The sequence below is a fragment of the Aotus nancymaae genome, unplaced genomic scaffold (genome assembly GCF_030222135.1).
Source record: "Aotus nancymaae isolate 86718 unplaced genomic scaffold, 86718_ANA_hifiasm-v0.15.2.pri h1tg000030l, whole genome shotgun sequence".
NCBI classification, from domain to species: domain Eukaryota; kingdom Metazoa; phylum Chordata; class Mammalia; order Primates; family Aotidae; genus Aotus; species Aotus nancymaae.
The window spans coordinates 3,601,981-3,674,069 of NW_026988443.1; the positions used below are offsets into that span (position 1 = coordinate 3,601,981).

The 72,089-nt window shown below is 43.9% G+C and overlaps 1 protein-coding gene across 6 annotated transcripts; it reads right to left on the bottom strand.

Moving 5' to 3' along the window:
* Nucleotides 1-1,923: 1,923 nt before the first annotated feature.
* On the bottom strand, nucleotides 1,924-30,718 carry SIAH1 (siah E3 ubiquitin protein ligase 1). Of its 6 annotated transcripts, none has more exons than XM_012438338.3 (2): nucleotides 30,697-30,718; nucleotides 1,924-2,962 (listed from the first exon to the last, which is right to left on the bottom strand). In XM_012438338.3, the coding sequence occupies exon 2, from the start codon at nucleotides 2,958-2,960 to the stop codon at nucleotides 2,112-2,114; it is 849 nt and encodes a 282-aa protein (XP_012293761.2). In that variant the 5' UTR covers nucleotides 2,961-2,962; nucleotides 30,697-30,718; the 3' UTR covers nucleotides 1,924-2,111. The 6 variants fall into 6 exon arrangements, with proteins under 6 accessions (XP_012293761.2, XP_012293759.2, XP_064239086.1 ...); XM_012438336.3 differs by lacking the exon at nucleotides 30,697-30,718 and adding an exon at nucleotides 29,642-29,854; XM_064383016.1 differs by lacking the exon at nucleotides 30,697-30,718 and adding an exon at nucleotides 28,911-28,997.
* Between the last annotated feature and the right edge of the window lie 41,371 nt (nucleotides 30,719-72,089).

Here is a 72,089-nt window from a genome sequence, read left to right on the forward strand (position 1 = left end):
GGTTTCATCATGTTGGCCAGGCTGGTCTTAAACTCCTGACCTTAAGTGATCTGCCTGCCTTGGCCTCCCAAAGTGCTGGGATTACAGGCATGAGCCACAGCACACAGCCCTTTTATGTATTATTATGTAACCCTTTCACCATATAACATTAAATATGGAATAAAAGTCACTTTTTCTAAGCACACATGCTAATGAACAGAACTGGATATAAATTTGTGATTGAACTCTTACTCTTTCACCATAAAAATGGCTACACAAGCACATTATAACCAGTTCAAAAGATAATACTTATGTAGGGAAGAGACTACACAATCATCTTTTCTGAAAATGGTTAGAAGAAATAAACTCTTACCCAAAATTATCCAGAATCAGTGGTGATATAAGGGTGAAGTCCAAATTAATTTTCATTGACTTTCTAGGCTTAGAGTATTTACAGAACCACACAAAATTATCTTTGAACATTCAGAAGGCGATTTCAGAATCTTGCCATGTGCATCAAAGTAATTAGCAACAACAGTTAACTACCTGGTTCTAAAGGCGTAACTGCAGCTAACATTCACTGGAGGCTGATATGAACAAAGCACTGTTTCAGGTAATGCACCTGTAGCCCATTTAAACTTTAGAGGTATCCACCATAATTTAACCCCACTTTATACATTAGGAAACTTGGGCCCAAGTGAGGTAAAGCTGAGACTGGCACCCAGGTGCCTGGAAGTCTGGCTGCAGAACCAAGGCTCTTAGCCACTAGGCTATGAAATAGCAAATTATTCTTTCATTGTGCTTTTTTAAAGAGGTATAAAGTGGTCACCATTTTAGTCATTCTCCTGACAAAGTTGTAAGAATCGAAATAGGGGGAGGGGGTGGTGAGGGGAAGAGACTGTAATCCAGAGGCCATATACCCAGTTGTTTGCTGTGATTTAGAATATAACTCTACCACACTTAAAATGACAACACACAGCTTTCTGCTATATAATTAGAGAATGAAACAGGAAAATAAGTTTGGATTTTATCAAACTTAAGAGTTAAAGCAGACACAGTAAGATTTTAATTTGCCAGATATTCTTTTAATGAGAATTATAAAAGACCAAAAACATTTTTGCAAACTGCCTTTTTAAACAAATGATTTGCTTTTAATTACAAATACTGTGCATAACGATGCCTTCTTCTGCAAAACCAATAAATACAAGAACAAATTTTAAACAGATGATTTGTCCAAGATATTTGAAAAAGGAAACAAAAGCCCGATTTTCATTATAAGAATCAATTGATTCTCTAACCTTTCAAAGAGTAAGCTCAAAGGTGTGACTCATCTGTAGAAGAGAGAAAGAGAGACAATCTTATAGATGCTTTAAATAGCTTTTGATAATTTTCCTGATGTCACTTTTACTTTCTGGAACTCATAGCTTCACAAAATAGCTGATTTTAAAATATTTCTAATGAACTGATTAATGGGGAAAAGAAAGTATGTATTGAATGCATGTTATAAATTTTACCATAAACAATTATGCATATCAAAAGACACTAACTTTAAAATGGTACAAAAAAAGTGAGGAAAAACCTGAATTACAGAAAAGAAAGTCAAATTTATTTAATGAAAAACTAGAATTAATAAAAATTAGCAAATACACACACAAAAAAGCACACAGCAGCACTATGTATTGACTCACAAAGGGGAAAAAGCAGTGGCCCATGACCACTCAAGATGGCTTGTCAGTTAAAGGAAAAAAACCCAAACACGCACACACCCACGCACGCACACACACACACAGGCAGAAACATAAAAAAACCCATCATTTTTCAACAATACAATCTACAACAAACACAAAATTCAGAAGTATTTTACAATGCTTTCTTCTTTCTTAATACAAAAGATGCCCATCTTGGGTGTATATACATACATTTTTTCAGTGGTTTACTGTTGACTTATTTTTAAATATATTAGTGTTACTACATGCAACTGCTTCCTGTATTTAACAGCCTTTCTTTTTATTTACCTTCATGTGTCTAGCTTTCACCTACCAAAAGAGTTTTAGATTGGCAGGCAGATGGGTGCCTTATTTTCTGTGAAACTGAAGTTTTAAACACTGGCCACAAAATGTTTGATTGCCATTTCAACACATGGAAATAGTTACATTGATGCCTAAATTGCCATTTTCTGCAAAAAGCTGTGCAATGCTGGTGTCAAAGACTAGACAGTCACTATTCATAATGGCTGTTGCAATTCCTTCATGAATAGATCGAGGAGTTGCTTCCCAAGTCAATCGTCGCCTATGACCATTTAGCTCAAGTCGGTAAGCAAAATTTTCAGCTTGCTTGCGTGTTCCTATCAGCTGTACGATTGCGAAGAACTGCTGGTGACCATCGTATTTTTCCTGTTTCTCCAAGACTAACATGAAGTGAAAGCCAAAACAGGACTGCATCATTACCCAGTCAACAGCACCAGGAAGATTAATGTCTGTAGCAAGGAAAACTATATCCTCTCCCTGTAGGGTTGTAATGGACTTATGCTGATGCATCAGATGGGGCATTACAGCATCCAGAGAGCCTTGCCATTTACAGGAAGCACCAGGGCACGGACAGGAATAAGGCCTAAACTCACAGAGCTCTTCGTGGTCTGCTTTTTCTGTGTGCGGCAGAGTTATTTCACATCCAGAAGAGGCATATTTACAGGGGAAAAGTACTGAATTAGCCACTTTCTCCATAGCCAAGTTGCGAATGGATCCCAACGGGCCCCGGCAAGTTGGACAACATGTGAGCTTTGGGCGACAGTTGCTACAAACAAGATGGCCACTCTGACATTGAAGAATGGGTGGTAACACATAGTCAAAGCAGACTGGACACTCAAAAAGACTCGCCAGGTCATTGTTGGATGCAGTCGTGCCAGTCAGGGCAGGCACCCTCTGGGATGGTGGACACTTCGAGGTACCGGTAGGTAATGCTGTAGCAGTCTGACGGCTCATTTCTGAAATCAATACATAAGGAAGCAGGAGAAAAATAATTACAACCATGACTTATTTTATAAATAATGTTTACATGCCAGAAGTACTTTTAAAGTTTCGTGCAAAATTTACTGTGCAAGAGAGAAAGAAAAATAGAACTTTTAAAAAGATACTAAAAAAATAAAATTACACTGAATGTGCACTTTGATTATTAGGATCTATACAGTGGATAAGCTCTATTTTCAAAATGTTCCAGAACACATTTGGAACTCCCTTTAAGAAAAAAAAAAAAAAAAGTAAAAATCATCTTAAATAGAAAATGTACCATAAACAACTAGAGAAACTATATAAGGAACTGAAGTTTAATCGAATCCATTTTGATAGGATTCTCTCCTACTCTGAGATTCCCTTACTCTATTTCTTTCCAATTCTGAGTCAGCTGTTGATAGGCACAGGGAGTTACAGGTAAGGTCCTGTGTAACATCGGCACTCTGTATCCGCAGAATCTGCATCTGAGGACTTCACCAGCCATGGATTGAAAATATTAAGAAAAATTTAAAACTAATACAAAATTTTTAAAATATATATAACAACTATTTACATACTATTTACATTGTATTAAGCATAAATAATCCAGAGATAAATTATACAGGAGAATATGCACAGGTTATATACAAATATGATGCCATGTTCTATCAGGGACTTGAACATCCTCAGGTTTTGGTATGGGGAAGGGGGTCCTGGAACTAAGAGGACACCACGGGATGAGTGTAGTTCAAATGCCTTCCATTAACTCTTCTTAATGGTGAGCAGTTATCTACTCTAGAGGTGTAATTTGGGAATGAGGGGAGGGGTCACAAGGGGAAAGATCTGCTGCCATCCCCTTTATCTAACAATCTGCCCCCCAAATTATCATCAGCCAGGTATTGATCTTATTTCCTACTGATAACTGCCCACCTCAAGAGTGAGGGGATGTACTCTCTAGTGAAGGCAGCAAAAATATAAAAATAAATAAAAACACAGAGAAAGTAAGGGGAGACATGGGAGAAATGGAGAGCCATCTCAAATAAAACTTTTTGGTCTTGTAGAGAAAGCATATCTTTCTGTTCTATTTCCAATCCACGATATAAATCAGACATAATGAACAAAGAAGGAGAGTCAGGAAGAAACAGTGAACAGGGGAAGAATACAGATAGCACGGCAGAGAGACACACCACACTGGGGGTGGGGGATGGAGTCAACAGGTGTAGAACCCCTTAGCCTAGGGTTCTCCAGTGTTGCTGAAACATTCATCAGCAGACTAATCAACATTATTTGACATAAATGTCATCTGGAAGAAACGATCGACAACGTAACTAGTCAGGCTGAGTCAAATATAAAACAAGCAACTTTTCCCAAAAAGCTCCCTGGGCTGGGATATGGGAGGCAACTATTTGTCTTGGGGGTGAAAAAAAAGATCAGCTGATGTCCTAAGAGTACACTCCTAGTAACTATAGTAAGCCATATTCTTACAAACTTAAAGTCTTAAAATTAATGTTTTATCTCAATTATAGTTATTATTCTGTTGCAAGAAACTTTTAAGAAACAATGTTAGTTACCAATATGACCAAGTAAATGCAACTTGGGTTCTAGATTACTCAGGTGGTTACCAAGTGATACCTTAAATGAAGGCTGAGAGTGAAGGAAAAAATAAAGATTAATTCCACATCACTAAAGGTATATTTTAAAGTTCAAGAGGTAACAAAAGTGACAACTCCATAGTAATGTGTCTCATCATACAGACTCAGAACATGAATCAACTCTCATCTGAAGCCCTGTGTGACCCAGGTGTTCTGTCCCCTGACAAAAGGACTATAAAGGAACTCTCCTGTAATCCAGTTTCCCTGAGTGGATTCTTTGTACATACGATAATCCATCCATTTTATGTCACTTGTAAAACAGTGGGCTCAGCATTGCCAAAACACCCTGGCTGTATGCTGTATGCCTACTGCATGGTCCAGTTTATGCTACTTACTGAATTAAGCAGCATTAACAATTAGAAAGTGGTTCCTTGGGCACAAAACAGTCTAGGCAACCAGTGGCTTTCGAATGACTAAACCAAACCAGAGAATCACATCCAAGGGCAGTAAACTCAGTTTATATTTAACACAACACAGCTACAGACCAAGCAAAACATTATTTTTCAATTTCTTGACCTAGCAATAGTTATACATTTATCATCAACAGTTCAGGCTCACATTACAATATATCTTTATCATTTTCCAAACACTGTAGTCGAAAGCACATTTTAACTTTTACTCAAAGTGTGAAAAGCGAAATGTGAACAGGATTTCTTGTTAATGGAGGTATACAGGACAGCAACTGCTAAAGCCTCTCAAAGCTCCAAAGGTGGAACCCAGCTCCATCTTGAAACAGAAAAGGAATCCCAACCAAACAGCCGCCCTGCAGTAGGAACCAAGGACAGCCCTGCAGAAGTCATGACGTAACCTGAAGTTTGATTTAAACAGAAAAAAAGCACAACAGCCCAAATGAAACATGACTGCTAACCTAGGAAACAGCTCGATTCTGCTGCAGCCATTCCGTAAGCCAGGCAGGTTCCACTGACTAACAGCGTTCAAGTTTCACAGCCTCAGCAACCCATCCTCTTAATGTCAATACCTTTTCTCTTCCTTGTCCTAGTCGCTGGTAAACATGTGAACAAGACTCCCCTCCAGGAGTACAGAGAAGGTGGAGTAGGCTTTCCCGTCATGAGAACTCAGGCAGCTCACTGCCTTTTCCCCAAGAAGTAAAGGTAGAGGACCCTCCTGGGCACTTTCTGCTCCTAAGCACAAAAGACCCAAATTCGCGTCTGAGGTCAGGATCCAAATATCGTTTCACTTCTCAGAAGCACCAGTTACAGAGGTGGAGAAAGGAAGCCTTTCCATCCCCAGGAGGCAACCACACCTCCCTGTGTGCTCAAATTCGGCTGCATCTCCAAAAATGGGAGCCACAGCTGCGCTGTCCTCCACCGTGCCCTAAGCTCTGTCTCCCAAGTTTGTCTTCTCCAGATTCACTGGGTAGACTCCTGCTCGGCTCCGGTGGAGGGGTGACCCGCTGGCTGAGAAGGAAGTACGCTCCCTGAGCCAGCTCAGGGGCTACTGCAGAAGCCTGCCTGCCGGGAGAGCCATTTGGAGCCTCGGCCAGCCGGGGATGGGCCTGTGCCGGGAACGCCCGCTTCAACCCGGAGAGCCAAGGGCCAGTCCAGGGCGCGCAGCGTGCAGGGCGGTGCCCGTCTCACTCGCGCAGAGGTGGGGCCGTGCCCACAAGCCCCGCCCCACAGCCCAGGGCGGGGCCGCGGGACCCCGCAGCTCTGACCCCGCGCCACCCCGCCGTGGATCGCATGCCACCGCACCCCAGCGACATCGAGCCTTCCTCAGCATTTCCACCAGTTTAAAGTTAGGTGGAACCATGCCGTCTTCGGTATGTCAGAACAGTCGAATATCAGGAGTTTCTTACGGTTTCAATCTAAGAGCTATAGCGTATCTTGGAAATGCGTGGCCACACTGGCGCTACGCTCCAGGTTTATCCGAACTCTAAAATTTTAGAGTGAAAACATTCTCCCTAATTCATTCAACAGCTATTTACTGGCATCAACTACTAATTTCCTCAATTCTAGCTCACTTCACTTCTCCTATCGGCAATGTATTTTAAACTCCCCTTCCCTGCTGCGAACAGACTTTGCAGGAAAAGTAGTAAGCATACTTCTGCCACATTAAACTCCTACTTAAACCTCCTAAGAGAGTATACTCTCTTCCCACTCTGGGAAAGCCATCTTAAATGGCCTCATTAAACGCAGAGTAGCTTGTTTTGTTTTTAAACAAGCATTACCCTTGCCCCAATAAAGTCCTGGGCCTCAGATTTGCATTGCATCAGCTAGTGCTGTGCAGAGGTTTAACCTGTCATTACATCATGCTTAGGGCAGTCTCTAAATGCAGCAAGAGCTGGCAGAATGGAGTCAACCCAATGCAGGGAACTGCAGATTACTCACTTTCAGCAAGAAATTTTAACTCTAACCACTTCCTCACTCTATTAACAGTGTGTTCAATCACCTCAACCTCATTTTACAATATAGGCTACACAAAACAGTATTAGGAAAAGAAATATGATAGATACAGTCTACCCCACAGACAAGTTTTTTGTTTTTGTTGTTGTTTTTGAGACAGGGTCTCACTCTTGCCCAGGTCTGAGTGCAGTGGCACCATCTCCACTCACTGCAGCCTGGTCTTTTGGGCTCAAGCAATCCCCTCCCACATCAATCTTCCCAGTCACTAGGACCACAGGCCGGCACCACCATTTTCAGCTAATTTTCTTTATATTTTTTGTAAAGACAGGGATTCCCCATGTTGCCCAGGCTGGTCTCGAACTGCTGGCCTGACACGATCCACCTGTCATGCCTTCCAAAGTGCTGAACTACAGCCGTGAGCCACTATGCCCAGTCTGTATTTTTATTTTCTAATATTTATTCATTCAACAGATCTTAAATTTCCCTAGAGCAGAAAACTTCAAATATTTTAGATGGAGAAACTCTTCCAAGCAGAATTATAAAATAACCAAAATGTGTACAACAAAAAGATGACTATTTCTCAAGCAAAAGATATTTCACTGTTTGCCAAACTCCAAAAGATGTGTGCAAAGCCTTACAGCACAGTCCGAACACCACTCATCTATATAGACAGGCCCTCCACTTAAGTCAAAAAAGTAGAAGCATTCTGCAGTCATCTACACTTGGATTCAAACCCAGCCTCCACCAGCCGTAAAACTGGACTGTTTCTAGCCTCAAGTGGCTTTTTTCTAGATTGAGGTGGGTAATTTATGTGTATCATGGGTGGTACATATTCCAGAATATTTAAATTTTCAGTTGAGACTTGAGTTAATTGCCTCAAAGTCATCAGTCAAGAGACCTAGAATTTGTAGATTCCAAGACACACACTCCAACAGATGCCTTAAGCTTCCAAAGGTGATCAAACATACCTGCCAAGAATCAACCACCATTTAATTTTTACCACAATAAACCTTAAATCTCAACTAGGTAGAATTCTCAACTAGGTAGAATCACCATTTAATTTTTTTACACTAGTTTTACAAAGAGCTGAAAAGTTCACAGAAGTACCTTAAGACAAGCCCATAGAATCCAAAATCGGCAAAAATCCAAAACTTAATAAAAATGCACTATTACCTACACTTTCTAAAGCCTACGTCTCAAGCCTAGTTTGGCATATAGTTTAAGGAGATGTCAATCTAAATCAAAACATTTTAGAATCAGCCTTTAAAGTTGTCTTAATAATTTCAGAGCATTCAGCCATTGCTTTACCACTTTAGCATACTTATAGTACAAAGATAAACTTTTATTCTCAATTCCATGTGGCAATCTTTGTTTCCTTTTATAAATTAAAGACGTTTAAAATGGAGAAATATAGTCAGATATGAAAAAAAGTCATAATATACTGTAAACAAAATTACAAACAGAACATAGACAGAAGGAATGGGGTGAAAAATCAAGAGGACTACAACATCGGACCAATGAGTTAGTTATCTATATTAGGACACTGGTGATTTTTTAGCTATATTTTCTTCAAAGGGGACAATAAACTGCTTTATAAAGATTAGTCTGATTAACAACTGTGAAAACAGTCAAAATGAGCAAAAAGTAAAACATTTTTATTCTTAATTTAGTAAACAAAAAACAAACAAAAAAGGGCTGGGCACCGTGGCTCATGCCTGTAATCCCAGCAATTTGGGAGTCAGGCGGATCACCTGAGGTCAGGAGTTCAAGACCAGCCTGGCCAACATGGTGAAACCCTGTCTCTACAAAAATATAAAAATTAGCCAGGTGTGGTGGCGTGCATCTGTAATCCCAGCTACTCAGGAGGCTGAGGCGGAAGACTCACTTGAACCCAGGAGGCGGAGGTTAAAGTGAGCCAAGATCGTGCCATTGCACTCCAGCCTGCTGACAGAGCAAGACTCAGTCTCAAAACAACAGTAACAACAAAAACAAAGGATAGGATGCAATTATCACTACCCACCCCTAGTAACACAAAAATTATTCTTAGAAACAATAAAGTATTATAAAATAAAATTATAGGTATCAGATTACAAATTTGCTCTTTGCATTAGAAATCTTAAATAAAACTCCTCCATTCAAAACACTTAAGACTTTTCTTGTTCCCAGAATGCCTTTTGGTTAAAAGGGTGCTTTCCCAATTCATTCAACATTGTGGCAGGTATTATGTAGAAAATGTTTTTAAGTTAAAATGTTAATTAAACATTGCTTCCATTAAGATGTACTTGCTTCGGGCTGGGCATGGTGGCTCACGCCTGTAATCCCAGCACTTTGGGAGGCTGAGGAGGGTGGATCACAAGGTCAAGAGATCGAGACCATCCTGGTAAACATAGTGAAACCCCGTCTCTACTAAAAATACAAAAAATTAGCCGGGCATGGTGGTGCGTGCCTGTAATCCCAGCTACTCGGGAGGCTGAGGCAGGAGAATTGCCTGAACCCAGGAGGCGGAGGTTGTGGTGAGCCGAGATCGCGCCATTGCACTCCAGCCTGGGTAATAAGAGCGAAACTCCGTCTCAAAAATAAAAAAAGATTTACTTGCTTCTTACACAATGACAAAATTAAGGCAAGTCTCTTAAAAATTCAAAGGCTTAAAATGCCAAAAGTTAAAAAAATCAAACATTGTTATAATGAGGACAATAAAGTAAACAATCTAGTTTCCAGAACTGTAGCAAAGCAATAAATTTTTTTTTAATTTGTTTTTCCTAAAGATAATTCTGAAAACTTTGCAACTACAGAAGAAAAGTTATACTAATAGTTCTACAAAGACTATATTAGAGTTGAGGGAAACCCAGGAAAGCTGCTGTCAACACAGAAGATGACACAGAGGAAAGGCAAATCCTGACTCAAATGTGTTCAAAGCAAAATACAACACTTGCTAAATCACTTTATCTTAAGGCTTCCACCCAAGCTAAAAATTAGCATAAACATGGGGTATGATGCTCATACCTGTAATCCCAGGACTTTGGGAGGCTGAGGTGGGAAGATCACTTTAGCCCAGGAGTTTGAGACCAGCCTAGGCAATATACTGAGACCTCATCTCTACAAAAAAAATGCAAAAAATTAGCTGGGTGTGGTGGCATGCACTGTAGAGCCAGCTATTTGGGAGGCTGAGATGGGAGCCTCATCTGAGACTGGGAGGTAAAGGCTGCAAGCTATGTCTGTGCAAGAGTCAGCCCCTGTCTGGAAAAGAAAAAATAAAGTATAAGATCCCCTAAAACAGTGCAAGCCCTTCAACATGCCAATAGTAAAACTTTTGCTTTCCCACCAGGTATATTCAAGATTATACTAAATTCCTAAAGAAAGTTTCTGAAAGGATTACATAAGTGATTAACTCTCCATCTCCATTTTAGTAGTCTGAAGCTCTTGCATAAATTCCACAGCTTAGAATCCTGGTCACAACCCTTTTCCCTAAGAACTACATAAACTACGCCCACCGTCTTCTGCTATTCAGTGATGTCAATGAAAAACCTAATGCCATTTTCATTCTCAATCCTTTGCAGATAACCTTCTGATATGCTAAAGCATTTTCCAAACTATATATATAGGTATCCTCAATCTCCAGCAAGTGAACAGACTGATAGAATGGCTGCTTCCTTGCCTTTCCCTTAAGTAGGAAGAGCCACATAAATTCTGATTACTTTTGTAACTCCTTAACCCCTCTATAGAAGTTTTCATGCTAAATTTTCACATCTCTCCTTGGACCTTAATTGTTGGTTGTTGGTTTTGTGCTTGCTGCTAGTCTCGATGGGTTCCAGAGTCAGCAAGCTAAATACAGAGGCAAAGTGGAGACTTCCCTTTATTCTCACTAATAAACAACTACCTCAAAACACTTATTAAGCACCTGCTAAGTGCCAAGTATAGTCCTCAATGGTTTACATATGTTCTCATTTAACCTTTCCAATGACCAAAGTTAAGATACTTATCGCCATCTTACTTAAGAAAATAGATTTCAAGGCTGGGCACGGTGGCTCACGCCTGTAATACCAACACTTTGGGAGGCCAAGGCTGGCAGATCGCTTGAGGTCAGGAGTTTGAGACCAGCCTGGTCAACATGGTAAAAACCTGTCTCTACTAAAAATACAAAAATTAGCCAAGTGTGGTGGCAGGTGCCTGTAATCCCCGCTACTCAGGAGGCTGAGACACAAGAATTGCTTGAACACAGGAAGGTTCAAGGTTGCAGTGAGCCAGGATCATGCCACTGCACTCCAGACTGGGCAACAAGAGTGAAACAACATCTAAAAAAAAAAAAAAAACCAGATTTCAAAGTTAAACGTTTCAGATCATAAAACTATTAAGAGATGGAAGCTAGGGCTATCTGATTAAGGAAGACTTAGAAGGGGTAGGGAGTGGCAAAAGGTATCCTAGGCAGAGCATACAAACGTACCAGAAATTTCAGACTTGGAAAAGATCTTACACAATCTTCCCATTTTCAAAACAAACAAAAAAGACATACAGAGAATTAACTTGCTAGATATTATATAACTTTGATCAATGTTCTTTTTATCAGCCTTGGGCAGTTCTATTCTAGGACACGCTCCACCTCCCAGGTTCAAATGATTCTCCTGCCTCAGCCTCCCGAGTAGCTGGGATTACAGATGCAAGCCACCACGCCGGGCTAATTTTTGTATTTTTAGTAGAGACAGGGTTTCACCATGTTAGTCAGACTGGTCTCGAACTCCTGCCCTCATGATCCACCCACCTCAGCCTTCCAAAGTGCTAGGATTACAGGCGTGAGCCACCGTGCCCCGCCTCTAACCTAGGCTTTACATGATCATTTCCTAGATCTTGTTAAAGCTGATAGGCTTGGGATATTTTCTAATTTTGAAAAATACTAACCTTTCTGAATTTAAGTGTAATAAGATTTCAAAAAATAAAAAAAATTTTGATTATCTTTTGCTTTTTTTTCCTCCCAACACCAGAGGAATCATCAATCAAAAAAGGAGAGATGAAACCTAGTTAAGTAAGAGTTAACAAACGTTAACGTTTTATCTGAAGTCCTTTCCTGATTATAAACTGTAACGATCAGACCACCTTTCTTATGGTCTTCATATTATCTCTTACCATTTGAAAATTTCTTGTTGACTATTTCTTGTGGTCCATTCCCGCCTTCCACATTCCCCACCAGTAGTTCTCCAACTTTTTGGTATCAGCAACCCTTGACACCAGTGGTTAGCAAACTATATCCCACAGGCCAGCTCCCTGTTTTGGGAAATAGTTTTACTGAAATACAGTTAAACCTAGTCATTTATAGACTGTCTCTGCTTTCAAGCTACCAGGGCAGACGCTGAATAGTTGATCCTATGAGTCCTAAGAAAAAGTCCTAGTTGTTTAAGAAAAAGTTGGCCTTCAGCTATGAAAACTGCTTAAAAAAGAAAGAAATACAAAAAAAAAAAAAAAGAAAAAAGAAAAAGTTGGCCTTTATTGGTGGCTCATGCTTGTAATCCCAGCACTTTGGGAGGCTGAGAAGGGCAGATCACCTGAGGTCAGGAGTTCAAGACCAGCCTGGCCAACATAGTGAAACCCCATCTCTACTAAAACTACGTAAGTTCGCCAGACGTAGTGGCGCGCGCCTTGTATCCCAGCTACTCGGGAAGCTGAGGTGAAAGAATAGCTTGAACCTGGGGGAAGAGGTTACAGTGAGCTGAGATCATGCCACTTCACTCCAGCCTGGGCAAAAGAGTGAGACTCCATTTCAGAAAAATAAATAAAATAAAATTCACTTTAAAATAACAATGAAAAAGTAAATCATTTTACCACCCTAACTATAATCTTTACAAATTGGATGTATTTCCACACCAATTCTCTAAGTTTTCAAAATATATCTTGTGACAGTTCCATAACCCACCAACTCCTAGAAAATAATTTCATGTTTTAATAGCACACCTCAAAAATGTAGCTATGTATATACTGAATTTGGTTGGAATGAAACGTTCAAACCTGAATTCCCACTTCAGCTCTTATTAATTAGTTTTATACTAGGAAAAAAAATTAAAATTTCCTGGGTTTCAAGTCTATCGTTTGTGAAAAACTGTAACTACCATTCACAAACTCTAGACATTCACTGAAATCAAGTAGTGGGAACACTCGGTATATTGCTGACAAGTGACTTAGTGCTCTTTACAGAGCCACTCAAGAAACCCTACACTGAATAGCGAAACACAAAGACCTGTATTATACTACAGTAGGACCAAAATGAAAACTGCTGTTTCAACCTACTGTGTTCATTTTCATACCTTGAGACTGCAACTGAAAATAAAGGTCACACAGAGGTGGGGTAATTGCTTGAGGCCAGGAGTCCAGCCTGAGCAACATGGCAAGAACCTGTCTCTACAAAAGTATTTTGAAAATGAGCCAGGCACGGTGATGCACACCTGTAGTCCTGGCTCCTTCAAGAGGCGGAGGGGAGGTTAGCCTGAGGCCAAAAGTTCAAAAGCTGCAGTAAGCTATGATTGCACCACTGCACTCCAGGCTGAGTGACAGAGCAAGACCCTATCTTTAAAAAAAAAAAAAAAAAAAAGCTTGCTGTGAAATAGATTCCACTGATTAGAAGAATGAAAAAAGTTTGCTGTGAAAGATGCTATATTAACTGGGCAATATTGACCTGCAAGGCATTGTGCCAGCAGCTTCATGCACACTATTTAATCTTCATAAAGTGAGTTTTATCCCCATTTTACAGATGAGAAAAATGATCAGAAAAAAAGAGTAAGAGCAAGCTGGCACATACCTGTAGTCTCCTCTACTCAAGAGGCTGAAGAGAGGGGATCATGTGAGCCCAAGAGTTCAAGGCTGTACTGAACCATGATTGTGTCTGTGAATAGCTAGCTACTGCATGCACTCCAGCCTAGGTAATACAGTGCCTTGAAATAAATACAAGCACAGCCAGAGGTTTCACGGTCTCTAATTTCATCTTCTTTTGAATAACCCTAAAAAACAGTATGCATGTTCTCTTTACCCAGGTACGGAATATTTAATTTAGCATTCAAAACATCTTTTCCATATTTACAAAAATGTGTCAAGAAAATACAAACTTCCTAAAAGTCTTTAAACCTTTATTTTCCATCAAAGTGATAGAATCACATATCATTCTAAGTTTGCCATTAACTCACTAGATATGAAATCAAAGAAAAGTAAGTATCAAGGAGAGGTAAGAGCAGAGAAGAGCAATAGAACCAGGCAGAGGATCAAACAGGCTTTTTCAACTTTTTATTTCATGCCACACATTACTAAAATTTTCAAATAACCTTAAAACTTTTTAGCAACACACTTGAAATTAAAATTATTGAAACTATGTCAGTCTTGATTACAAACTAATCTGCAGTATAACCAAGTCTCAGTGCCTAGATAAAGGCATCCAAATACTATTTACTTAGTTATCTGAATACAACCATTTACTGCCTTACGTTTCATATTCTCTAAGGATACAAAATTCTCAAACATTCCAATGCACACTTGCTTTTTTACTTCATCTTGGCATTTAAGCTGTGCTTTTTAAAACCTTACTTATAAAACACATGGTACCTAGTTCTACGCTCTACCATACAACACATTCAACATCACATTCCATCTGACAAGTCTAGTAGGTTAAGTATGTACACACACACACACACACACACACACACACACACAAAGAAATTTTTTTACAGCAGATCAAAATTAGCAGTAATCTATAGTTTGTGATACTAAACTAAGCATAAAAGAGCACATTGCTAAGAAGACTAAAGAAGATTAAAGAAACCGGGTAAAAAGTCACATTAGAGAGTCTGATACATTTTAAGATTGATGGCTCTTTACTAGTAAAATAGAAAAAAAGTAATGGAATTTAAAGGAAAGAAATGCCATCTTTTAAAAAATCATAGAGTCTGATACCTTTTGAGATCAGATAAAAAAATCATAGAGCCTTATTCAAATTCAATTATAATCGGCCGAAATAGTTATAATCTGTGTTGACATAAGCAATACTACCTGAAACTCTAGCCAAACCATGTTAGTTATTTCAACTAAGGATGTAACACAAAAATTAACAACCTATACTTATTTCCCTCAAACTAAGATTCTATTCGCAAGTTCACATTTCTCTAAGAATTTAATGTTTAACTTTCCTGTTTTTAATAGTTTGAAAAACAGTATCAGCACATTCTGAATAATTCGAATACACCTGTTACCCATGTAATTAAATGCCTCTATTCATATTTATGGTTACATTGGCTCTAAGTTGGTCCTATAGTGCTCTAATGATGCAAGCTAAATAGAAACGCTTATGTAGGTTTAATACATAAATAATGCATCTGTGTGAAGCAAAGCCTAAATGCCATCATGGTTTCCACTAAAGCACTTATATGTCAGTAAAGAAATGAGATCTCATATGACCACATGATACAGGGCCATTAAGGGATGCTTAACTGAAGAACTTGCCCGTTCTTTCATAACCATAAGTCAACCCCATAAGTGCTGTTTCAAGACTTAAATTCAGCAGACAGTATCCAATATTTTAGTGAACCATTAATTTGAATTTCAATGGTTCTGTGTTTTGTTTGTATTTAAACTGCAAGGTTTTTTTTATTTTTTTTTAATTGTATTTTAGGTTTTGGGGTACATGTGAAGAACATGCAAGATTGTTGCATAGGTACACACGTAGCAGTGTGATTTGCTGCCTTCCTCCCCTTCAACCTGTATCTGGCATTTCTCCCCATGCTCTCTCTCCCCAGCTCCCCACCCCCCACTGTCCCTCCCCTATTTCCCCCAACAGACCCCAGTGTGTAGTGCTCCCCTCCCTGTGTCCATGTGTTCTCATTGTTCAACACCTGCCTATGAGTGAGAACATGTGGTGTTTGATTTTGTGTTCTTGTGTCAGTTTGCTGAGAATGATGGTTTCCAGGTTCATCCATGTCTCTACAAAGGACACGACCTCATCGTTTTTGATGGCTGCATAATATTCCATTGTTTAAACCGCAACTTTTGAACTGTCAGCAACACCTGACAGAGTTGACAGATCACTGGGCTCCTGCCTGATAAACTCTGTTAACCGACTTCATATACTCTTGGTTTTCCTATCTCACCAGTCCCTCCTCAGCTTCCTTTTATTCCCTCCAGATTTGTCTGAAACCCCCCATGTACATCCAATTGCCCCTTCAGGGGGATAGCCAAAGAGAAGCTCCTTATCACCTCCCCAAGTCTCTCTCAGAGAGACTCAGAGCCTTCCTTTTTTCAACTGATAGCAACTCCATCCTTCCAGTTACTCAGGTCAAAAGCCTTCAAGTCAGCCTTGATTCTCTTCTTTCACTACATCCATCTAAAACAGTAAGGAAATCTTACTGTACCTCCCTTCAAAATATATTCAGACTTCAATCATTCCTCACTACCACTACCACTACCATTTAGTCCAAGTCACCAATATGGTTCATCTGTATTACGGCAATATCCTCCCAACCAGTCTCCCTGTTTCCAGCTATGTCACCCACCCTCACCACCTAATATGCTCTGAGCATAGCAACTAGATTATTAATTAATCCAGCTCCGTTTTATATCAGATGATGTAAATCTCTGCTCTGTACTCTGCACTGGCTACCCATGTTAGAGTAAAAGCTGAAATCCTAAAAATAGCCCACAAGGGGCTATTATGTATAAGGACACAATATGGTGCTGTGTTCCCATTCTCTGACTTCATCTCCTACTTCGTTCCCCTTTACTCACTGCACTGACTTCCTTGTTCGATGGCAATGCTAGGTTGGTCCTTTGGGCCTGTGCCTTAAAATACTTTTTTCCTGAAAATCCATGTGGCTAACTCCCTAACCTTCAAATCTTTACTTAAATGTGACATTCAGACCCTCTATTTAAAATAGCAAGCAGTGCCCTGCTCACTGTCCCTCCACCATGTATTTCTAAATTTTTGGCCATCTCACGCCCCTTCCTTTTCCTGTCCCTCCCCAATTCCCCACTAGTCTATCCTTTTCCCCCCATAGAACGTATTGTCTTCTAACAGGTTATCTGTTGTTATAGGCGTCCCGTGTCCTCAATTGGAAGGTAGGATTTTTGTCTGGTTCAACACATATCCCAAAAATTTAATACAGTGCCTGGCACATAGTACAGGCTCCAATAAATACTTGTTAGATGAATAAATAAATCAGAGAGCAAGAACTTTGGACTTTTGGGCAGCAACATCCAAAGTCAGAAAGTAATAGAACAATGCTTTTTAAATTCTCAAAGAAAATTATATCCTAGAATTCTATACCCAATTATCCTGAAAGTGTTGAGGGCAGAATGATGATGCAAGGTTTCAAAATATACCTTCATTGGGTATGTTCTTAGGAAGCTCCTGGAAAACAAGCTCTTCAAATATAAGGGAAGTAACCAAGAAATAGAACAGGGTTACAATAAACAGAAGACTGCATCCAGGAGAAAGGTAAAGAAACTACTGAAGATAATAACAACTTCATGCTAGAAGAGGGCAACCTGCTAGAACATTTAGACAACTGGCAAGGAATGTGAGGTAGCATTAGCTGTAAGCACAGAAGAAAACAAAGCCAAAATAGAAGGGGAAAGAAAATATTACCTACAAAAAATACAAACTAAAAAATGCAAAGAAGTAATCAGTTAATTACATGGCTCAAACTGTGAGTAACTCTGACAGTCATGATAATGCAAATAAAAAACTGCAGTGTTACTTACTAAATTAGGAGTGTGGGAATGAGAAGGGTATGCATATGCAGTGGGGGCACGAAGAGTTAAAGTCACAAAAGAGAATCAACAAAGAAAGCCAAAAACTGAAATCTAGAAACAAAAGAGGCAGGTTATTTAAAGACAAAGATAAATGCAAAAACAATCAGCTAAAAGAGGTAAAAGTAGTTGCCTCTGGAAAAAGACATCTGAAGAATAGGGGTGGGAGGTTTCTCTTTAAAAAAAAAAAAAGTGTGAAACTATTTGATTCTGAACTAACACATGTGCATGTAAAACTTCAGAATAAAAGAATAAGAAATTCAAAAACTTCGCAAGAGAAACATCACAGATTGCACGCATTAGTAAGAAAAAGATATACATATATTTGTTTTCAAAGATTTGATTCCATGTATTGGTGAAGATGTGGGGAAACATTCTCCTATACCTTTGGGAATGTCCACTGTGAAGGCCTCTCATAAAATCTGGCAGTCTGTATCAAAATTTAAAGTATATTATACACTCTGAATCAGTGGTTTTTCTTTCAAGAGTCTATCCTCTGGCTGGGTGTGGTGGCTCATCCTCACTTTAGGAGGTGAGGAGGGTGAATCACTTGAGGTCAGGAGTTCAACACCAGCCTGGTCAACAAACACAGGGAGACTTCTGAACTCCAGCTAGGACACACAGTGAGACTCCATCTCAAAAAAAAAAAAAAAAGTAAAGAAAATGAAAAAAAAAAGAAAAAGAAAAGTCATCCTCTAATCCAAACATGTTGGCAAAGGGGTTGGTGTGAGGGGGTGTACGGATGCCTGTTTGTAACAGTAAACTGAAAACAACCCTATCCTAAGAAAGTGGTTAAATTATGGTCCATACAACAGAATACTGTGCTGCCTTTTTAAAATAAATAAAATGGACTCATATCAGACATACTAACATGTCAGAATCAACTGTTTAAATGGGAGAGGCTGTACGCAGTCGCTCACACCTGTAACCCCAGCACTCTGGGTGGCTGAGGCAGGCGGATCACTTGAGGTCAACAGTTCGAGACCAGCCTGGCCACTGAAACCCCATCTCTACTAAAAATACAAAAATTATCTGGGCATGATGGTGCTTGCCTGTAATCCAAGCTACTCAGGAGGCTGAAGCAGGAGAATCTCTTGAACCTGGGAGGTGGAGGGTGTAGTAAGCTGAGATCAGGCCACTGCACCCCAGCCTAGGCAACAGAGCAAGACTCTATCTCAAAATAAATAGGAGGAAAAAAAAGCGAAAGAATATACAGATTATGATCTAATTTGGGTTAAAAGAAAAAAATGGTTAAGTATAGTAGATATGCACATTCATATATCTATTTTCACGTATGTATGCATGTATGCAGCATGTAATGAAACAGAAAAGAAACTGGAAGGACCTCCAAACTCCAGAATGTAGTTTAATGGTTTAAGACTCAGGATTAGAGAAAGGCAGAGGAAGTCTGGAATCAGAAACCAAAGGAATGGGACCACTGAACTACAGGCACACAAAGCATGAAGAACTGCAAGAAACAGAGGCTGTAAGTACAAACTTCATCATTTGAAATTATAGTACACAGTTCAAACACATATAGTTCTTAGAGGTGATAATCATTTCCCGAGAAATACAAGAATTTAAGTCAGATCAAAGAAACTAACTTTAAAATATTTATGGCTGAGTAAAACAGAAAAAATGTGAATCATACACAGACTACGCCAAAATGTCTACAAAGGTTACTTTTTAATAATCAGATTACAAATAATCATTTGGAGGTGAGGGGCATTTCTGTATTTCTCTATTATTTCATAAAATTATTGGTAATAAAAAATATTACATCTAGAACTTTTAGTGCATATTTTAATGGTCCCACATTTTGTTGATAAATTGCTAGTAACTTCCTACAAAATATAAAACACAATTCGAAAGTTGATTTTCTCCTTGCTTTCACTTTTTTCTTAAAATTTTTCAAATAGATGGATACAAGAAATTTTAAACCAGCCTACTGACAAAAAGCTACATATTTTGTACACACATTTTATTCTATACTATAAAAAAACTTAATTTTTTTTTTTGAGAGAGAGTCTGGCTCTATCACCCAGGCTGGAGTGCAGTGGTGCAATCTCAGCTCATTGCCCACTTCCACCTCCCAGGTTCGAGCAATTCTCCTGTCTCAGCCTCCCCAGTAGCTGGGATTACAGGCGTCCAGTACTACACCCAGCTAAAAAAATAAATCTTTAACATTTTAAAAGTTAACAAAGACAAAATAAAGTTTATGATAGCCCCCCTCCCCTCACAAACTCAAAAGAATAGAGTCTGCACAAATTAACTCACATCTGTATAAACAAGACATCGGAAGTTGTTCTAACAAAGTTAAATCAGGGCCCTCGATAAATCTTTAAAGTAAAGCTACTCTTCCTAACAAAGTCTGAGCTTTGGCCAAATTCAAAAGAGCAAAATGTAATGTGAAATACAAAGGAAGGAAACCAGCAAGATGTTTCTAAGAAGTAGAAGACTATTTCATTTTGTTAAATTATTGAAGTAATCTTTCCAAGATAGAGTCTTTGCAGAGAAGCTAGTATACACTTACATTTACTGTATCAACCATCACTAGACCAAGGTGGTCAATGTGACAATACCAAGTACAGTGAAATATTTTCTACAAAATTCAAGACTGGCATTAAATTGCTTAAGAAAATATTTCTCACTGGCAAGATCTGCTTTATAAACATAACTAGTTCTCTAAAGATTTTTTTCCTTTCTAGTTTCTTCCATATGTGCCCGGGCTCCCTGTTCAAAACAAAAAAAAATGAACAAGCAAAAAAAAAGCAAGTTCAAACATGATAGGGCAATCACAAACCTAATGGAAGGTCTCTGTCAGCATTACTATGGTCATATCTTGTCTATAACATTACACTTAAAGTTCTTGAAGTTTTTTTTTTCTTTTGAGACAGAGTCTTGCTCTGTTGCTCAGGCTGGGGTGCAGTGGCACCATCTCGGCTCACTGCAACCATGCCTCCCATGTTCAAGTGATTCTCCTGCCTCAGCCTCCAAGTAGCTGGAATTACAGGTAGATGTCACCACGCCCAGCTAATTTTTGTACTTTTAGTGGAGATAGGGACAGGGCTTCACCATGTTGGCCAAGCTGGTCTTGAACTCCTGACCTCAGGTGATCTGCCGGCCTTGGCCTCCCAAAGTGCTGGGATTACAGGCCTGAGCCACCATGCTGAGCCTCCTGAAGATTTAAGGGGAAAAAAAAAAATCATTGGCCGGGCTCGGTGGCTCATGCCTATAATCCCAGCACCTTGGGAGGCCAAGGCGGGTGGATCACGAGGTCAAGAGATCGAGACCATCCTGGTCAACATAGTGAAACCTCGTCTCTACTAAACACATAAAATTAGCCGAGCATGGTGGTACGTGCCTGTAGTCCCAGCTACTCGGGAGGCTGAGGCAGGAGAACTGCTTGAACCCAGGAGGCAGAGGTTGCAGTGAGCCGAGATCGCGCCATTGCACTCCAGTCTGGGTAACAAGAGCGAAACTCCGTCTCAAAAAAAAAAAAAAAAATCATTGTAGAAATACTGGTCAAAAAGTATTTCAGATTGTCGGGGAAAACAAAGACTTAAAAAACAAAAGGGCTAGGCATGGTGACTCACTTCTATAATCCCAACACTTCAGGAGGCCAAAGCGGGAGCATCGATAGAGCCTATCAGTTTGAGACCAGCCTTAGCAACATAGTGAGACCTCGTCTCTGATAAAAACAAAAATAATAATAAAATAAAATAAGAAGCACTGGGATACATGGCTATTCAGTTGGTAACTTTTGTCACAGACAAGCTAAGTAGTACTCCTTAATCACACAAACATAATGTCAGTAAAAGAAGGCAAAGAGAAATGGAAGAGTACAAACTGTAGTGTTTCATTCACATAAAGCACAAAATTAGGCAAAATCAATCTATGGTGTAAAGGTCAAGAGGTGGTTGCCTGTGAAGGGGGCAGCTCCTTGTTTCTTTGATCTGAGAGGTGGTTACAATAGCATTTCCTTTGTGAAAACCTGTCAAGCTGTACACATAATTTGAGCACTTTTCCATGTGTATTTAAGCTAAATGTCAACAAAATAGTTTACATTTAGAAAATAAAAGTCCTTTGTGCACCTGCGTGCGTAGAAGAAGAAAAAAAGAAAGAAAAGTCCTAATATTACTCTAGGTATTATCCTGGAATCTCCTTGAACAGTAACAGCCAGATGCTAACATCAGATAACATTTCACAGCATCTCTCCTCGACTCTCTCCCTCTGCACAGTTCTTCAACCTGTCTGTCTCTCTACTACCCATTTGTTCCAGCAACAAATGGGTTCTAGAGCAGGCCAAATTCATTCCTACTTCATGGGCCTTTATCTGGCTGCACCTTCCATCTAATATGTACTCCCTCCCCTTTCAAAGGGCTAGCTCCTTATCCTTGGATACCAGGTCTCCCTTCCACCCCGACTGGTCACTTCAGCACTGACTCCTTTATAGTACACATCACAATTTGTAATTCTGTTCCTTTCTTTCCTCACTAGAAGGTAAGTAGTAATACTTAGAGAAGTAACTTACTCAATAACTAATCTTTTTACATTATTTAAACATTTCTGTTAGGCAGTGTGCTTTTAGATGCAAAAGTAGTAGGCAGTGTCCCAGCTCTCATAGAACTTAAAGTCACAAACACAGCTAATTAGTGATAGAGCCAAGAGACACATCAAGGTTTGACTCTTAAGGACTTGTCCTCTTAGCCACTTAATTATACAGACTCTCACATTCAGGACATGGAGGGGGGTTGGGGGGGGACAGGGCAGGCAGGGAACAGCAATATACTTAATAACTGTTCATGTACTAATAGAACTAAGGCTTAGAAAGGTTCAGTAATATACCCCAAAGAGGCACAAACAGACATTTCAGAGACTAAATACAATTATGACCACAGGCACAGAGATGCTAAAGCAGTATTCAAGGAACAAAAGAACCCAGTTTGCCTACGTAGGGCGAAGAGGAAACACTGGCAGTAAGGCTGGAAAAGTTTATAAGAGACACTGTGCCTTGGTAAAAACAACAAAACAAAAGGGTGGAAAACTATATTATATTAAGAACAGTGTGAGGTCAGTCATTCAATAACTGTTTACTGAGCATCAGCTATGTTCCAGAAAGAGTGCTAAACTCTCGAGACACAAGCGTGACGAAGACCTCATAGAGATTACAGTCTATTTGGGGAGGCATACAACTAAATAAAAATTATAATATAATTCAGAAGAATATGTGTTACAATAGGGCTGAGCAGAGTGCTACAGGAACACAGAGATGACACCCAATTCAATGTGGAGAGTTCACAAAGAGCTTCTCAGCTAGTGATGTCCAGGCTGAGATAATAGAGCTAAATAGGATCAGAGGGGCTCGCCAGTAGAGTCCAAAATGGCAGGGGAGTAAGTAACAAGAAAGGCCTCTCAGGAGGGGCTATGTACTTACGAACCGTATCAAGGAACTTAGGACTTTACACTGAAAGACTTTTAAGTCAGGTTCACCTATTAGAAAGCTTAAACTTCCACACTGACCTGGAAAAAAAATAAAAGAAAGCTTAAACTGCATTAGGAAAACTCACTGTAAGGCTGGAGACCAAAAGGAGACAGACCTTTTAAAGGTAAAAGGAATGAATGTAAATGTGAAGAGAGGCAATGCCAGTTTTGAGATAGAGAATCGAAAAAATATCTGCAAGAGGCCGGGCGCAGTGGCTCACGCCTGTAATCCCAACACTTCGGGAGGCCAAGGCAGGTGGATCGCCTGAGGTCTGGAGTTCGCCAGACCAGCCTGGCCAACACAGTGAAACCCTCTCTCTACTAAAAATATAAAAAATTATCTGGGAGTAGTGGCACGTGCCTGTAGTCCCAGCTACTCGGGAGGCTAAGGCATAAGAACTGCTTGAACCTGGGAGGCGGAGATTGCAGTGAGCCAAAATTGTGCCATTGCACTCACTCCAGCCTGGATGACAGAGCGAGACTCTGTATCAAAGAAAAAAATATATATATATATACACACACATATATGTATCTGCAAAAAATACATCTGAAAAAGAACTGTTATCCAAAATATACAAACCTGGTGGATCACTTGAAGCCAGGAGTTCACCAGCCTGGCCAACATGGCTAAACCTCATCTCTACTAAAAATACAAAAATTATGCAAATCAACAGGAACTTGGGAAAATAAAATACAAAAAAACTAGCCAGGCATGGTGGTGGATGCCTCTAATTCCAGCTACTCAGGAGCTACTCTGGAGGCTGAGCACGAGAAAAACTGCTTGAGCCTGGAAGGCAGAGGTTGCAGTTAGCTAAGATGGCACCACTGCATCCAGTCTGGGCAAGAGTAAGACTAGACTATTTCCAAAAAAAAAAAACTCACCAATAAGAAAACGATTTACCCAACTTAAAGAAAAAAAACAACTGAAAGACTAACATGGTATTCAGAGACCAGACCAAAAAAAGAGAAAGAAAAGACTAACAGACTCCCCACCAAAAAAAGATATACAGATGGCTACTAGCACATGAAAACATGCTCCACATCACATGTCATCATGGAAATGCAAATTTAAAACAGTAAGATATGACTACTGTTCTTATCGTGAGGCGCGGTGGCTCACGGCTGTAATCCTACCACTTTGGGAGGCCTTGGCAGGCGAATCACCTGAGGTCAGGAGTTTGAGACAAACCTGTCCAACATGGCAAAACCCCATCTCTACTAAAAATACCAAAATATATTAGCTGGGCATGGTGGTATACACCTGTAATCTCAGCTACTTGGGAGGAAAATCATTTGAATCCAGGAAACGGAGGTTGCAGTGAGTTGAGACTGTGCCACTGCACTCTAGCCTAGGTGACAGAGAAAATGTCTCAAAAAGAAGAAAAAAAAAGAAAGAAAAAGAGACCACTACACATCTGTAAGAACGGCTGAAATCCAGAACAGAGTGGTACATCAAATCTAGCCGAGGACGTAGAGCAAAAGGAACTCTCATTCATTGCTTGTGGGAATGCAAAATGGTACAGCCAATCTGGAAGACAGTTGGGCAGGTTGTTGTTGTTGTTGTTGTTTTTACAAAACTAAAGGTACTCTTCACTTTGGGAGGCCAAGGCAGGTGGATCACTTGAGGTCAAGAGATCAAGACCAGCCTGGTCAACACATTGAAACCCTGTCTCTACTAAAAATCCAAAAATTAGCTGGGCATGAAGACAAGTGCCTGTAATTCCAGCTCCTAGGGAGGCTGAGGCATGAGAATCACTTGAACCCAGAAGGTGGAAGTTGCAGTGAGCTGAGATTGTGCCACTGTACTCCATCCTGAGCAACAGAGTGAGATTCAGTCTCAAAACAAAAACAACAACAACAAAAAACAACTAAACATACTCTTTCTATCTGACTCAGCATTCACATTCCTTGGCATTTACCCAAAGGAGTTAAAAACTCATGGCCATACAAAAACCTGCAAATGGATGTTTATAGCAGCTTTATTCAGAACTGCCAAAACTTGGAAGCCAACCAAGACATCCTTCAGTCGGTGAATGGATAAACGAACTGTGGTACATCTAGACAACGGAATATTATTCAGCCCTAAAGAAACGCATTACCAAGCCATAAAGACATGGAGGAAACCTAAATGCATATTACTAAGTGAAAGAAGCCAATGTGAAAAGGCTACATATTATAAGAGCCCAGCTACATATGACACTCTGGAAAAGGCAAAACTATGGAGACAGTAAAAGTAAAAAGATCGGTGGTTGGGGATGTGGGATAAACAGGTGGAGCACAGAGGATTTCCACGGCAGCAAAACCATTCATGTACGTCATCTATTTGTCTAAACCCTTAAAATGTATGCCACTATAATCTTTGGGTGATGGTGTGTCAATTTAGGTTCCTCAGTTATACTGTATCACATTGGCAGGGAATGTTAACAGAAGAGGCTACACATGTGTGGGGGCAGGGGCTACATGCTAAATCTCGTCTCTTCCACTCTATTTGCTATGACTCTAATGCTGCTCTAAGAAATAAAGTCAATCTTTAAAATTTGCATAATAGGATATATGGGTCTACATCTCAGCAAGCAGAAAGATTGGAGGCCAGGTACAGCAGCTCACACCTGAATCCCAGCACTTTAGGAGGCCGAGGTGGGCGGCTTACTCATGAGCCCAGCACTTCAGTGATCAACCTGGGTAAGATGACAAGACCCGAGATGGGGCGGGGGCGGGGGGAAGGGTGTGTGTGTGTGTGTGTGTGTCTCTCTCTCTCTCTCTCTCTCTCTATATATATATACACATATATTTTGAGACAGAGTTTCGCTCTTGTTGCCCAGCCTGGAGTGCAATGGCATGATCTCAGCTCACCACAACCTCTGCCTCCCAGGTTTAAGCCATTCTCCTGCCTCAGCCTCCCAAGTAGCTGGGATTACAGGCATGTGCCACCATGCCCAGCTAATTTTTTGTATTTTTTAGTAGAGACGGGGTTTCCCCATGTTGGTCAGGCTGGTCTCAAACTCCCTACCTCAGGTGATCTGCCCACCTTGGCCTCCCAAAGTGCTGGGATTACAGGCGTGAGCCACCAAGCCCAGCCAATATAAATTTTTTTAAATTAGCCCAGCATGGTGGTACATGACCCTAGTCCCAGCCACTTGTGAGGCTAAGGTGGAAGGATTCTTTGACCCCAGGAGTTGGAAGCTGCAATAAGCTATGACATCACCACTGCACTCCAGCCTGGGCAACAGAGGGAGACTGTCAAAAAATAAAAATAAAAATAAAAAAATCTGAATGTCATTAGTATCTGGACAGTAGTAGGTGAGTAAACAAATACATATTAAGCAGTAGGTACTGAGAATATATATTAAAAACACAATTCTTGCCTTTATGCAGCAGATGTTCTAGTAATATAGCCATGAGAACGAAATCATTTAAAGTACATTAGAAATACGGCTATTTTGAAGAATATCATTAAGGATACTTATTGTAAAGAGGAAAATTTCATCCCCTTTTTTTGAGGGGATGGGAGGCTCTGGGGATTTCATACAGATTTTGTTGTAAGTGAGGTCCGTACCAAAAATATCCAGAATTTAAACATTTTACAAGGTGAATATGGAAATTCCACAAAATTCTGCAATAAATCTCTTTAAACAAAGAACCTCCAATATTTAAAAATTGTGTAAATCCACTGCTTAAAATACAATTTGTCAGTCACCTAAAATTTTGCAAATTCTAAACTTACTTTGTCATCCTAATTATGTAAGATCTGTTTTCAAAACACCACTCACTGAAAATCCTATTTGTTATGCTATGTCACTGTAGACATACCTAGATAATTCGTTTATAACTCCGATTTTTTTTTTTTTTTTTAAAGACAGAGTTTCGCTCTTGTTACCCAGGCTGGAGTGCAATGGCGCAATCTCGGCTCACAGCAACCTCCGCCTCCTGAGTTCAGGCAATTCTCCTGCCTCAGCCTCCCGAGTAGCTGGGATTACAGGCACGCGCCACCGTGCCCAGCTAATTTTTTGTATTTTTAGTAGAGGCGGGGTTTCACCATGTTGACCAGGATGGTCTCGATCTCTTGACCTCGTGATCCACCCGCCTCGGCCTCCCAAAGTGCTGCGATTACAGGCGTGAGCCACCGCGCCCGGCCAACTCCGATTAATTTTAACCTAATTATGCTTTTTAGTTACAGATGTTAAGAAAGAATATTTCTCTACAGTAATTTTTTAAGAACTTCCCAAAACTTGGAGGGAATAGATTAATATTTAACAAATGTAAAATGCATTACAATTCCTTCTGAATTTGTACTTCGTGGAATACTTATCCTGAAAAGTTACCAGTTTCATATCTATTAATTATACTGTACTTCGATTTAAAATAACGAATATTGCTAAATTATGCTGTAAAGATGCCAGTAACTTAAACCAATTGTATGATGTATCTTAAAAATAAAACTGTTTGGCATAGTAAACTCTGGGGAAAAAATTCTGAATAGAATTGCAACTAACCATCCAAGATTACAAAAATCTGTATCTTTATTTAAATTTTCAGAATAAAACATTACACAATCAATTTGTGTAATCCACTTTGAGTCTCAAAATCTACCAGTCTAAAGTCGTCCTAAAAGCTAACTAAAATCCTCTCCACCATAATTTGAGTCAACATCTCCCATATAAAATTACCAGACCATTACATTTACCACCACACTTCACTCTGCTCTTCAGTAACTTCTAAAAGTGATGGCGACACCACAAATACGACTATAGATGCACTCAAAGGTATTCACTGTCCCACTTTTCCAAGTTGGTTAACTCAAGTCCTTGAAAGTGAACTGATCAATAAATCTAAACTAGCTAAAAAGGAGACCTCATTTTAATCAATTTGATTTTCAAAGATACAGCCATTCAAATCCCCAGCCATAGCAACTTCCCCAGCCACAGCAATTTCCACTACCCCAAAGTCTGTCGATTTATCATACAAAATCTCCTTGTCCTTTTTAACAAAATGCATTGAAAGGAAAAAAAAAAACAGCACTAAAGGTCTGAGACCTGATTTCACAAATTCTGGCCTATGCACTTCCATCATGTCAACATATCATGCCAAGGTAACCTTGTAAGTTTAGCTATCAAACAGTCTTAGCAGTTAAGCATTTGTTGAGCACTTAGTATGGGCCTGCCGCTGCTTTCAGCCCTTCTACTGTCGTTTCATCAATTCTTAACAGGGCTTGAGGTGAACACTGTCGTTATACCCATTTTGCAGATACAGAAAACGAAGCACAGAGTGGTTAAGTATCTGCCCAAGGACACAAACCGGTGAAAAATGATTTGACCCAAAACAGTCTAGACTTCAGAGCCCGTGCTCTCAACATCCAACTGCTGAAGAGTTAACAATATACCCTTGACAGCCGCTATAAGCAAAGGTAAATGCTCAACTGCCAGGAAGGGGCAGTCCGAGCACTGTCCTATATCCAGTATCCACGTTCATGGCCTCTACGACTTGGGCAAAACAGCTACACATAATCTGATCTTCCGAACACCAAAGCTGGACTTTTCTGAATGTTCAAGCAAACAAATTCTGTATCTTTCCAGGAACGGGCAGACGGTGAAAAAGACCTACGCATCGCTGCGGCCCAGGTTATTCACTTTCCTAAGTTACAAATTTGGGAGCGTTAAGAAAGGACTCCAAACTACCAGACAAACGCAGCCCAGGAAATGCCAGGTTTATAATAAGCTAAAGCTTCCCCGGCACGCCGTTCACGCGCTCTCTTCTCCAACGACATAAACAAGGGAGGAGGCTGCATTCTTCCCACTGCACAATAAAGCCTCGGGCCGGAGCGACAGGAAGAGCGCAGCCCCGTCCCGGACGGCTCCAGCCCAGGGTCGGGGCAGAGAGCGGAGGCCAAGGCCGTCCGAGCCGCGCGGGGCGCCGCGGGGAGGAGCGGGAGAGCAGAGCCGGCCGCTGCCGGCTCTCAGCTGACCTCCGCCATGTTGGCCGCACACCCCGGGACCCTCCACAACAAAGGCCGGCACGAGGGCGCGGGGCGCGCCGGGCGCCTCCCCCAGCCGGGCCCGCCTCCCGGGTGCGCGGGGGCCGGGCTGCCGCCGAGGCCCTTCCCCCGCCCTCAGCCCGACCGCGCGGGGCCGACCCCTGCCACCACCCCGCCGGGCCCGGGGCTCCGGGGGCGGGGGCGAGCCGACTCGCGGCGGCGGGCAGGGGAGGGGCGGGGGGCGGCGCTCGACCGGGCGGCCGGGCTCCGACCGAGACAAAGGCGCCACCGCGCCGACGACTGCCCGCGCCCTGGCCCCGGCTGCACGACCCGGCCAGGCCGCCCTTCCCGCCCTCCGCCATTACCGGGCCTGGACGCCCGCCTCCAGGAGAGCCCCTTGCCGCCGGCTCCTCCCTCGGGCCGGGCCCCACTTACCTGTGGGCGGAGAGCGCGCCTCGGACCCCGGTCCTGGCACCAACGCGCTCCGTCGCCAACCCCCGCCACCGCGGGCAGCGTCACCGCCTCTTGCCGGCGCCGAGACCGACGGGACACCCTGGGCCGCCTCTGCCACTCGAGAGCGCGCCCCGCAACGGCCGCCCCGGCTCCCCCCAGGCCGCCGCCGCCGCTGCCGCCGTTTCGCGCGTCCTCGAGCCCGCCGCGCGCCCCCGCTAAATACCACACACTGCGGCGGCAGCCATGAGGAGGCGCGGCCCCGCGCACTGGAAGCCTGGTGGGGCGGGGCTTCCGCGAGCGCGCAGGCGCACTGGCGCTTGCGCGGCCGGCGGCGGCGGCCTGCGCGGGCGTCGCTGTGCGGGTCTCTTAGGGCGGTCGTAGTTGCGGGTGCTCCTCGGGTACCATTGCTGCGCCCGCGCACCGCGCGCCCAACAGACGCTGGCACGTGGCGCTCTGGCCCGCCAAAAGCGAGCGCTTGCCCGTCGGGTAAGGGCGGCTCCTCCCGCGGCGTTTTGTTCCGGGTCCGCGTGACCCCTCGGTTTCGGCCAGAGGGGTCGCCCCACGGGATGCGAGCCCTGGGCTGGCCGCCGCCGTGGCTGTGTGAGGCTCCCCGTTTTGTCTGCTGCTTCCGCGCAGCGCCTCCACGGGTCCTTCCCAACTCCACTCAGTCCCAAAGAAAAAAAAAGCGGCTGCCCTGGCCATCGACCGGGTCCTCACCCCTAAGGAGAGTCCAAGCGTCTCCCGTGGTTGAGCCGCTCCTCAGCAACAGCGGGACGAGCTTCAAAAGCTTGTTTCAGCTGAAAAGTGGGTAATGGGGAAGCAAGCCTTTTACTCTGTGTCCGTGCTCATCTAGAAAGTCCCTAATTAGGGACTCTGCGTTCCACTTGAAATAAAAAATAAAAGAAAAACGTCACTTGCAATTCTTTCATGGGTGCTACGAACAAAAGCAAGCATCTGAGACATTTACAAGCCCGGATTGGATTTCCATGTAAGATCTGTTAAAATGGTGTTCTGTGTGATAACCATAAAAAACGTACCCTTTGTATGGGATTTTAGAAACCATGGACTCGTCTCCTCTTCATCACCTCCAAGCTCCCCGTCATCAGCAAATCTCTTTCGGTAGAAGTTTTTAAGCAAGCGCTTCACTGAGAACCCAAGTTAGGCAGAAAAGATTATCTTAGGTACTAACACGAGCTGTTAATTTCCGGCTTCCCTCAGCAACTTTGTAGTCTGTGACTGTTGATACTTCGAACTCTCATCTCAACCTAGTACTTTGCTTATTGTGGCTGCTCTTTTCCTCTGGGACCATTAGCAGATCCAGTGTTTCTTGAAGTTGGGAAAGTAAAGAAATGCTCTTAGCCGCAAGTGTATACTACTAAAAAGCTGGTCCCTAAAGTCAGTTAAAGAACTTGGGTGAATTATATAGGTCCATATGTTTTTTTTTTATGGCACTATCATTCATTTCTGCAACAACCAGTATTTACAGAGGGAGCCTAAGACGTTCTGTATACACTGTGCCCGGTCATGGAGCTTACCAAAATTGAGGAAGACATTTACATATTTGTTCATTTATTCAGGCAGGCACCATGCTAGGTTATGGAAATACAGAGCTGCAAGCCCTGAACTCAGAATATATACAGTACGACCCAGTGGTAGACACAATCTCATAAGTAAATGTACCACTACAGTATGAAAAAATTGCAAAAAAAAAAAAAAAAAAAGGTGTCTGGTACTAAGAAGGGGTAAAATAGGACAGGTATGTAATACAAGTGACTAAGGATGTGAAGGATTAGGGATTAGAAGGAATGAACTGGTTCAGGCCAGGCATGATGGTTCATGCCCATAATCCCAGCACTTTGGGATGCCAAGGAGTTGCTTGACACCAAGAGTCTGGGAACAACCTGGGCAACATGGCAAGACCCAATTTTACATAAATATATGTGCTCCATCCAGGTGGGTTTTGTGGAGTTATATAGAGCACAAAATGCCTAATAGGTGAACTAATGTAAATAAATGCCTTGAGAAAAGCCAAGAATGGTCACTTTATTTTTATCTTGGAGACGGGATTTTGCTCTGTTGCCCAAACTGGAGGGCCGTGACACAATCAAAGCTCATTACAAGGCCGGGAGCAGTGACTCACAACCGCAATCCCAGCGCTTTGGGAGGCCAAGGTGGGCAGATTACTTGTGGTCAGGAGTTTGGGACCAGTCTGGCCAACATAGTCAAACCCCCTCTCTACGAAAAATACAAAACTTAGTGGGTGTGGTGGCACATGCTTGTAATCCCAGCTACTCGGGAGGCTGAGGCACGAGAATGGCTTGAACCCAAGAGGTGGAGGTTGCAGTGAGTCAAGACTGCACCACTGCACTCCAACCTACAGAGTGAGACTCTGTCTCAAAAAAAATTTTTTTTTTTTAGTGCTTACTGCAGCCTTGAACTCCTAGACTCAAGTGATTCTCCTACTTCAGCCTTCCAAATAGCTGGGACTGCAGGCACGTGGCCATGACACCAACATAACTTTTAACTTTTTGTAGAGATGGGGTGTTGCTCAGCCGGGCGTGGTGGCTCACACCTATAATCCAAGCACTTTGGAGGCCAAGGCGGGCGGATCACCTGAGGTCGGGAGCCCTTACCCATCTTTATTAAAAAAAAAAAAGAGAGAGAGAGATAGGGTGTTGCTATGCTGTCCAAGCTGGACTCCTGGCTTCAAGTGATCCTCCTGCCTCGGCCTCCCAAGGTCAAAATGATGGGATTACAAGGCGCGAGCCAACATGCCTGGCCCTAGGGTTCATTTAGAGCTGGCATTTTGAGCTCTTGTCAATTAAGGCATAACTAGACTTTACAAGATGAAATTATGTTACATACTTTTAAGCAATAAGATAGACTCTGATCTGAACAAACTGCCAGGCAAAGTTTAGAAATTTAGCCGAGTGTGGTGGTGCACACCTGTTGTCCCAGCTACTCTGGAGGATGCGACAAGAGAATCACTTAAGCCCAGGAGTCTGAGGCTGCAGTAAGCTATGATCATGCCATTACACTCCAGCCTAGGCAACAGAATGAGACATTGTTTCTTTTTTTTTTTTTTTTTTTTTTTTTTTTTTGAGACGGAGTTTCACTCTTGTTACCCAGGCTGGAGTGCAAAGGCGCGATCTTGGCTCACCGCAACCTCCGTCTCCTGGGTTCGAGCAATTCTCCTGCCTCAGCCTCCCGAGTAGCTGGGACTACAGGCACGCACCACCATGCTCGGCTAATTTTTTACATGTTTAGTAGAGACGGGGTTTCACCATGTTTACCAGGATGGTCTTGATCTCTTGACCTCATGATCCACCCGCCTCAGCCTCCCAAAGTGCTGGGATTACAGGCGTGAGCCACCACGCCCGGCCGACATTGTCTCTTAAATAAATAGGCTTGGCGCAGTGGTTCACATCTGTAATCCCAGCACTTTGGGAGGCCAAGGCAGGCAGATCACTTGAGGCCAGGAGTTCGAGCCCACCCTGGCCATCATGGGGAAACCCCATCTCTACTAAAAATACAAAAATTAGCCAGGCATGGTGGCACCCTCTTATAATCCCAGCTACTTAGGAGACTGAGGCAAGAGAATCACTTGAACTAAGGAGACAGAGGTTGCAGTAAGCTAAGACTGAGCCACTGCACTCCAGCCTGGGCAACAGAGTGAGACTCTGTCTCAAAATAAATAGGCATGAAGCAAACATGTGACGCATACAAAAGTGCAAATAAACTTAACATTTAGGGGCATATCCTCTTACCAGTTAGGTTCTAAACTTTACCCAAAGAATGAAAAAACAGGCTGAGCCTGATGGCTCACGCCTGTAATCCCAGCACTTTGGGAGGCCGAGGCAGGCAGACCACTTAAAGTCAGGAGTTTGAGACCAGCCTGGCCAAAGTGTTGAAACCCTATCTCTACTAAAAATACAAAAATTATCTAGGCATGGCGGTGTGTGCCTGGAATCCCAGCTACTCAGGAGGCTGAGGCAGAAGAATCACTTGAACAGGAGGTGGAAGCTACAGTGAGCTGTATACATAATTTTGTTTATTTTAAAATCCCATTCTGGGCCGGGTGAAGTGGCTCATGTCTCTAATCCCAGCACTTTGGGAAGCCGAGGATGGGGATGACCTGAGGTCAGGAGTTTGAGAGTACTCCGGACCAACATGATGAAACTCCGTCTCTACTAAAAATAGAAAACTTAGCCATACGTGGTGGTGGCTGCTTGTAATCCCAGCTACTTCAGAGGCTGAGGCAAGAAAACTGCTTGAGCCCAGGAGGCAGAGGTTGCAGTGAGCAGAGATCCAACCATTGCTCTCTAGCCTGGGCGACAGAGCAAGACTCTGTTTCAAAAAAATAAAAAAATAAAATCCCATACTGGGCACGTATGTACAAATTCCCAGTGTATGATACAGTTTATATATGCAAAACACTAGTTTGCAGTGTTCCTAATTACACAATTTAAACTGCAATTTTACTTTCACATTTTGGGGGAGAAGTTATAGCTCCTCAATACATAGGAAGATCAATAGAGTTCGGTTCACTCCAGTTTAGAGGTAAATTTTCCATTTTGGCAGGCAATGTGCTGGGCATACCCATGTGGCCTTGATCTGGTTGTGAAGGGCAGGGGAGTCCTGTCCTGGCCCTAAAAGGCTCCTCGGGAGGAGCAGCTCTGGGATGAGATGTGGTGTTTCTTTCTCACCCCCAGAACCCCTGAGCCTCTCTGCAAGCAGTGAAATGGACATGGACTAAAAGAGAACTTGCCAACGTGGCGATTAACGTTCTAAACACCCAGCTTTGCCAAAGTCAGATTTTGTCCTGCTTATCCCCCATCCTTTCCTCTAGCCAACAGCATTTGTCCATCTGAAAATAACAGTCTCTCTCTGGCCCGATGCTGACAGTTGAGGAGTTACCTTATACACTAGTGGATTCTCTTTAACTTCAGGGATTCCCGGACAGAGTGTCCCCTGAGGGTGCCGCACGCCAGTCTCGATGTGCTGAAGCGTTGACGTCAGCCACCCAGAAGCAACTTCTGCCTCTGGGATTCTTGTACTTGGCTTTTCTTGGCTTGGTTTGTGGCTGTTCTCCTCTAGAAGCATCCAAATTACTTCTTCCTTTCCCCACTTCCCTTTTATACAAAATGAATCTATTCAGGTTAATTCCATCTCTGAAAATTCCAACCTAGATTTGGGAGGGGCTCAATCTGATTTGGCTAATTCTGAGTGGTAGCTATGGGTGAGACATGAACATCACCATTATAAATTTAATTCCTCCCCCGCAAAAAATGTACCTTCCATTTGAAGGAAAATAGCCCCACTGTGGGGTAACTAAAGACCTTTTCTGAACATGGAGGTGGCTTGCTTCCTTGACAGTTTATCTGTAGAAAAGCATTTTGTGAACTGTAAAGTCAATCCAAATAATCCTCTAATTGATGGAATTTCAGGAACCGTGACAAATATTTTCAGGCCACATCTGGATAGGGAGCCTTCTTTGTCCCCTCAAATGACACCAAATGGCAATTTCATCTACTCCAATGGAACATAATGCTCTGGTCCTGCATCTGACCCATAGTTAAGGTACCAGTGATGTAACTTACTTTCCTCTTATGAATCAAAACAGCATTGGCAGCCTCAGTGGCTTACACCTGTAATCCCAGCACTTTGAGAGGCCAAGACAAGAGGATCGCTTGAGGTCCAGGAGTTTCAGACCAGCCTGAGAACATAGCAAGACCCCATCCCTACAAAAACTTTAAAAATTAGCCCGGTGTGGTGGTGTGCCCCTGTAATCCCAGATAATCAGGAAGCCAAGATGAGAAGATTGCTTGAGCGTGGAAATTTGAGGCTACAGTGAGCCATGATTGTGCCACTACACTCCCACCTCGGTGACAGAGGCAGATCCTATCTCTAAAAACATAAACATAAATGAATACATAAAACAGGCACTAATGAGAGTATCTTTTTTGGGGGTTTTGATGTGAATTTATATTAATGTGATATTTATTTATGTATTTTGCTATCTCAGCTCACTGCAACCTCCACCTTCCAGGTTCAAGTGATTCTGGTGTCTCAGCCTCTCAGATAATGCTGTCAAAGTTGGCTAAATGAGTTAAGGCTGTACAGATGATTTCCAAGTGTCTTCATGTCAATAAGGTTGTTTTACAATAGACCAATTCACAAGACCAAACCCATCTATTGAATCACTGATGGGCTGTTTGTTTCCAGGCAATCATAGATGTCTCTTGCCCAGGAAACTACAGCTATCTCCTCTTACATTAAACCACTCATACCCATTTCTCATTCAGCTTAGCTGGATAGATCTGGAAACACATTAGCATTCCCTTCCAAGCCTGGCTCTGCGGCTGGCCAAAGAGAGAAACTTTTCAGCCTGAAACTGGAAGGCGGTTCCTCCCTCCCAAACAGATTCCTATAAGCTATGCAAAGGAAAACAGGTCTCCACGTTAGACATGCCTAAAGCAGGGCAGAAGCAATGATGTTTTCTTTTTCTTTTTCTTTTTTGAGATGGAGTTTCGCTCTTGTTGCCCACGCTGAAGTGCAATGGCGTGACTCGGCTCACTGCAACCTCCACCTCCCGGGTTCAAGCGATTCTCCTGCCTCAGCCTCCTGAGTAGCTGGGATTACAGGCATGCACCACCACTCCCAGGTAATTTTGTATTTTTAGTAGAGATGGTTTTTCTCCTTGTTGGTCAGGCTGGTCTTGAACTCCCGACCTCAGATGATCCGCCCGCCTTGGCCTTAAAAAGAGCTGGGATTACAGGTGTGAGCCACCATGCCCCGCCACAATGTTTTCTTTATCAGACACATCTGTTGCCAGTCAGTCACTGTCTGAGGTTGGTAAATTTGTTAAACAGCATCCCAAACAAATTCTCCCAGACATGGTGGAGAAGTTAGAGATACAACATGAGCATCCAAGAATGAAAACAGAAGTAGCTGAAGGAAGTTCCCAAAAGCCCAAGTGGATGGGAAATGTATTTGCCTATAACGGTAATTTTCCTTCAATATAATCAAGTTCCTTCAAGAAAAAGGTTACATGCTAAGCACCACATTTTTCAAGAAGTTAGAGCTGGGCCGGTGCTCATGCCTGTAATCCCAGCAGTTTAGGAGGCTGAGGCAGGTGGATCACCTGAGGTCAGGAGTTCAAGATCAGCCTGGCCAACATGGTGAAACCCCGACTCTACTAAAAATCCAAAAACTAGCCAGGCATGATGGTGGGTGCCTATAATCCCAGCTACTTGGGAGGCTGAGGCAGGAGAATTGCTTGAACCTGGGAGGTGGAATTTGCAGTGAGTGGAGATCACGCCAATGCATTCCAGCCTGGGCGACAGAGTGAGACTCTTGTCTCAAAAAATAAAAAAAAGTTAGAAAATCATTTAGGTTTTCATGTAGCTGGTGGAAGTAGGTGATACCGACAATTGCTTTACAGTAATTGTTGGTCTTGAGTTGATTGGAATGCAGTGATAACTGTCCCGTACATTAGATACAACCCCTGCCTCATGCCCAACCCACAGATGCTCATTTCCATGGATTCAGATCTTTTCTTTACAGTTGTCAGAATTTAGCTTTTTTTTTTTTTTTTTTTTTCTGAGACAGAGTCTCACTCTGTCACCCAGATTGGAGTGCAGTGGTGCGATATTGGCTCACTCCAACCTCTCCCTCCCAAGCTCAAGCAATCCTCCCACCTCAGCCTCCTAAGTAGCTGGAAACACAGGTGCATGTCACTGTGCCCAGCTAATTTTTTTGTATTTTTGGTAGAGACAGGGTTTCACCATGTTGCCCAGGCTGGTCTCAACTCCTGAGCTCAAGTCATCTCCCACCTCTGCCTCTCCAAGTGCTGGGATTATAGGCATGAGCCACTATGCCCGGCCTTAGCCTTTTTTAAAAATTAAGTATTTGTTGAGCTCCTGTGACGTGCCAATAAGTAGAATAATCCCCTAGAGGGTAGGGTGCATGTCTGTATTTCCATCTGTGCCTAGTATAGTGTCTAGCACGTAAAGAGCCCTCAACATTTTTGTTGAGCAAATGAAGAAATATTAAACAAGGACCATGCCCTTAACTATCAACATCTATGGAATCTGTTTACAGTTTCTCTTTTATATGCTTTCATTCATTGTTAGTAGATACTTGACTTTCCAAATTATCTTGTAGAAACTAGCATTTCAGAAACATTTAGCATTCAAGAAATGCTAAATGTTTATGTGTTTATGCGTAACTTAATTTAATACTAACAAACATATGAAGTGAGCACTGGTATCCCATTTTATAGATGAGGAAATGGAAACTCAGAGAGGATGAGGAACTTTCCCATGGCACGTACTAATAAGTGGAGGTGTGGAAGTTAACATCCGGGTCCATCTGGCTCCACAGCTTTTGCTCCTTGCTCATTAATTGTGTCTTACAGCTAAGGATAAACATGATCTGTGATTCATGTGCATCAAGGAGGGCTTACACATGAATTTCAGGGCCCTCAAGTCCTTTATGAGAATTTGCCAATTCAGGGTTTTCATTTTAATGAATTTTAGAAGGATGAATTAAAGTATAGTTTACTTTATCTAAACAACTACCTACAACTCACTATGTTAGTTAAAAAATGGCCAGGTGTGGTGGCTCATCCCTGTGATTCCAGCCCTTTCGGAGTCAGAGTTGTGTGGATTACCTGAGGTTAGGAATTCGAGACCAGCCTGGCCAACATGGCAAACATCTCTACTAAAAATACAAAAATTAGCCAGGCGTGGGGGGAGGCGCCGCTAATCCCAGCTACTTGGGAGGCTGAGGCAGGAGAATAGTTTGAATCGAGGGTGAGGAGTGAGCCAAAATAGCACCACTTTACTCCAGCCTGGGTGAAAGAGTGAAACTCCATCTTAAAAAAAAAAAAAGTTATAACACTTAGGGTACAGTGGTGACCACTGGAAGCATTAAAGCTGCAATGGTTAAACGGGTTATTTCTGGCAAAAAGTACTAGCTAAGGGGAACTAGGTGGAGTTGGATGGAGAAAAGGGAGAGGATATTTTTTTTCTCTGAGATAGGGTCTTGCCCCATCCCCCAGGCTGGAGTTCAGTGGTGCAATCAGAGATCACTGCAGCATTGACCTCCTGGGCTCAAATGATCCTCCTGCCTCAGCTTTCAAAACAGTCACCACTCCCAGCTAGTTTTTGCATTTTTTGTAGAGATGGGGTTTTACCATGTTGCCCAGGCTAGTCTCAAACTCCTAGACTCAAGCAATCCACCCATCTAGCCCTCCCTAAATGCTGGGATTATAGGCGTGAGCCACCGCAGCCAGGCTAAAGTCTGTGTGATGTTTGAGTAAGAAAGCAGGCTCAAGGCTGGGCTACATGGCTCACGCCTATAATCCCAGAACTTTGGGAGGCCTAGGTGGGCGGATCACCTGAGGTCAGGAGAAACCTTGACTCTACCAAACACACACACACAGACAGACAGACACTAGCTGGGCTTCGTGGCATACTTCTGTAGTCCCAGCTACTCCGAAAGCTGAGGCAGGAGAATCGCTTGAACCTGGGAGGTGAAGAGGTTGCCGTCAACTGAGAGCCACACCACTGCACTCCAGACTGGGTGACAAAGCAAAACGTCATCTTAAAAAAAAAAAGTAGGAGAAACTGCTAATTTCTTGAGGGGAAAAAAAAAAGTCTGGCTGGGTGTGGTGGCTCATGCCTGTAATCCCAGCACTTAGGGAGGTTGAGGCAGGCAGATCGCCTGAGGTTGGGAGTTTGAGAACAGCCTGACCAATATGGAGAAATCTCATCTGTACTAAAAATACAAAATTAGCCCGATGTAGTGGTGTATGACTGTAATCTCAGCTACTTGGGAGGCTGAGGCAGGAGAATCGCTTGAATCCCGGAGGCGGAGGTTGTGGTAAGCCGAGATCGCACCATCATTGCACTCTAGTCTGGGCAACAAGAGTGAGACTCCATCTCAAAAAAAAAAAAAGTCTACAACCTAATCCCTAAAACCTGTGAATAAGTTACTTTATGTGGCAAAAAGGATTTAGCATATGTGATTGAGTTAAGGGTTTTGAGAGGAAGACATTATCCTGGACTATCCCATGGGCCAAAGAGAGAAGATGTGATAACAAGAGGTCTGAGCCAGGCTCAGTGGCTCACGTCTATAATCCCAGTGCTTTGGGAGGTCAAGGCAGGAGAAGCACTTGAACCCAGGAGTTTGGCAGTATAGCAAGACTCTATCTCAACAAACAACAACAAAAGCAGAGGTCAGAGAGATCCAAAAAGGGGCTATGAGCCACGGAATGCAGGAGGCCTCTAGGAAACTGAAAAGGCAAGGAACAGATTCTTTCCTGGAGCATCCAGATAGGGTCAGCCCGGCCGACACCTTGACGTTAGCTCTGTAAGACTAATTTTAGACTTCTGACCTCTGGAACTGTAATGTAATACATCCATGTTGTGTTAAGCCACTAAGTTTGTGGTAATTTGTTACAGCAGAAATAGGAAATTAGTACAGACACAAAACAAAGTGTAAATCCTCAGTCAATGCTGAGTATAAGAGAGGTGAGGGGCTGCTGTAGACAGCACCTTCCAAATACCACCGAACCTCTGCAAACAAAGCCAAAATATCCCTGGGCAAATCTGTCAACAAAGTGGAGGCAGAAATCTGTCTGGATTGTTTAGTTGTGTTAAGACAGAGAGGCCATGGAAGCTCACTGCACTTGGTGTTTACATGTGTACAATCTCAGTCTTTTCATCCCTTGATCCTAATTGAAAGAAAACAAATGCCTGTCTGCTAATGTTTTAGTGAAACTGTCCCTACGCAGTTAAGCAACTGATTCTTAATAACTGTCTCTGACTGCCGTAATCAACAGCTTCTCCCAGTTCATTCATTTCTTTTTTCTTTTTTTTTTCTGAGATAGAGTCTCACTCTTTCGCCCAGTAGCTGGGACTACAGGCATCTGCCACCACACTCGGCTAATTTGCGTATTTTTAGTAGAAACAGGGTTTTGCCATGTTGGCCAGGCCACTCTCGATCTCCTGACCTCAGGTGATCCACCCACCTTGGCCTCCCAAAGTGCTGGGATTATAGGTGTGAACCACCTTGCCTGACCTTTTTTTTTTTAGAAACAAAGTATCACTATATTGCCCAGGCTGGACTCAAACTCAGGGGCTCAAATGATCCTCCCACCTCAGCCTCCTTAAATGCTGGGATTATATCCCCCACTTCATTTCTTAATCAAGAGAAATACTGATTAACCCAACTGACTTTCCAGCATGTGTACTGTATATCTGTATTCATAGACACATTTCCCTTTTTTTTCTCTTAATAAAAGTGTAGCTCTGAAAGATATCCTGAAAATAGTGCTCAGGCTTACAACATTACAGCTTTAATGAGCCAAGAACTCTATTTTTTCCCTATTACACAGAACAATAATTCTCAACAGCTTAAATTTTCAAAGTACTTCACAGGCATTTAATTAATCCTCTCCATTGCCAGAGAGAAGGAAACTGATATTCCTAGCATCTCATCCTGACATCCTTTAATTTGGCAAGACTTCTGCTGGCTTTGAAAAACAGCATCTGAACCAGTGAGGTTATTTGGGCCATCGTTGCTTAATCGGTCCTTCTTACCTAACGAAACCTGGTCATCAGAGCAGTTTAAATTGCCATCTCATCAGCGCTTTACATGGGGCAGGGGGAGCTGCTTTGAGCCTGGAAGAGAAGTGACAGTGATTCCCTTAGAGAAATGACAAAGCTCGTCTGTGCAGAGCCTGTGAGATGAAGCTCGTGATTAAGGTCTATTGCCAATTGCATCAGAGTCTGATTCACTCCGTGTAACTGGGGCATGATGTGTATCGCGAGGGCCTTCTCAGAACCCCGCTCTCCTGAGGCCCGGAGAAAATCAGCAGTTGAATTTCACTGTGTTCTTTGCTGAGCCTCTCCTGTGTGTGGGAAGCTCTAGGAAGCCCTACTTTTCTTTCTATTCAGACCTGCTTCCTGTGGAAGGCATAACTAAGATCCAGACTAGTCATGCTATCTCAAACACCAAATAGGATTCTCCTCCAGCTGTGCCCCAGAGGCACAGCCCTTCCCCTCATCGCCTCCTGACACCCCCATCCAGACCTGCAACATTTATTTTTTCTTTTGGCGGGGGCAGAGGGGCAATACATTCCATTAACTAGAACAAGCAACACCTCAGACCCATTCCATTTACTACAATTTCAACTAGCCAATCTCTTCGCACTCTATTATGTCAGTTACATAGTGGCCAGAGTGACATCATACCCTGTGTTCAATTCCAAGAACCTTGAGAGATGCTTCCTGAGTGCTTGCTATATGCCAGGCACTGAGGGGGCCTGAATGAAGGCCCCAGACCTCAAGAAGCTTGGTTTTAAGTAAGATAAATAGCCAAAATATACAAGTACAATGGTGGAGGCACCAGCAAGCTATTACTGAGAGAACAGGGCACAAGAAGAAGAGAGAGAAAGGAAAATACCATTTGTGAGGGGTAGGGAAGAATCATTGAAGATTCTTTTTTTTTTTTTTTTTTTTTTTTAGACAAGGTCTTGCTCTGTAGTATGGAGTGGAGTGCAATGGCATGATCTTGGCTCACTGCAACCTCCACCTCTTGGTTTCAAGTGATCCTCGTGCCTCAGCTTCCCAAGTAGCTAGGATTACAGGCATGCACCATGAAGCTCAGCTAATTTTTGTATTTTTTATAGAGATGGGGTTTTGCTATGTTGGCCAGGCTGGTCTCGAACTCCTGACCTCAAGTGATCTGCCTGCCTCGGTCTCCCAAAGTGCTGAGATTACAGGCGTGAGCCACCGTTCCTAGCCTCAGAATTTTTAAGAGGTGGCATTGGATAGGGCCCTTAGAGGATGTCCTTTTGTTTGTTTTTATTGTTTTTCAAATTTTAAATTTTTTTTTGAGACAGGATCTCGCTCTGTCATCTAGGCTGGAGTGCAGTGGCACTATCTCAGCTCATTGTAACCTCCGTCTCCCCAGTTTAAGAGATTCTCCCACCTCAGCCTCCGAGTAGCTGGGATTACAGACGTGCACCACCACACACAGGCTAATTTTTCTGTTTTTGGTAGAGACAGGGTTTTCCCATATTACCCAGGCTGGTCTAGAACTCCTGACCTCAAGCTATCCTCTTACCTCAGCCTCCCAAAGTGCTGTATTACAGGAATGAGCCACTGCACCCAGCCAGGATATGCTTTTAATGAGCACAAGAGGGTGTGTTCTAGACAGAGGAACTAGGGAATGTGCAAGCTGTGTTTGGGGAAACGGAAGCCCGCTTTGACTGGGCCCCGGAGGAGACACAGCTGGACAGCTATGTTGAACTAGACTGTAGAGTTTTATGCACAGTAAACATTTATGACTGCACTGCCCAACTTGGTTATTCTTGAGCCACTGTTAGACTATTCTATTGGCCCACAAATCATCTGTACTCTCCTTTACTTCATGTTATTCCTAACTACTGTCCTATGTTTAAATTAAAAGAACACTCTATAGTGCCCGGCCTTACATTTTTAAATGGTTGGAAAAAATCAAAGGAACACTAGTTCATGACACATGAAATTATGGAGCTGAGCGCAGTGGCTTATGCCTGTAATCCCAGCACTTTGGGAGGTCAAGGTGGGTGGATCACCTGAGGTCAGTAGTTCAAAACCAGCCAGACCAACATGGTGAAACCTTGTCTCTACTAAAAATACAAAAATTAGCCAGGCATGGTGATTCGTGCCTGTAGTCCTAGCTACTTCAGAGGCTGAGACAGGAGAATCGCTTGAACCTGGGAGGTGGAGGTTGCAGTGAGTTGAGATCGTGCCACTGCACTCCAGCCTGGGTGACAGCATGACATTCCATCTCAAAATTAAATAAAGTAACAAAATAAAAAATAATCTGGGCATGGTGGCGTGCTACTCGGGAGTCTGAGGTAGGAAGATTGCTTGAGTCCAGGTTAAGGCTGCAGTGAGCCATGATTGTGCCACTACACTCCAGCCTAGGCAACAGAGTGAGGTACTATCTTGAAAGAAAGAAAAGGGGAAGGGGAAAGGGATGGGGAAAGGGAAGGGGGAGAAAGAAAAAAAGAAAAGAAAGGAAGGAAAGAGAGAGAAAGAAAGAAAATTATATGAAATTCAAACTAGCATCCATTAATAAAGTTTTTTTTTTTTTTTTTTTGAGACAGAGTCTCGTTCCATCGCCAGGCGCCAGGTGCCAGGCTGGAGTGCAGTGGCGCGATCTCGGCTCACTGCAACCTCCTCCTCCTGGGTTCAAGCAATTCTCCTGCCTCAGCCTCCTGAGTAGCAGGGACTACAGGCATGCGCCACCACACCCAGATAATTTTTGTATTTTTAATAGAGACGGGGTTTCACCATGTTGGCCAGGATGGTCTCGATCTCTTGACCTTGTGATCCGCCCGCCTCAGCCTCCCAAAGTGCTGGGATTACAGGCGTGAGCCACCATGCCCGGCAATAAAGTTTTTTTTACTTCCATTCCCTGAATGATTTAGTAACATTAATAAAGTTTTGTGGGGACACAGCCATACTCCTTTAGTTATATTTTGCCTATGGCTGCTAACAGCAGAGTTGAAAAGTTACATCATATACTGTATGGCCTGCCTTAGCTGAAATACTCACTATCTGACCCTGTAGAAAAAGTTGGCCAACCTCTGGTGTAGAGTAAATATATTTGCATATGCATTTGGATGTCATGGCATCTTCATAAATGAAAAGTAATGGCCGGGCATGGTGGCTCAAGCCTGTAATCCCAGGATTTTGGGAGGCCAAAGTGGGTGGATCACTTGAGGTCAGGAGTGCAATACAAGCCCGGTCAACTTGGTGAAATCCTATCTCTACTGAAAATACAAAAATTAGCCGGGCGTGGTGGTGGGCATCTGTAATCCCAGCTACTTGAGAGGCCGAGGCAGGAGGATCGCTTGAACCTGGGAAGCAGAGGTTGCAGTGAGCCAAGATCATGCCACTGCACTCCAGCCTGGGTGACAGAGCAAGACTCTGTCTCAAAAAATAAATAAATAAAATGTAACTGGAAAAAAACAGTTTTGAAATACAAGTAACACCAGAGATACAGACTCAAGTAACATCTTGAGAAAGCACTGATTTCTTGAGTACCTGAGTGGCAGGCACTTTTTGCTAAGCACCTTTATGGTAGCTAATAATGATAGCAGCTTAATGTGAATAAGGATAAGTCAGTATTTTGTTTGCATTATCTAATTTCATCCTCAAGGCACTTAATTGGAGAATTCTCTCTAACAGGGGTTCACAGAATTGACACAACTTGCCCAGAGTCACACCAGACAGAGGAATCAATCACTTGAGGCCCAGAGTCTGAGACCAACCTGAGCACATCCAGGATTTTGTCTCAGGTCTTGAGATTTCAAGCCTCTTTCAGGTTAAACATTAAACTACCGTAATCTCACACACTGTGAGAGCTAGAGTGCCAGGATGAAAAGTTCATTCCTCTGTTCCCAGGAGGACATACTGAAAGTTTTTGAGCAGGAAGGGTAACATACTCAGAGCCCCGGCTGTAGTCGATCAATCAGGTATGCAAAGCAGGAAGAACTTGACTGGGAACCCTGAGACAGAACAAATAGGAGGCCCCTTTTTTTTTTCTTTTTCAACAGAGAGTCTCACTCCTGGAGTGCAGTGGTGTGATTATGGCTCACTGTAGCCTCAACCTCCTGGGCTCAAGTAATCCTCCCACCTCTCTCCCAAGTAGCTGAGACTACAGATGTGTGCCACCACGTCCGGCTAATTTTTAAAATTTTTTGTAGAGACAGGAGGGTCTCACTATGTATGTTTCCCAGGCTGATCTCAAACTCCTGAGCACAAGTGATCCTCGTGCTTCAGCCTCCCAAAGTGCTGGAATTATAGGCATGAGCCACTGTGCCTGGCCCCCAGGACACTCTTGGATTAGTGAAGCTGTGGTGGTAGTAAAATCCAGAGGGCTTGTTGATGGAATGGTTGTGTGAGGTGAGGAAGAGGGGTGGGTCAGAGACCCACGGTTCTGAATCTCAGTGATTAGGAAATGGTGGGTGGATTAGGGAGGGGTTAAGTTTAGACAAGGAATGCTGAGTGGTCTCTGGAATATCTAGATAGAGAAGTGCCACAGACAAGAGAAAATTTGGAAATGGAATTTGAGAAAATACTATGCTTTGGGGCATCATCTTCCTGCAGAGGATGGTTAAAATCATAGGAGCCAATGAGATTTTCAAGGACAAAGGTGTATAGAGAAAGGAAAGGGAAACGCAGGGTTGAGTGCGGTGGTTCATGCCTGTAATCCCAGCAGTTTGGGAGGTCAAGATGGGAGGACTGCTTGAGGCCAGAAGTTTGAGACCAGCCTGAGCAATGTAGCAAGACCCGATCTCTATAAAAAAATACAAAAATTAGCTGGTGTGGTGGCTCATGCCTATAGTCCCAGATACTTGGGAGGCTGAGGTGGGAGGATCACTTTAGCCTGGAAGGTCAAGGCTGCAGTGAGCTGAGATCATGCCACTGCACTCCAGCCTGGGCAACAGAGTGAGACCCTGTCTCTAAAAAAAGAGAGAAATATATATTTTATTCTTTCTCATATGCCCTCACAAAGACCTGGGAGATCTGGCTTGAATTTAAAATCCACAGTCTGCCCCGGTGAAGTGGTTCACACCTATAATCCCAGCACTTTGGAAAACCAAGGCAGGAGGATCACGTGAGCCCAGGAGTTCTAGACCAACCTGAGCAATATAGTAAGACCCCGTCTCTATTTTTTAAAATAAATCATAAACTAAATTTGTAAAAAATAAAATCCACAGCCTTCCCAGAGTTCCACCCAGAACATGGCAGCACAGAGAGGGTCAGAGCCCAATCCTGAGTCCCCTTCCTGAGCTGCTTCTCTTCCCAGCCTTCCTCTACCCTGCCAAGTCCCATATGTCAAAAGGACTCACATGTGCCCTGTGGATACTGAAGCCCAGTGTCCCACCTCGGGCCTCAGCCCCCTCCCACATAGACACCCATTGGTGTGTTTCCCCTCAGGCCTGGGGGTGCTCATCTGAGGCCTGTTCACCCTCTGGAGGACAGAATGAGGGAGGAGCCACATGTGGGCCATGAGTGCAGGGCCAGGGTCACTGAGCAGCTCACTGGTGTTCAAAGGGACCTCCAGGGAGTATCACTCCTTGGGTCCTTAGACTCCTCACTCCTTAGGGGCCCCACGAGGGCAGGGCCAGAGCTGGTCTGGGGTGGAGTATTAGTTTCCCATTGCTGCTGAAACAAATGACCACAAATTTTTATCTATTTAGAGATAGGGTCTCACTCTGCCACCCAGGCTGGAGTGAAAGATCTCAGCCCACTCAGCCTCGACCTCCCAGGCTCAAGTGATCCTCCCACCTCAGCCTCCCAAGTATCTGGGCCAACAGGCATGAACCACCACACCCAGCTAAGTTTTGTATATTTGTTTTTGTTTTTTGAGACGGAGTTTCATTCTTGTTGCCCAGGATGGAGTTCAATGGCCCAGTCTCAGCTCACCAAATCTCCACCTCCCGGATTTTTCAGCCTCAGCCTCCCAAGTAGCTGAGATTACAGGCATCCGCCACCAAACCTGGCTAATTTTTGCATTTTCGGTAGAGACAGGGTTTCACCATGTTGGCCAGGCTGGTCTGGAACTCCTGACCTCAGGTGTTGATCTTCCCGGCCTCGGCCTCCCAAAGTGCTGAGATTACAGGCACAAACCGTCACACCTGGCATAAATTGTTGTATTTTTTTGTAAAGATGGGGTCCTGCTATGTTGCCCAGGTTGGTCTTGAACTCCTGGCCTCAAGCTATCCTCTCACCTCAGCCTCCCAAAGAGCTGGGATTACAGACGTGAGCTCTCACGCCCTGCCCAAGTGATGACAGATTTGGTGGCTTAAAACAACACAAATGTATTGTCTTACAGCTGTGTAGGTCGAAAGTCTGGTGTGGGTCTCACAAGACTAAGATCAAGGTGTTGGCAGGCCATGCTTCTTTCTGGAGCGTCTCAGGGAGAATCTGTTTCTGTGCTCATGCAAGTTTTTTGCAGTTGTAGGACTGGGGCCCCAATTTGCCTGCTGGCTGTCCGTGGAGGGCCCGTTCCAAGCTCCTAGAGGCCACTGCACTGGTTGCGCGGAGCCTGCCTGCCTGTCACCATCTTCAAAAACAACCATGGAAAGTGATTTCCTCTTCACACTTCTTTTTTTTTTGAGACGAAGTCCCTCTCTGTCACCCAGGCTGAAGTGCAGTGGCGCAATCTCCACTCACTGCAACCTCTGCTTCCCGGGTTCAAGTGATCAAGTGATTCTCTCACCTCAGCCTCCTGAGTAGCTGGGATTACAGGGGTCTGCCACCATGCCCAGCTCATTTTTGTATTTTTAGTAGAGATGGGGTTTCACCATGTTGGTCAGGCTGGTCTCGAACTCCTCACCTCAAGTGATTCACCCCCACTAGGCCTCCCAAAGTGCTGGGATTACAGGCGTGAGCCACTGTGCCCGGCCCCCCTCACACTTCTAATCTTCCTCCTTTTTCATCTCTCTCATCTCTCTTGCTCATCTACTTCTCTACCTACTTCTTTTTCCCTTTTAAGAACTCATAAGGTTAGATGGGCTCATCCGGAAAATTCAGGAGAGTTTTCTCATTTCAGGGTCAGGGTCAGCTCAGCAGCAACTTGATGTCATCTGCAATCTTAATTTCCCTCCAGCATGTAAGATAACTGGTTCTAGGGATTTAGATGTGGACGTCTTTGACGGGGGTGCGGGGGAAGGAGGGGGCGGGCATTCTGCCTTCTACGGGTGGCAATCCTGAGGAACAGGTTCTCTGAGAAGGTGATTGATAGCTGAACATTGCAAAGGAGCAAACCACAAGCCATGTTGCCCAATATGGGGGCCACTAGCCCCCGTGACTATTTAAATAAATTAAACTTAAACACAGTTGGTTGTCGTGGCTTGTACCTGTAATCCCAGCACTTTGGGAGGCTGAGGCAGGGAGCTTTCTTAAGCCCAGGAGTTCTAGACCAGCCTGAGCAACATAACAAGACCCTGTCTCAAAACAATATGAACAACAACAAAAAACTCAAAAACAAAAATAAATAAATTAATACAATTAAAAATGCATTCCATTCCTCAGTCACGCTAGCCACATTTCGAGGGTTCAATCCCCACATTTAACTAGTGGTTACTGTACTGGACAACGCAGGTTAATAGAACGTTTCCATCATCCCAGAAGGTGCCACTGAACAAGAGTCTGATTCAGAGGAGACGAGTTCCCAGCAGAGGAAGGGGCACATGCCAAGGTCCAATCCCACTGACGCCGTCCCACTGGGTGCAGAAGGACATAACACACACCAGGAGCATAGGCCTGGTAGATCTGTATTCCAAACCTATCACAGAATCATAGGTTAACCATCAACTATTAGCATCAGAAAATGACCTCACAGACCCTGGGTCACCCCATGCCCCAAATGCAGACCCCAATTTAAGATAGCTCTGATGCCCCCAAGCTCTCCTAACTCTTGGTTCATTATTTCTTCCTTTATACCCTGCTGGGAAGGCCGTCTTTCCCCCCAGTCTACCTACTGGGAAGGCCGTCTTTCCCCCGAGTCTACCTCCTCATAGCTTTCTTTCTTATTTTTTTTTTTTTGAGATGTCGGGGGAGGGAGGTGGGAGGACCTTTATTTATTTATTTATTTTTGAGATAGAGTTTCACTTTTGTTGTTCAGGCTGGAGTGCGGTGGCGCAATCTCAGCTCACTGCAACCTCTGCCTCCTGGGTTCAAGTGATTCTCCTGCCTCAGCCTCCCGAGCAGCTCAGATTACAGTTGCACGCCAACACACACACCTGGCTAATTTTGTGTTTTTAGTAGAGACGGGCTTTCTCCATGTTGGTCAGGCTGGTCTCGAACTCCTGGCCTCAGGTGATCCATCCATCTAGGCCTCCCAAAGTGTTCAGATTACAGGTGTGAGCCGCCGCTCCCGGGTGCTTTCTTTTTTATTTTTATTTTTTTGAGATGGAGTCTCACTCTGTTGCCCAGGCTGGAGTGCAATGGCGTGATCTCGGCTCACTGCAACCTCTGCCTCCCAGGCTCCAGTGATTCTCCTGCCTCAGCCTCCTGAGTAGCTGGGACTACTGCCACCAAGCCTAGCTAATTTTTTGTATTTTTAATAGAGATGGCGTTTCATCATATTGGCCAGGCTAGTCTTGAACTCCTGACCTCAAGTAATCTGCCTATCTCGGCTTCCTAAAGTGTTGGGATTACAGGTGTGAACCACTGTGGTCGGCCCTCATTTCTTTCAAGAGCCAATCTAAAGAGTGCGCTTTCAGAAAATCTGCGTGTGTGTGTTTCCCAAGAGAACTTATGCTAATTTCTCCTTTATTTTTATTTTCTTATTTTCTTTTTGTTTTAATCCACTCATCTGCACACTGATCCCCTTTATTTTCAGATATTCACAAGGGATACAGTTGGACCAGCATCCCCTCATTTTAATTCTTTGTTCAGAGTCTCCATGTCTTGTCCCCATAACTAAACTGCACAGTGACCGTGACTTCTCTGTGTTTGGTTTCCCCACAGCAGATGGCAAAGGTTATTGAGAAGTTTTTAGTGAAGAAAGGCAGAAAGTAGGTATGGTGGCGAATAGAAGGAGAAAGAACAATTCCAGAGTTGTAAAGTTCATTCCAGACTGATCGGTGATGTGCAAAATGTCTGTTTTGTTTGTGATGTGGCTGAGATGAAAGAGGTTTGTTTGGGGCCATTATGTGACCAGGGCTGTTCAGGGACAACTCCCTGTCTAGCACCTTCACACATACCTTCAGAGACCATTTCCTCCATCTTCTTTTTATCTCGGGAAATTCCCTTAGAATATGTGTCCATTTCTTGTCACTTTGAGTTGACACTTTATAGACTCCTTGAAGGGAGGTTACAGGATGAAAACAGATTAGAAATAGAGCACCAGGGATCATTTTGTTAGGGATATCTTTAAGAGATTCCAGAGTTTTAAAGGCTTCAGTTTGTAGATACTTCCTCGATCCTCTCTTTCTTGCTGGTTGAATATGCCAACCAAGGTGATTTTCTAAACCAAAGAGAAAAAATGCTGGGTTCCCCTGCCCAGGTTAACTGTTTTTTTTTTTCTCTAGTTATTAATGGTTCAAGCTTCTGCTCATCCTCGCCTGATAGAATACAATGTAATGGAAAAGCAAAGGATATTTACATGAAAATGGATTTGGAATATTCAGTCCACTGCAAGATGCTTGGTCCAAGAGAATGAGATATTCACATAGTAAAGAACTAAACCAGGCCAGGCACAGTGGCTCACACCTGTAATCCCAGCACTTTGGGAGGCCAAGGCAGGTGGATCGCCTGAGGTCAGGAGTTCGAGACCAGCCTGGCCAACATAGTGAAACCCCATCTCTACTAAAAATACAAAAATTAGCCAGACGTAGTGGCTCACACCTGTAATCCCAGCTACTTGAGAGGCTGAGGCAGGAGAATCACTTGAGTCTGGGAGGTAGAGGTTGCAGTGAACCAGAATCATGCCACTGCACTCTAGCCTGGGCAACAGAGCAAGACTCTGTCTCAAAAAAAAAAAAAAAAAAAAGAACTAAGCCCTTGCCACTGGGTACTGAGGGGAGTGGGGGTATGAGGAGGAGCTGTCAGATTTCTAGAATTCCTTTCAGAGCTTGAGCTTGACAAGTGTTGCAAAATCAAAGGCCATGACCGAGAATGCCCAGGGCTGAGACATGAAGCAAAACCCAGGGTAAGTAGGCATCTCATTAAACAAGTCTAATTCAGTATCTTTCACATCATTTATTGAGTGATTTTTTAAAAAAACTATGTTAATTACAGAATTACAGTTCTGCTGTTGTTGTTGTTTTTCTTTCTTTTTTTTTTTGAGACAGAGTCTTTTTCTGTCACCAGGCTAGAGCGCAGTAGCACTATCTCAGCTCACTGCAAACTCCCCCTCCCTGGTTCAAGCAATTCTCCTGCCTCAGCCTCCCAAGTAGCTGGGACTACAGGTGTGTACCACCACGCCCAGATAATTTTTTTTTTTTTTTTGTATTTTTAGTAGAGATGGGGTTTCATTATGTTGGCCAGGATGGTCTTGATCTCTTGACCTCGTGATCCGTCCGCCTCAGCCTCCCAAAGTGCTGGGATTACAGGCGTGTTTCTCTTGGAGAGAGTATAAGATCTTGCCTTGGTTGAATTTGGAGGAAAAGGAAGAAAAAAATATGAGTGCAAGATCTGAGTGGTCACAATTTTTTTCCTCTAGGTGTTAAAAAACAAGGCAGGGCCAGGTGCAGTGGCTCATGCCTATAATCCAAAAGCAGGTTAGGAAGCCAACACGGGCAGATCCCTTGAGCCCAGGAGTTTGAGATCCAGCCTGAGCAACAGGGTGAGACCCCATCTCTACAGAAAATACAAAAATTAGGCAGGTGTGGTGGTGCATGCCTGCAGTCCCAGGTACTTAGGAGGCTAAAGTGGGAGAACTGTCGGAGCCCAGTAACTGGAGGCTGCAGTGAGTCATGATTATGCCCTTGCCCTTCAGCCTCTGCAAAAGAGTGAGACACTGCCTAAAAAAAAAAAAAGATCGAGTGAAAGAAAGACACAAGACAGGACATTATGCACCTGGCATCCTTCAAAACCTTGTTGTTATGGCAACAGCGGTGGGCAAGCATAGATGTCCTGACACTGAGGGCCTCAAAGTCAACATAAGGGCGTGTATTTGGGAAGCCCAGGTAGTGAAAGGAAAAGGCAAATAAACTCTGTCCCCTCCTGCTCCCTGGCCAGTTCCGCACAAAAGAGTCCATTAAACTAATTGATGACAAAGCTCCCAGCAGGGTTAGGTTTCTCCAACTTTCCCCAGAGGGGGATCTCAGATGGCCTCCTTCTCGCTCAGGGGAGCTGGGTCACCGTGGCCCCTGGGGATGGGGGGCACGCCATGGCCTGGGAGCTGGAAAACAGCTCAGGCAAGTCATGCACCTGCTTTCTGAGTTTCCCTATCTGGGAAGTGAAGGTCTTGGCCTAGAAACTCCCTTCCAGCTCTAATTCTATGTTTTTACGCAAACTTTACAAAACAAAATAAAAGAAACAAAACAATGAAAGCTTGCTCTAGGAAAACTGTTAGCATTTATTAGATATCTACCATGTGCCAGCCACTTTACATTAACTCACCGAATCCTCACAACCTAGTAGGTATACTGTTCCCCCATTTTATAAACGAGGAAATAAGGTTCAGGAAATGCAACCAAGGTCATTACGAATAGGCAGTCCTGTAGTCGGCCTTCACGCTGAGGTCTGGGTTCAAAGTCCATTTCTTTCCACCACTCGGCCTCCCTATCTCCTTTATTTCTTTACCACTTTCAGTTACAAGTCACTGACTGACAAACATGCTAGGAAGGACAGCTGAAGCCATGCTGCGCTCCCCTGAGCCTTCATAGTCTCTGCTCTCTAACCATTTTTTTTTTTTCCTCGCTCTGTCGCCCAGGCTGGAATGCAGTAGGGTGATCTCGGCTCACTGTGACCTCTGCCTCCTGGGTTCAAGCAGTTCTCCCGCCCCAGCCTCCGGAGTTGCTGCAACTACAGACATGCACCACCACACCTGGCTAATTTTTGTATTTTTAGTAGAGATGGGGTTTCACCATGTTGGCCAGGCTGGTCTTGAACTCCTGACCTCAGGCGATCCACCTGCCTTGGCTCCCCAAAGTGCTGGGATTACAGGCATCCAAACAACCTTGTTCTCTGGGCCATGCTGTATTTTGACTGCAAACATGGGTTGAACCCTTGCTTCGGGCCAGGTGCTGTGCTGAGCAACTCCCATGCTTCCGCAGCCTCATTACAACCCTATGAGATAGTCACCATGGTCACCTCCACTGCACAGAGTGTAGAAGAGATTCAGCCGGGTCAGAAGCTGCACAAGTCAAATGGGTTCATTAGGCTCAGGGTTCCTCTCCTGTAATGCCATATGCACTTACAGTGGGTTGCACATTTTGTATCTTCATGCAGGCTAATATCCCCCCTACTCCATGGCTCTGGGCAGCAGCGTGGAATTTCTCTTTCATAATCCTGAAAGAGCAACCTGGGGTCGGGGAATTTTGTTCCACACAACATGCTTGTATATTGTTAAAATTTATTAAATAGTTTGTTGTATGACTTTATAACAGAAAAAGAGTTATTTACCTGAGACAGGGTCTCAATCTGTTGCTAAGGCTGCAGTGCAGTGCTATGATCTTAGCTCACTGTAGTCTCAAACTCCTGGGCACAAGTGATCTTCCCTCCTCAGCCTCCCAAGTAGCTAGGACTACTGGCATGCACCACCACACCCAACCAGTTTTTAATTTTTTTTTTGTACAGATGGACAACACTATTTTGCCCAGGCTGATCTAGAACTCCTGGGCTCAAGTGATCTGCCTGCCTCAGTCTCCCAAGGTGCTGGGATTACAGGTGTCAGCCACTGTCCCTGGCCTATAACGAGATTTTTTTTTTTGAGACCAAATCTCACTCTGTTACCCAGGCTGGAGTGCAATGGCAGGATCGCGGCTCACTGCAACCTCCACCTCCCAGGTTCGAGCCATTCTTCCACCTCAGTCTCCCGAGTAGCTGGGATTACAGGTGTCCACCATCATGCCCAGCTAATTTTCATGTTTTGTAGAAACAGGGTTTCACCATGTTGGCCAGGCTGGTCTCGAACTCCTGACCTCAGGTGATCCGCCCACCTTGGCTTCCCAAAGTGCTGGGATTACAGGTGTGAGCCACTGCGCTCGGCCCATATCTTAATTTTAGTATTTAAGAATCTTCTCCTGGCCCATATCTTAATTTTGGGATTTAAGAATCTTCTCGGAGGCCGGGCATGGTGGCTCACACCTGTAATCCAAGCACTTTGGAGGCCATGGTGGGCAGATCACCTGAGGTCGGGAGTTCAAGACCAGCCTGACCAATACGGTGAAACCCCATCTTTAAAAATAAAAAAAGAATTTTCTCGGCCAGGAGAGGTGTCTCATGCCTGTAATCCAAGCACTTTGGGAGGCTGAGGCGGGAGGATCACAAGGTCAGGAACTCGAGACGAGCCTGGCCAACATGGTGAATCCCCATCTCTACTAAAAATACAGAAATTAGTCGGGCGTCTTGGCGTGCGGCTGTAGTCCCAGCTACTCGGGAGGCTGAGGTGGAAGAATTGCTTGAACCCGGGAGGTGGAGTTTGCAGTGAGCTGAGATTGCACCACCGTACTCCAGCCTGGCGACAGAGCGAGACTCCATCTCAAAATAGTAATAACGATAAGTATGTTTAAGCAAGGGGATAAACAAAACTCAGAACAGTGGTTACCTCTGAGATTGAAGCCTTAGCAGGAGTTGTGTCCAAGGAGAAGCATTATGGGAATGTTCTAGTTATTTAATTGGGTAGCGGGTTCGGGTGTGTTCATGTCATTATGCCTTATAACTTAGATATGTTACATATATACCCCATGTGTACTACATAGAATTTTTATTATGCAATGTTTGATATATGCAAAAGAATATATTAACATAAATAATGTAATGTGACATATATGATCTTTTGTTAATTAAAAAAATTTTTAAACCAAAATGAAAGTCCCTCAGGGCTAGAGGAGAGACTGTGATCCAAGGAGCACATTTAAGAAAAGAGCTGGCCGCGCGCGGTGGCTCACGCCTATAATCCCAGCACTTTGGGAGGCCGAGGCGAGTGGATCACGAGGTCAAGAGATCGAGACCATCCTGGTCAACATGGTGAAACCCCGTCTCTACTAAAAATACAAAAATTAGCTGGGCATGGTGGCGCGCGCCTGTAGTCCCAGCTACTCGGGAGGCTGAGGCAGGAGAATTGCTTGAACCCAGGAGGAGGAGGTTGTGGTGAGCCGAGATCGTGCCATTGCACTCCAGCCTGGGTAACAAGAGCGAAACTCCGTCTCAAAAAAAAAAAAAAGAAAGGAGACTGGTGGCTGTACTGTCCTCTCATTTTACCGCCCCACACAAATTTTCCTGCTAGGGCTGGGTGGGCAGTGGCTTATGCCTATAATCCCAGCACTTTGGGAGGCCAAGGTGGGCGGATCACGAGGTCAGGAGTTCAAGACTAATCTGGCCAACAGGATGAAACCCCATCTCTACTAAAAATATAAAAATTAGCTGGGCATGGTGGCGCATGCCTGTAATCCCAGCTACTCGAGAGGCTGAGGCAGGAGAATTGCTTGAACCAGGGAGGTGGAGGTTGCAGTGAGCCGAGATTGCACCACTGCACTCCAGCCTGGGTGACAGAGCGAGACCTCATCTCAAAAAAAAAAAGAAAAGATATAATCCATTATAAAGACAAAGATAAGGCTGGGCGCAGTGGCTCATGACTGTAATACCAGCACTTTGGGAGGCTGAGGCGGGCAGATCACAAGGTCAGGAGTTCAAGACCAGCCTGGCCAACATAGTGAAACCCCATATCTACTAAAAAATACAAAAATTAGCCGGGCATAGTGGCAGGTGCCTGTGGTGTCAGCTACTTGGGAGGCTGAGGCAGGAGAATCGCTTGAACCTGGGAGGCAGAGGTTGCAGTGAGTCGAGATTACATTACTGCACTCCAGCCTGGGTGACAGACAGAGACTCTGCTTAAAAAAAAAAAAAATGAGTCAGGCGTGATGCTTGCCTGTAATCCCAGCTACTCAGGAGGCTGAGGCAGGAGACTCACTTGAACTCAGGAAGTGGCGGTTGCAGTGAGCCAAGATGTGCCATTGCATCCCAGCTTGGGCAACAGCGTGAGACTCCATCTCAAAAAAAAAAATAAATAAATAAAATAAAGACAAATGTAAGTTATCATATCAAATAAAAGGAAAGAAAATTTCAGGGCCAGGTAAACATTTCAGATATTAGTCCCTCCCCCACTCCTGTGTTATAAAGAGATTGATTTGTCCAACCAGTAATTGGGCAAAAAATAAAGTTTCTTACAAATTTATTCACCCATTTAAAAAAATACTATTTTCCTCTCCTGTTCAGTGGAGAATAGAAAAATGCATGAGCTCTCATCCCTACCCTCAAGGGATCTACCATCTCACCGGGGAGGTGACTAGAGCACGGTCATTTAAATAAAAGCAGAAGTGAGGCTAGGCACAGTGGCTTACACCTGTAATCCCAGCACTTTGGGCGGCTGAGGCTGGAGGATGGTTTGAGTTTAAGAGTTAAAGACCAGGCTGAGCAACATAGTGAGACTGCTGTCTCTACAAAAGAAAAAACAATTAGTGGACGTGGTGGTGCATGCCTAAAGTCCCAGCTACTTAGATGCTGAGGTGGGAGGATCACCTGAGCCCAGGAAGTTGAGGCTGCAGTAAGCCATGATAACACCACTGTGAGATCCTGTCTCAAAAAAAAAAAAGGTATGCTGTGGAAAAAGTGAGAATTGGTGTAGGGGTACATCAGAAAGAGAAGGCAATGCTTCAACTGGATGGGAGATGGGAGAAGGAAGGGCGTGCAGCGGGGAGGGGAGGGAGCATACATGCTGAAGGGGCAGGGAAATGGAGGCTGGACAAGGGGATTGTGTTGAAGAAGTGAATCTGGACACATCAACTGGAGTCAGATTGGGTCTTTTTTTTTTTTTTGAGACAGAGTCTCGCTCTGTCGCCCAGGCTGGAGTGCAGTGGTGCCATCTCGGCTCACTGCAACCTCCACTTCCCAGGTTCAAGAAATTCACCTGCCTCAGCCTCTCAAGTAGCTGGAAATACAGGCATGCACCACCACGCCTGGCTAATTTTTGTATTTTTAGAAGAGATGGGGTTTCACCTTGTTGGCCAGGCTGGTCTCCAACTCCTGACCTCAAGTGATCTGCCCGCCTTGGCATCCCAAAGTGCTGGGATTACAGGCGTGAGCCACCATGCCCGGCCCAGATTGGGTCTTGAATGCCTAAGAAACGTGGACTAAACTGGTGGTTGCTGTGTGTGTGGGTGTGTGGAGTCACGGTGCTAAGCAGAGAAGGCCACACAAGGGAGACAACGGGAAGAATGTGGAAGTGTCGGACAGCTGCCAGTCCCACTGCAGGGAAAGGCAACTGTAGAGGAGAATGAGAAGAGGGTGAGGGGAGGCCGGGTGCCTGTGAAATGACTGCACCCCACTCCTCCTCGGGAAGCCTACTCTCCTTTCCCTGGTCGAGGAGAGGCAGCTGCAAGATGCGGGTATTTGCTGGAAAGATGAACAGAAATGCTTCACCTGTCCTGTAAAGCTATTTCAGGACATGGATTCAGCAAAGATACAGCTTCCATCTTTTCATTTCAGTGAATTTCAAAGTCATATTTCATTCTACTTTGTTGGACATATTGGAGTGACATATATCTGAGATTCATAGAATTTTAAAATGTTAGAGCTGGAGAAACTTTTATGTTTATAGGATCTGATCTCTACAAACCCTTATTTATTTTTTATTTTATTTTTTTGAGACACAGTCTCACTCTGTCATCCAGGCTGGAGTGCAGCGGTGTGATCTTGGCCCACTGCAACCTCCACCTCCCGGGTTCAAGCAATTCTCTTGCCTCAGCCTCCCCAGTAGCTGGGATTACAGGTGTGCACCAACACGTCTGGCTAATTTTTGTATTTTTAGTAGAGATGGGGTTTCACCATGTTGGCCAATCTGGTCTTGAACTCCTGACCTCAGGTGATCAGCCTACCTTGGTCTCCCAAGTATTAGGATTACCAGTGTGAGCCACTGCACCCAGCCTACAAACCCTTTTTTAACATCTGACTTTCAACATTTGAAGTACTTTAAAATTGGATAATGTTTCTTATAATCCTAGAAGGGAAAAGTAAGAGGTTTCTTTTCTCTTTGTTTCCTTCCTCCTTTTAATAAAAACAAAGAGACAAAACTGTTTGTTAGATGGAACTTAAGAGAAACTTGTCAAGAGAGGACTTCAACATAACTTGGAATATTCTTTTTTTTTTTTTTTTTTGAGACAGGGTTTCCCTCTGTTGCCTAGGCTGGAGTACAGTGGGCTTGATCTTAGCTTGTTGCAACCTCCTCCTCCCCGGCTCAAGCGATCCTCCCACCTCAGCCTCCCAAGTAGCTGGGACTACAGACATGAGCCACTACACCAAGCTATTGTTTTTGTAAACAAGGGGTTTTGACATGTGCCAGGCTGGTCTTGAACTTATGAGCCCACGCCTGGCCAGCCTAGAATATTCTAAGTTGATCTCATACATCATTCTCCCAAAGTGGATTCAAATGCCAGAATCTGCCCTTACTGCAAAAAGAGAGCGCTTATCAGTCACTTTCATGAGTACCCAGGCTGCTGCACATACTAATTATCCAACGTACGGCAACAAATCAGAAGTAGGCCAAGGTTCACAGTGTACACACTTGAGCAATCCTCAGAGAGAGGCTGCCAGAAGCCATATGCGTTCTCCTGTCTGCCCTTCCTCATCCTTGGGGTCTTTCAGAGCTCAAGGATGGGTGACATCCAGGAAGTGGGCTCTGCCCTTGAGCTCCCAGTGCAGGCCAGGAGCCTCCCCTCTCTAGTCCTGCCCCTTCCTCGGCACTCATATAAGGATTTTGTGACCTCCCTCTGCACCTCCTGAACACTAATTACAGGTGTGTGTCTACACACATGACTACCACAGAAGCTGCACGACAGCCTCTGCGCACGGAATTCCTTAGGTAAGGGTAAGGGCACAATTGCACAAGCCTTGCCTTGGCCAAGTTTTCCACTAAAAACAAATTGTTACTTGGCAGCCAAAGCAATTAGGTCCAGCTCAGGAAATTGTCTACCCCCGAACGGAGCACCGAAACAGTCTGGGACCACCAGTCTTGCCCAGCATCTTCACATGTGGTTCGATAGAGCAGAGTAATGCATGTGTGTGTTCACAACAGTATATGCAAGAGTTGGATTTGGGAATAAGCAGCTCAAAAATGTATTTATGGCTAACAAAATTAGATGGCCAGAGAAAGATCGGTGGTAGATGTGATGTTCCGAGAGTTAGTTAATTAGCATTACTAGTTTTCTAGCCCTACACACTTCTTTTTTTTTTTTTTTTTTTTTTTGAGACAGAGTCTCCCTCTGCCACCCAGGCTGGAGTACAGTGGCCCGATCTTGGCTCACTGCAACCTCTGCCTCCCAGGTTCAAGCGATTCTCATGTCTCAGTCTCCAAAGTAGCTGGGACTACAGGCATGCACCACCATGCTAATTTTTGTATTTTTAGCAGAGATGGGGTTTTACCATATTGGCCAGGCTGGTCTTGAACTCCTGACCTCAAGTGATCCACCAGCCTCAGCCTCTCAAAGTGCTGGATTACAGGCATGCACCACCATGCCCAGCCTTCTTCTTGTTACTATTTATAAGAAACCCATCACTACTAAGAGTATAAAAAGTATCAGGGCATGGTGGTGCATGCCTATAATCCCAGCTACAGAGAGGTTGAACCCAGGACAGTGAGCCAAGATTGCACCATTATACTCCAGCCTGGGCAATACAGCGAGACTCTGTGTAAAAATAACAACAACAACAAATTTTGAGAGAAGGTAAGGGGACAAAAAGGGAGACAAAATCCAGATCCCAGGCTGGTCTCAAATGTGCATGCTCAAGTGATCTTCCTGCCTTGGCCTTCCAAAGCAAAGCTCTGGGACGACAGACATGAGTCAATGTGCCCAGCTGTCAATTGTTTTAAAATATACAATGCACACCCATAGTGTATTGTATATTTTGGGCTCTGTCACCCAGGGTGGAGTGCATTGTTGCAATCTCACCCCACTGCAACCTTTGCCTCCTGGGTTCAAGCAATTCTCCTGCCTCAACCTCCCGAGTAGCTGGGATTACAGGCACCTGCCATCATGCAGGGCTAATTTTCATATTTCTGTAGAGATGGGGTTTCACCATGTTGGCCAGGCTAGTCTTGAACTCCTGACCTCAGGTGATCCACCTGCTACGCCCTCTCAAAGTGTTGGGATTACTAGTGTGAGTCATCATGCCCGGCCAAGAGGTGCTATCAGCTGAAATCTGAACAATGAGTAGGGTTAATCAGGCAAGACTGAGAGTGTATTAGGAACAGGAAATTACAAGTGCAAAGACTGGAAAGCAGATAGAGGATGGCCCGCTGGAAAAATGAAAAGAAATAGTATTTGCAAGAGGTGAAGGACATATCAGCCAATCCTTTATGCTTTCTCAAGTCAGACTGCCTGGGTGCAAATTCTAACTCTGCTACTCACTGACTGTGCAACCTCAGGCAAATTTCATAACCTCTCTGGGCTCAGCTCCCTCATCTATAAAGTGGGCTGGATTATTGTACCCCTTTCACAGAATTTTTCTTTTTCTTTTTTTTTTTTTTTTGAGACAGAATCCTGCTCTGTCACCCAGGCTGGAGTGCAGTGGCACAATCTTGTCTCATCTCTGCCTCCACCTCCTGGGCTCAAGTGATTCTCCTGCCTCAGCGTTTCAAGTAGCTGGGATTACAGGTGTATGCCACCAAGCGCGGTTAATTTTTGTATTTTTAGTAGAGAGAGGGTTTCACCATGTTGGCCAGGTTGGTCTCAAACTCTTGACCTCAAGCAATCATCCCTCCTTGGCCTCCCAAACTGTTTTATGGGATTATAGGAGTGAGCCACTGCACCTGGCCACTTTCCTAGAATTTTAAATGAGACAGTATAGTTGAAACTGCTTAGAACAGTGCCTGGTGCATGGTAAGCACAAAATAAGTCTTCGTTGTTTTTTCTTCAAGCTCTATTAAACTTGAACTGACATGAAGGTCTAGGGTTGGGGGCGTGAGGGGAAACTGGAAGGCAAAGCTGAAGAGGGAAGCACAGGGTGGTTCTTGAAGGGCCTTCTAATCACGCCACTGCCCTCCAGCCTGGGCGACAGCACGAGATTCCGTCTCAAAAAAAAAATTATATATATCCTGCAACATCAATGAACCTTGAAAACATGATAGATCAGGCACAGTGACTCACAGCTGTAATCCCAGCACTTTGGGAGGCCTAGGTAGGAGGATTGAGACCAGCCCGGACAATACAGGGGGATGCTGTCTCTGTAAAACAAAACAAACAAACAAAAACCCATTATGCTAACGAAAGAAGCCAGTCACAAAAGAGCAAAGATATGATTCCATTTATGGGCAATGTCCGGAATAAGCAAATCTATGTAAAGAATGAGATTATTGGGAGGCCGAGGCGGGTGGATCACGAGGTCAAGAGATCGAGACCATCCTGGTCAACATGGTGAAACCCCGTCTCTACTAATACAAAAAATTAGCTGGGCACGGTGGCGCGTGCCTGTAATCCCAGCTACTCAGGAGGCTGAGGCAGGAGAATTGCCTGAACCCAGGAGGCGGAGGTTGCGGTGAGCCGAGATCGCGCCATTGCACTCCAGCCTGGGTATCAAGAGCAAAACTCCGTCTCAAAAAAAAAAAAAAAAAAAAAAGAATGAGATTAGTGGTTTTCCAGGGCTGGGGAAATGGGTGGGGGGATAAAGGATGATTGCTAAAGCTTGTACAGTTTCTTTTGGGGTTGAATAAAATGTCCTAAAATTGGTCGTGGTGATGGTTGCACACCTGCGGAAGAAACAAAAAATGATTGAATTGTACATTTTAAATGTGTGAAATGTATAATATACGAATTATATCTCAATAAAGCTATTTTAAACGATTACATGAATGTAACTCAAGAAGTATAATTATCTATGTCTCAAATTATCTGTCAAATGCAATTTAAACCACTTATCATTGGTTTTCAAATACATGCAGGTTTTTGTAATTTAGATTTTTGCATTTTGTTTAATTTAATGCAATGCATATGTGTTCATCTTAGGAATGATATTCCAAAAACCACTTAAAAAAAACTAGAACACTGTAGCTCATAGGGAATTATACACGCAGCAGATCAGATTCAGACTGCATGGACCTTGCTCTGACTTAGTCCTCACATCTAGTCAGCCAGGACGCAGAACTTTTCATTTTACTTTGCAGGGGGGCAGGGATGGGAGGATGTTATACAGTAACAGCTTTATTGAAATATAATTCACATGCCATACAATTCACTCATTTAAAGTGTAAAATTCAGGCTGGACACGGATGCTCATGCATACTCCCAGCACTTTGGGAGGTCAAGATAGTCGGTTTGCTTGTGCCCAGGAGTTCAAGACCAGCCTGGGCAACATGGTGAAACTCCATGCCTACAAATAATACAAAAATGAGCCTGGCATAGTGGCATGTGCTTGTAGTCACAGCTACTCGGGAGGCTGAGAGGTGGGAGAATTGCTTGAGCCTGGGAGGTTGAGACTGCAGTGAGCTGTGATCGAACCACTGCATTCCAGCCTGAGTGACAGAGTGTGACCCTGTCTCAAACAACAACAATGAAGTGTACAATTCAATTTTTTTAAGTATATTCATAGAATTGTGCAATGGTCATCACAAATTATTTTTAAAACATTTCATCATGCCAAAAAGAAACTCCATACTCATTAGCTATCACCCCTCGTTCCCTGACCCCGCAATCTGCCAGCCCTGGGAAACCACTACTCTGCTTTCTGTCTGTATAGGTTTGCCCATTCTGGACATTTCACATAAGTGGAGTCAATATAATATGTAGCCTTTCGTGACTGGCTTCTTTTACTTAACATAATGTTTTCCCTCCCACTCTCCCTCCCTTCCTCCCTTCTTCCCTCCCTTCCTCCCTTCCTTCCCTCCCTCCTCTTTCTTTTCTTTTCTTTTTGACAGTCTAGTTCTGTTGCCCATGCTGGGGTGCAGTGGCACAATCTCAGTTCACTGCAACCTACGCCTCCCGGGTTCAAGAGATTCTCATGCCTCAGCCTTCCAAGTAGCTGGGACTATAGGCACCTGCCACCATGCCTGGCTAATTTTTGTAATTTTGGTAGAAATGGGGTTTCACCATGTTGGCCAGGCTGGTCTCAAACTATCACTGACCTCAGGTGATCTGCCCACCTTGGTCTCCCAAAATGCTGGCAGGACAGGCATGAGCCACCACACCCAGCCCTAACGTAATGTTTCAAAGTTCATAAATGTAGCATGTATTAGTTATTCATTCCTTTTTATTGGTGAATAATACTCATTGAATGGCTATCTTGCATTTTATTTATACATTTATTAGTTGATGGATATTTGTTTCTACTTTTTGGTTATTAGGAATAGAGCTTCTATGAACATGTAAAAATTTTTCTCTGGATGTACATTTTCATTTTTGAGGGGGTACATAACCAGGATTGGAATTGGTGGATCAAACATAATTGTTTTATAAGAGCATAGTCATATTACTTTAGACATTTGGCAGAAATAGATCACAGAGTCTATTGACTATGGTTGTCACATGGTGAATTTCTTTCAGTCCAGGATACTCATCCACTCAAATAACCATACCTTTAGATATGGATATACACACAGCGAAAGACTGCTTAACTACATAAGGTGGGGTATGGTAGTGCGCGCCTGTAATCCCAGCTACTCAGGAGGCTGAGGCAGGAGAATGCTTGAACCTGGGAGGCATTTTTAACTAGAGATAAACACCTGATAGCATTATGATGTCTTAAAGGGAAACCTTGCCATGCAGTCATCTCCCCATACCTTTTAATTACATTTCATGACAATTACAGTGTGGTATTTCCCCTTCCAAATCAAGATGAGAGAGGGTACAGATAACCACGTCCCTTTTTCTTTCTTCTTACATCCTCGTTTGTTTTTGACAAAGGAAACGAACATAGCTAATGATGTAGTAATTTCAGCAGGCCTGGCTCCCATGTTTGGGGAATTTGGTGCAGCCGTGAACCAACAGTACTGAGAATTTTCACTCAGCATTCTCATTGGTTTTTTTCTCTTAATTATGGTAAAATATATAAAATATGCTATTTTGACTCTTTTTAAGTGTACCATTCAGTGGCATTAATGACATTCACAGTATTGCACAGCCATCACCACTATGTCTAAAATTTTTCCATTACCAGGAACAGAAACTCTGTGCCTCTTAAGAAGAACCTCGGCTCACGTGATCCTCCTGCCTTGGCCTTCTGAGTAGCTGGGATTATAGGCACATACCACCGTGCCTGGCTACCCTATATATATATATTTTTTTTTTTTTTGAGACGGAGTCTCGCTCTTGTTACCCAGGCTGGAGTGCAATGGCGCGATCTCGGCTCACCGCAACCTCCGCCTCCTGGGTTCAGGCAATTCTCCTGCCTCAGCCTCCTGAGTAGCCGGGATTACAGGCACGCGCCACCGTGCCCAGCTAATTTTTTTGTATTAATAGAGACGGGGTTTCACAATGTTGACCAGGATGGTCTCGATCTCTCGACCTCGTGATCCACCTGCCTCGGCCTCCCAAAGTGCTGGGATTACAGCTACCCTATATTTTTAAGTAAAAAGTTCTTATTTTCAAGTGTACCTGGGTTCATTTTGTACCAGTATGATTTCTTTCATTTTTTTTTTTTTGAGACAGGGTCTCACTCTGTCACCCAGGCTGGAGTGACACAATCATGGTGGCTCACACCTGTAATCCCAGCAGTTTGGGAATCTGAGCTGGGTGGATCACTTGAGGTCAGGAGTTTGAGACTGGCCTGGCCAACATGGTGAAACCTGGTCACTAAAAAAATACAAAAATTAGTGGGGCATGGTAGCATGCACCTGTAATCCCAGCTACTCAGGAGGCTGAGGCAGGAGAATGCTTGAACCGAGGAGGCAGAGGTTGCAGTGAACTGAAATCATGCCACTGCACTCCATCCTTGGTGACCGAGTGAGATTCTGTCTCAAAAACAAAACAAAACGAAAGGCTAAAATTAAAAAATAAAAATAATTTTTAAAAAGCTTTAAATGTTCACGAAGTCTAATTTATCTATGTGTTTGTTGCTTTTGCTTTCGGTGTCATGTCTTAGAGTCCAGGTCACCTCATCACTCTTTTTTTTCCTTTAACACCTACAAAGCTTCTGGACCTCATGACTCCTATGCAGGAGAAGCAGGACGTGTGAACGTCCTACAAAAGAATTAACAGTGGTGGAAGTGGCAAGTCAACTATCTTTCTAATACAGAAAATATTTAGAAAGCCACATATTTACACTGAATATGTGCTAAAACAGCATTTGTATTTTCTTTGACAAAGCTCATATTTAATGAAGTATGTGTATGTCGCTCTGAGAACCTAAGTTCATTTTCATCAATTATTTGCTTGGGTCTCTATCAAAGTGGACAATATGAAAGCTGTCTGCGTAACCTGGAAACCATTGTTCCTCCTAAGGAAACTGCCCCCACAGTGTCCTCTCCCACCTGGGTGGCTCCCTGGAAGCCGCATTTGTACCTCATGATCCCACCCCCTGGTCAGGACTCAGCCTGGACAACCTGATTCTGTCCTGAGAATCTGTCTTTAAGACTGAGAAATTACATGTTCATTACTGCATGCTACCATGAGAATTGCCTCATCCTGCCATTTGATTTGAATTAAGTAGACTTCATTCCCTGCCTTGAAGTCCATATGAGAGATCCCTGTATTATTATTATTATTATTATTATTATTATTATTATTATTTTGGAAAAAGGGTCTTGCTCTGTCGCCCAGGCTAGAGCACAGTGGCACGATCTCAGCTCACCGCAACCTCTGCCTCCTGGGCTCAAGTGATCTTCCTGCCTTGGATTTCTGAGTAGCTGGGATTACAGGCACACACCACTGTGCCTGGCTACCCTATATTTTTAAGAAAAAGTTATTATTTTCAAGTGTATCTGGGTTCATTTTGTATCAGTATAATTTTTTTTTCCCTTGAGACAGGGTCTCATTCTGTCACCCAGGCTGGAGTGCAGTGGTACAATCACAGCTCACTGCAGCCTTCACCTCCCAGGCTCAAGCCATCCTCTCACCTCAGCCTCCTGAGCAGCTGGGACTACAGCCATGTGCCACCACACCCAGCTAATTTTTGTATTATTTATAGAGGTGGGGTTTTACCATGTTGCCCAGGCTGGTCTCAAACTGCTGAGCTGAAGTGCTCCTCCTGCCTTGACCTCCCAAAGTGCTGGGATTACAGGTGTAAGCCTCTGTTCCCGGCCTGATATTTTGAAATAATGTTTATCTTCTGATACCGGTGGCCTGGCTTCTCTCCCTGCAGGTACCCCATCTGCAACCCGAGTTAAGCTGTGAAACTGGAGTCAGAGAGGAGGATATGGCTTAGTGGAAATGTGGAAGTCTCAGTCACACGGGGGAAAACATGAAAAGCCTGTTCTTTCCTCCTCACAGGATTGTGAGAAGCAGGAATCTTGAGGTAGGTGAGATGGTTGGGCCCTTCATGTTCGTTGCTCTGTGGGGCTCTGCCTAGGTGAGAAGGGGCTTCAGGCTCATCCAGCTGAGAGCACTGGAGCCTGAAGACACAAAGGCTCATTATCTGCTTCCCTGGACACTGTCTGGGGGAGCCTATCATGTGATTTAGCAACATTTTCAGCAAGAGACTGAAGAGATGGTTATAATGTGGTATCAAAAGCAGTTACAAAAACCAGTCTAGGGCAGAACCCCTTGGCTCTCCAAGGTGTGGCATTCAGGGACCTGGAGTTTCCCTCAGGTCCCAGCAAGGAGACACAGACAGCCTGAAAGAGCCCGAGGACCCTCCGAGGCCTAGCTGGGTGCCTAGGCCGCTATGGCCTAGAGCATGGACGGTGCCAGACAGACACTCACACTTCAGCATCACCAGTCCCAGGGGCAGAGCAGAGGAGATGCTTGGCTTCAGAGATCAATGCACATCCATAGGACCCTGCCTGGATGAGAATGACCCTCCTGTCATCTCCAGGACTCAGTGACCCTCTGTACCAAGGTACCATCCTGGGGAGGAGGAGGGGTGGGACTTAAAGGAGCTGAGAAATCATTGCCCTGGACTCCTGTTTGCCAGACACAGACACAGCTAGAGCAGACACAGCCCTCCTTCTTCACCGTTGCTTCTCTGCAATATAAACGGCTCATCAGACCCTGAAAAACTAAAGAAGCCATGTTCACTTTTCATTGTGAGTGTTCTGTGAAATCCAATTTAGACCAGACTATACTAAAAGCTCCAGAATCCAAAATCAACAGACATTGTTCTCAGGGGCCAGAAAAGTAATCCGAAAGATACCAATGATCCCTTGTTTCTCCTTCCTATCCTGCCCTCCCTCCACCTCTCCATCTCTCCCGTCTTTCCCTCATTCCTCAGTAGGTCTCAAATGCCCTATTGGAGATCAGGCTCTGGAGATTCCAGGATGACCACACAATCCCTCCTGCGTGAAGCTCACAGTCCTGAGAGAAGACAGAGACCAAGCAGCTCCAAGCTGGGTAATTAACACCAACACTGAGATGTCCACAGGGGCTCTGGGAGCAGAGAGGAGAGCCTCTTCCCACTGCTTGGACAGGTGTGAGGGCGAGCATATGAGTTTCACAGGAATGTGTGTACCTCTGGTATAGATGTGGGTGTCTGTGATAGATGCAAACAGTTACCTACCCCTAAGCGATTCTCCCCCTTCTTTTTTTCCTAATGGAATCTGATTTTGTTTGAGGTTGCCTGTGTGCCAGCCTAAGGGCTGACGCATGAATGATTCTGTTTCCATTGCAGAATCCATGTAGACTCTGCTTCCAAGCCCCCTTCCCCTGTAGCCATGGCTCGTGATCCAGATTTTTTTTTGAGATGGAGTCTCATTCTGTTGCCCAGGCTGGAATGCAGTGGTGCCATCTTGGCTCACTGCAACCTCTGGGTTCAAGCGATTCTCCTGCCTCAGCCTCCTGAGTAGCTGGGACTACAGGCATGTGCCACCATGCCTGGCTAATTTTTGTATTTTTAGAGGAGACGGTGTTTCGCCATGTTGGCCAGGCTGGTCTTGAACTCCTGACCTCAAGTGATCCACCTGCCTTGGCCTTCCAAAGTGCTAGGATCACAGGTCTGAGTCACTGTGCCTGGCTGATCCAGTTTTGGTAAAAAGAAAACACTACCAGACAGCTCAGGCAAGGCTTTGCTGCCGTGATACCCTGGACAGACCAGGCAAGTACCAGCCCTTCCCCAGTCTGCCTGCCCTGACTGTAGAGGGGATGCCTGGAGCTACGAACCCATCTTGGAATCATGATGACGAAAAGTCAAAATGCTAAGATAGCACAGATGAAAGGGGAGAGACTTGGCTAAGTTGTTGCACAAATACCGGACTGCCTACCTCCAGGTTACTTATGTGGAAAAATAAAACAAACCTCTGCCAATGGATTTCTTTTTTTTTTTAGACGCAGTCTCCTTCTGTTCCCCAGGCTGGGGTGCAGTGGCACAATCCCAGGCCACTGCAGCCTCCATTTCCTGGGCTCAAGCGATCCTTCAACCTCAGCCCTCTGAGAAGCTGGGACTACAGGTGTGCACCACTGTGCCCAGCTGCTTTTTAAAAAATTATTTGTAGAAATAAGGACCCTAATCCAATAGGACTGATGTCCTTATGAGAAGAGGAAGAGACAGCAGGAGTACAAGAGAGTACACAGAGTAAAGGCCCATGAAGACACAGTAAGAAGGTGGCCTGCAAGCCAAGTAGAGGGGCTGATGAATGTAGGTGTTTTTTGAAAACATGTACTAAAGCTCCGTTTTAAGTTCTTTGAGAAACCATCACATGGCTTTCCAGTGGCTGAACTAATTTACATTTCCACTAGCAGTGTATAAGCATTCCCTTTTCTCTGCAACCTGGCCAGCATCTGTTATTTTTTGTCTTTTTAATAATAACCTCTCTGACTGGTGCGAGATGGTGTCTTACCGTGGTTTTGATGTGAATTTCTCTAATTATTAGTGATGCTGAGTATTTTTTAATATATGTGTTGGCCACATGTATGTTTTCTGTTGAGAAGTATCTGTTCATGTCCTTTGCCCATTTTTTTAATTTTATTTTTTCTTTTTCTTTCTTTCTTTTTTTTTTTTAAGATGGGGTTTCACCATGTTGGTCAGCCTGGTCTTGAACTCCTGACCTCAGGTGATCTGCCCACCTTGGCCTCCTTTGCCCATTTTTTAATAGGGTTGTTCATTTTTCACTTATTGAATTAAGTTCCTTTTAGATTCTGGGTATTAGACCTTTATTGGGCAGTTTGGAAATATCTTCTCCTATTCTGTACATTGTCTGTTTACTCTGTTGATAGTGCCTTTTGCTGTGCAGAAGCTCTTTAGTTTAAATAGGCATTACTGGGTATATACTCAAAAGCAGTCATTCTACCAGAAGACACATGCTCTCACATGTTCATTGCGGTGCTATTTACAATAGCAAATACATGGCATCAATCTAGATGTCTATCAGTAGTGGACTGGATAAAGAAAATTTAGTACATATACATCATGGAATACTATGCAGTCATAAAAAAGAATGAAATCATGCTCTTTGCAGCAACGTGAATGCAGCTGGAGGCTATTATCCTAAACAAATTAACACAAGAACAGAAAACCAAATACCACGTTTTCCCTTGTAAGTGGGAGCTAAATATTGAGTACAGGTGGACACAAAGATGGGAACAACAGACCTGGGCACTGGGGACTACTAGAAGGAGAAGGGTGAGGGGGAAAGGTTGAAAAACTACCTATTGGGTACTATGTCTACTACCTGGGTCACGGGATCCTCTATACCCCAAGTCGCAGTGTCATGCAATGTATCCATGTGATGAACCTGCACATGTACCCCATGAACCTAAAATAAAAGTTGGAAAAAAATAATTTTGTGTGGGGCACCTTTGAGACTCTCCTAGTACCATGAGGAGTGTTTTAGGAGGCCAACAGTGTTGCATTTCTTTTTTTTTTTTTTTTTTTTTTTATTGAGATGGAGTCTCCCTCTGTTGCCCAGGCTGGAGGCAATGGTGCAATCTTGGCTCACTGCACCCTCTGCCTCCCCGGGTTCAAGTGATTCTCCTGTCTCAGCCTCCTGAGTAGCTGGGATTACAGGTGTCCACCACCATGTCTGGCTAGTTTTTTGTATTTTTTGTAGAGATGGGGTTTTGCCATGTTGCCCAGGCTGGTCTCACACTCCTGACCTCAGGTAATCCACCTGCCTCAGCCTTCCAAAGTGCTGGGATTACAGGCATGAGCCACTGTGCATGGCCCAGTGTTGTATTTCTTGATCTGCATGCTGAGTTTGTTAGCAGTGGTGAATCCCTATGGGTCTGCAGTAACCTCAGTTCTCGCCTTCTCAGAAGAAAAAAATTCAACCAAGGGGCATAAGGCAGAGGGAAAAACCAAGGCAAGTTTTAGAGCAGGAGTGAAAGTTTATTAAAAAGCTTTATTTTAAAAAAAGTTTGTCTTTTTATTTTTTGAGACAGAGTCTTGCTCTGTTATCTCGCAGTGGTGTGATCTTAGCTCACTGCAACCTCTGCCTCCCAGGTTCAAGCGGTTCTCATGCCTCAGCCTCCCAAGTAGCTGGGATTATAGGCATGCACCGTTGTGCCTGGATAATTTTTGTATATTATTTTATTTATGTTTTTGAGATGGAGTTTTGCTCTTGTTGCCCAGACTGGAGTTCAATGGTGTGATCTCAGCTCACTGCAAACTCTGCCTCCCAGGTTCAAGCAATTCTTCTGCCTCAGCCTCCTGAGTAGCTGGTATTACAGGGGCCCACCACTATGCCTGTACTTTTAGTAGAGACAGGGTTTCACCATGTTGGCCAGGTTGGTTCTGAACTCCTGACCTAGGGTGATCTACCCACCTCAACCTCCCAAAGATTCATGCCTGGGATTACAGGCATGAATCACTGAGCCCAGCCAATTTTCGTATTTTTAGTAGAGATGGGGTTTCACCATGTTGGCCAGGCTGGTCTCACAACTCCTGGTCTCAAGTGAACTGTCTACCTCAACCTCCCAAAGTGCTGGGATTACAGGCATGAGCCACCATGCTCAGCCTATTAAAAAGTTTTAAGAGCAGGAATGAAAGAAAGTAAAGTACAATTGGAAGAGGGCCAAGTAGGTGACTTGAGAGATCAAATGCACTGTTTTGACCTTTGACTTGGGGTTTTACACGTTGGCATGTTTCAGGGGATGTTGGGTCCCTTCTTCCCTGATTCTTCCTTTGTAAATGGGTGCAGTGGCCCTGCCAGAACTTGGGAGGGGAGCACGCACAGTGTGTTTCCTGGAGTTGTGCGCATGCTTACTTGAGGTTTCTTCCCTTACCAGTTGAGTGTCCCTATAAGGTCGCATACCACATAAACTCTCATTTTGCCTCTTAGTGTGCCTGTGTGAGCCCACTCACCCAGCTTCTGAGATCTTATTAGGAAGCTGATCACCAGTTTCAGGGTTTTGATATCTATTGGGAGACTGCCTTTCCTTGGTGCTGGCGATGACCAATAATTATCTTTGAGAGAAGTGTAACAGCTGCCTGACCATCAACTTGATAGATGCCTGACAGTCGAGGTAGGAGATGGCCTCTTCTGCCCTGCTCATGTCTGACTAGCTAGCTACTATAACAGTTCTATTTATAAAACCAGTTCCATTTATAAAAGTTCATCAAGCTGTACTCATGATATGTGCACTTTTCTTTATGTTGAACTATAATAA

Coding starts and splice junctions, on each gene's coding strand:
- SIAH1 (XM_012438334.3), bottom strand. CDS start 5,688: ATGACGGGAAAGCCTACTCCACCTTCTCTGTACTCCTGGAGGGGAGTC. Junction 2,963..5,597: donor TAGGACAAGGAAGAGAAAAG/GTATTGACATTA, acceptor TATTGATTTCAG/AAATGAGCCGTCAGACTGCT.